Genomic DNA, 72,089 nt, shown 5'->3' on the forward strand with positions numbered 1-72,089 from the left:
ATTTATAAGGGGGTGGGGCTTCGGGCCACAAGCACACCATCCCAGAAGTGGATTCAGGGGCTAACAACAACAGGGATTTAAAGGACAAGGGGGAGGAGGAGGAGGATTTCCTTGACGAGTCCTTACATCCAATGCTGGATGTAAGGACTTGTAGGTCACATCTCACGCACCTGCAGATACAGAGCAGCAAAGCAAGGGTGGGGGGAGCAGAGGCAACAAAACTACCAAGGGGGCAAAAACAGGTATCAACAAGTAGGACAACCGCCCATGGGACAACAGCAAGGCATACCACAGCCAGCAGCACAACATCAAACAACACAGGGAATTTTGCAACCACAACAGCAACCACAGCCACAACACGCACAGACTGCGCAACAGTTGACACAACTGCAAGATGTTGCACCGCAACCAATGGACAAAGCAGTGATGGTGCCAAAAACGAGGATGGGATGTCAGTCCAGAAAAATCAAACACCCCTTGAGGGTCCGGAAATGAATGATAATTCAACCGCCTCATTTACAGTTCACAGTGTAAGAATATATATTCATTAGTCATTAGTTATCACGTAGCTATTAGTTCAACTAGAGTGAAGCCATTTTAAGATGACCAGAATCACCATTTTGTTTTCTCTCTCTGCTCTCTCTAACGTTGCAACTTTGCCTCATGTAAAACTGCTTTGCTGTAGATATTATTTCGCTTCAATGGTCCAAGGCTAAGAAACATGTTGAAACATTACACTGGAGAGCCAGACAGAAATGCCCGATTCCCTCCCTCACGTATCCTTGAAGACAGGGAGCAAGGCATTTAATCAGTACACCAATGCCAGCGAGTCTCCTGAAAGAATAGCAATGTATGAAACTAGCATTTAAAGAGTTGAATTATGATCTTCTTTACGGCCCCCCTTTCTGAGCCCAGTGAGGCCCCAGAGAGCGGGCTGACTTCTAGAGCGAGAATCAAAACTTAGAGATAGTGAGGCCTGGTATGTGCCAGTCTCCTACGTGCAGCTTGCCCATGAAAAAATAGAAACGCTGTGTTTTCGCAAACAAAGAATGGTGTCTGTAAAACTGGAGATTGCAAACTGTTACTAAATATGGTGGTCTAAGGTGTCATATTTGTCACACTGGTCAATCATCTAATTCAAAGGGAAATGAATTGGGGGCGGCATCAAATGTGTCATTACTGATTGTAAGATGCTCCGTTTGTATATATGTAACTGATGTACGTCTCGCACTCTCTTGCGTCCCCCGAGGTCTGTTAGACACACGTCGCGGGGCGTGGGACCACTTGGCCAACTGGGACTTCTTTGTATTGCAATAAACCCTAGATTTTGGGAACAGAAACTTGTGTCTGGCGTATCTATTCGTGTGTGGTGACTGTGCCTTCTTTACACATCCGAGGGTCCCTCAGGGGCCCCTTCAAGATGGCGCCCGAATAGGGACCCTCTCCCACTTGTTCCATTGTGTATGTTGCAAAATAAGGAAGGCGGTAAGAACGGCGAGGACGGGAGCGATCGAGTCGGGATCAAGAGGTGTTCGGGGAACCCCTGCGAAAGCGATGAGAAACTCCTTTGCAGATCTGCAAACCGCTGATCCCTGATCGACGTCCCTGGCCAGTGAACAAGGAGGCGAGGGTCCCGAAACGAGGCAGAGCCGAGATACGCAGACACAACGTTATTGGTTGCGTCAGTATACGGACGAATTGTGTCTTGAAAAGCCACATTGATTGATCAGGTGAGTCGTGCCCCGATTCGTAAGTAATCCTGATATTGGTTGAGAGTTGATTTTGCAAAATCAAACACCAAGAGTAAGTTTGATTAGCCAAGGGTAAGGTTAAAACATGCCTGGGGTATTGTCCACCTTAGCGGGATTTTTCCGCTGCGGTGGACAATCATTGGAAACTGGCCAGGAAGCACCTCCGGGAGGAACGCCGGCTTATGATATGTACATAAAGTATGGTATGGGAGCGATAATGTTTTGTGAAACTTGGCATAAGCAAACCAGAAAACAGGAAAATCTTCAGTGGCCGAGGAATGGGAGTTTTTAGATGGAACGTATAGATAACCTGGAAAAGGTGTGGATAAGTAAAAGAGCACGCCCTGGAGCACTTGATATCCTTAGGGACTGGAGGAGGGAAGCAATGCTCCAATTTAGAAGTAGAGAGAAACATGCGTGCAGGCATACGTCAAAGACGGAGAAAGCTGAGGAGAAGGAGGAGGAGGAGTGGAGTAATAGCTTGCGAAAGGCGAGACGGCGCGATGAATTAAACATAGAAAAAATATATCCACAAAGAGAGCTACACTCATCGGACGAATTAATAAACAGAATCTTAACTGAAACAAATAGGGCCCGAGGAGTGAAACTAAAAAGACTACGGCAGTAGCTGCCCCTCAACCCCCTCCCGTTGCTCAGCCCCTCCCAACACCAGCACAGCCACAGGCTACATCAGACACTGCACTGCCCACTAGCCAGCCAGCCCCAAGTGTTTCGAATTACCACGGCCCCAGCAGACGGATCCCACTTTCACTGCCCCCTCTGCACCTCCTGATCAAGAGGGTGCCACTGTCCCGACTGCCCCTCCCATGAGTGGAATTGAGCAGAATGAATGTACGAGAGTAACTCGCAGCGCGATCAGTAAGGAGAGAAAGCGTGAGCTGCAAGAAATGGCAGAAATGTAGACGATAATGATGAGGTATCCACGCTAGTCTCCCTTTATGACTTCAAAAGAAACAACGAAAGACAGGTATTATTGTAATGCATGGGGGAATATTTGTCGGGACAATGGAAAAAGTTAATTGGGAAGTTACCACTGCAACGATTGTTGGATTTAAATGCATTAGCCCGTTGTAGAGGGAGAGATGAAGAAATAGAAGAGCATGTGAATCGACTGTTTGAAATGAATAATGAATTGGATGAAGAGTATTCTGAAGTATTCGCCACACCGGGGAATAAGAGAAAGAATATTGAGAGGGGTAGAAAGCAGCGATTTATGTCACCAGCAGCGCAAATTAGTGCGGAGCTAAAAGTATGTATACGGGAGGCACAAAAATGGATTTCAGATCCCAGTATTCCCACAATGGAAATACATGGAATATTTGATGTTACACTTTAGCAATGAAAAGGAGAGTGTTACAAACGATGGTTGAATATTTGATAAACAAATATATAAGCGAGGAGAAGGTGAGCCCTCCTGAATTGTTGGCGGTATATAAGAGAGCGATGGAACAGGGAACAGGAGAGACAACCTTATCCCTCGACTTGGGAATATTGGTGCATATGAGAGAGGGGGGAGGAATAGTGAGTGTGGCTTATCCCATGAGAGAAGTGCCCCGTACCTTTGTACCGAAGGTAGAGACTCCCACAGTAGGCAGTGCGCCACCTGTGGTAATCCCAGCACATTACACAGCCCAATATGTGCACGTTCCCTTCTCTAGACAGGAAGTGAATAATATAAAACAGACAATCCTTGACATACGAAAAAATCCATCAGGTTTTTATAAAGAAGTGGAGTCTTTATTGCAATCTTCAGTGTTCATGATGGGTGATATAGATCTAATATTCCCCGTAATTTTGCCAGCGGATATATGGAAACGAATAAGAAAGGTAGATGATGAGATGGCTTATGGCGCCACGTGGGCAAATTTAATACTGGAAGATAAAAATAAAGAAGTGATTGCACAGCCAGGGGCGAATATGTTAGCATTACCAGCACGAATAGTACAGAAGTTAAAAGAATTGGTCCCAGAGAAAAGAATTCAATGGGACAAGATGACGGCCTGTGTTCAAGGTAAAGACGATTTGTCCACAGATTATTTCAACAGATTCGAAGAGATATTTACAGATTTCAGTGGGCAGGATGTGAGTACGGAAGCAGGGAAAAGGCTATTTGTGGATAAATATGTGAGAGGATTAATACTTCTGATTCAAAATTTGATAATGACTTCAGAAAGTGCATGGCAAGCAAAAACGCTAGGAGAAGTATTACATATGGCCCAATATTATGAGAACCGGGTAAACACTGAGAAGGAAAGAGAAATATAGGATAGAACAAACTTGAAAACACGGGTGTTACTCCAGCAGATAGCAGGACACCACATGGGAAGGGGAAATGCAGAGTAGGGGAAATTCGAATATGCATGGAGGGCCTTTGGGATTAAATCAATGGGCATACTGCAGAGAGGAAGGACACTGGCGGGCACAATGTCCGCATTTGCAAAATAGAGGCAGATATAGTCAGAGAAGGCCTCACAGAGGGCACATGGGAACAAATGGTCACAACAGAAATCATATGCAGCAGCATTAGAATGATCAAGGGAATGGTGCACAGAATCAAGGCCAGGCTTCGAATCAAATTACGCAAAGTCAAAATCAGCAGGTTGTGCAAACGGGAAATAGAGGGAGAGGGGGGAACATTTTTGATAACCAGACAGGTGCATACTATAATAACAGTGGTGACTACACATCGGATGATGTGTGGTTACCCCAATAGGACAGCCCAGGACAGGGGTCGGAACCAGTGTCTATTCCCGTGAATCAGAAAGGACCCTACGTAGAGATAAAAATCGGGAATGAAGAGCATAGATTCCTCGTAGATACGGGGGCACAAAAGTGCTCGATAGATCATCACTTGGTTCCAGACATACCTCTGTCAGGGCGACAAAATATCTCAGTAGGGTTCGCAGGTACCCCAGTAATAAACCCAAAAAAAAGTCCAAATCAGTGGCAGTGACAATAGGGCCTTTTACTGAACATTGCCCATTTCTTTTACCAGAGCATTGTGGGCAGAATCTTTTAGGATTGAATCTATTGAAAAAACTAAGCGCAGTTATCCATTGTACACCAGATGGGGTATTTTTGACTATTTCTCCCCAGACCATGCCGACTTCTGAATTTATGGCAGAACCCTTAACAGGGGAATTGAGTACAGTGCCAACTTGCATTTGGGCCGTGAATGACAATGATGTGGGATGTTTGAAAATAGAGCCAGTAAAAATTACATTGAAAGAAGGAATAACGCTACCGCGTATTCCACAGTATAAAATTTCAGCAGAAGGAGAAAAAGGATTGAAAAGTATTGTTTCTGATTTGGTGAAATTGGGAGTGATTGAAGAGATTACAGGTAGTGTATGTAACAGCCCCATTCTTCCCGTGTACAAGAAAGGGGGTAACGAGGTACCGTACCATTTCATAATTGATCTCTGTGCACTGAACAAAGTGGTAGATCCCCAATTCCCGTTAGTGCCAGAAGTCACTATGATCTTGACAATGATCCCTGCTTCGGCAGAATACTTTAGTGTTATTGATTTGAAAAACACTTTATTCAGCATTCCAGTACACAAAGAAAGCAGGTATTTATTTGCCTTCACTTTAGGAGGACGATCATTCACATTCACACACATTCCACAAGGCTATACTGAAAGTCTGAGCATATACAGTAGAGCGTTGAAAGAGCAGTTGGACATGTTAGAATTACCAGCAGACTGTGTGTTGTTACAATACATTGATGATTTACTAATCGCTGCTGACACGGAGGAGATATGTAAAGAAGGTACTGTTCTATTATTGACTCATCTAGCCACGCATGGCCATAAAGCAAGCCTAAAGAAATTCCAGTACTGTCAGAAAGAAGTAGCTTATTTGGGTTACCTACTCTCAAAGGAAGGGAGAAGATTAACACCAGAGAGAATAAATAGTATTTCTGGTATGCCTATTCCAACAACACAGAAAGGTGTGAGAGCGATAATAGGGATGGCTTCTTATTGTCGTCAATGGGTTATGAACTTCGCTTTGATTGTAAAACCAATGATGGAATTAACAAAAAAGGATGCTGTGATGCCTTTGCAGTGGAATGAAGAATGTCAGAAAGCATTTGATTCGCTAAAAACCATTTTGAGTTCTGCTCCATTTTAGGCACACCGAATTATGAAAAGGTTTTTAGGCTATTTGTGCATGAAAACGAAGTATGCACGTTGTCTGTCTTAACACAGGAACAATGTGGAAGAAATAGGCCGTGCAGCTATTTTTCTTCTGCGCTGGACCCTGTAGCGCGCGCACTACCACGATGTTTGCGAGCTGTTGCAGCGGCTGCTGCATCAGTGAAACAAACAGAAGGGAAGGTTTTGGGGCACACCTTAATTTTGATGGTGCCACATGCCATAGATGTTCTACTCAATAGAACACAGACGCAACACCTCACCTCTGCTAGATTGACTAGATATGAAATTGTATTGTTTGCGCCCAACATCCAAATTATGAGGTGTAGCTCTTTGAATCCAGCAGAATTAATGCCAATGCCCGGCGAAAACAGTGGTGGGACTGAATTGCCTCCCCATGATTGCCTAATGGTTACTGAGGAAGAAACAAAAGGGAGAATTGATTTGAGTGACACACCACTAAAAGAAACAGATGGGGAACTGTATTGTGACGGCTCCTGTTTTAAACTACCTGACGGCACATCAACTGCCGCATATGCTGTTACGACATCAAAAGGTGTTGTGGAGAGTAAAAGAATTCCTTATAACTCTGCCCAAGCAGCAGAGATAATTGCTTTAACAAGAGCTTGTGAAATTTCGGAGAACTTGAGCGTAAATATCTATACTGATAGCCAGTACGCCTTTGGCGTAGTTCATAATTTTGGCCGATTATGGGCCGAGAGAGGTCTCTTAACATCCCATGGGGCTAGAATTCAACATGGCCCTCTGATTGTGCGATTACTGTTGTACTTACGTGTCCAAAGCACCTGGCAATAGTGAAATGCGAGGCGCATAAAAAGGTGACATGTAAAGTGGGAGAAGGAAACGCATTTGCAGACAAGATTGCGAAACAGACTGCTACTGATTTGAGTACAAAAATGTTGACAGTACAATCGGAGGAAGTGCCCTGCATGATAGAAAATGGAATTGTGACTGTTAAAGAAATGCAGGCGGAAGCTACCGCCGACGAAATACAGGGATGGGGCAAGGGCTCTGATGAACTGGATTTGGGATTTGGAGGGTCGCTGGGTGGACAAAAAAAATGGGAATTGGATGTTGCCAAATGAGTATGTAAACGCAATGGTTACAATGGCTCACAGTCCCACACACATCTGTGCGAAGAAAACAGTCCAACATTTAGCCACGGTCTGGGAAAATCCACTCATAAAAAAGAATGCCGAGAGGCTGGTGCAAAACTGCATCACGTGCCTACAGCATAATGTGGGAAAAGGAACAGTGACTCCAACAGGGAGTTTCGGACCTCCCTCTATGCCATTCGAAGTGATTCACTTTGACTTCATAGAGATGGAGAGATGCCAAAATCTGAAATACGTTCTGGTGATCATATGTGCATTAAGCAAATGGGTAGAAGCATATCCCTTGAAAGATTGCACAGCCATGAGCATGGCAAAGGTAATGGTAAAAGAGTATTTCTCTCGCTTTGGTCTGCCCCGTGTCATATGGACGGACAATAGTCCGCACTTTGTGGCTGCAGTGATACTGCAGATTTGTGCAGCATTACAGATCGATAAAATGTTCCATAGTTCGAGACATCCGAGTTCGACCGGTCTTGTTGAACGGCATAACGGAATTTTGAAATCCAAAATCAGTAAGATCTGTGCAGGTAGCAAATTAAGCTGGGTAAATGCATTACCAATAGCGTTATTGTGCATGCGAACGTCAGTGCAGGCCAGAACTGGGCTCTCCCCCTATGAGATCATAATGGGGAGACCGGCAAATGTGTGGTGCGCACCTCAGCCTAAAAGAATGAGAGAGGTAGAATACCCTGTACTCAGCATTTATTGTAATTTGTTAGTAAAAAAAACTGTGTTTGATTCATCAGCAGGTGCAGGAGGCATTACCATTGCGGTATACTGGCCCAGGACATGCATTAGAGCCCGGAACTTGGGTGCTCATCAGAAATTATGAGCGGAAAACATCGCTAGCACCCAGGTGGCGTGGGCCCTACCAGGTACTTTTAACCACGCAGACAGCCCTTACGCGTGGATGGACGCAAGGCGTGGATTCATGCCACGCACGCCAAGAAAGTCCCATCGCCATTCGACACGTCAACTGATCGGGACAAAGACCAGAAAGAGATAGCAGCGGTTCCAGAAACAAAAAATGCCATTGCCAGTCCCTTGCCACAGAAACTGCCTGATCCTGAAACAAAGCATGATGAGATTGCCATAAAAACGGAAGAGCAAAGAGTGCCTCAACGTTGTCCAGCAGATTCTGCATCTCTGCTGGCCGACATCAAGCGCATACCTCTGTGGCGCCCACCATCTTCTGTTGCGCCACAGCCTGCATTGTCGCCTGGGCACCCATCATCATCTGCCATTGTGCCTCAGGCTGACTCCAGGCTCGAGACCGGAAGTGCACCCGCACTATTTGTTAATCACACGGTACCAGGAACAAATCGGTACAACCTACGGAGCAGAAAGAAGGAGTGATCACATTTTTCATCTCTTGGTGAATTTCTTGCCTCTGTTTCCTATTTCCAGATGAAGTGGGAACCGGAGGCCTAGAGGAGGGTGGCGTAAGAGTTGTGCAAGTTAGACAGCTCACGAAACGCAACTCCTCGGTGCTAAATCCATGTGTCAGGAACCCGAGTGAACAAGCGGGGCACACGTGGTACAAAGGCAACTGCTGTGAAATTGTAGAGCGATGTGCAAAATGCACGAAGGCCTTGCAAAGTGAAAAAAGCAATCCAGGTAGATAGCAAACTGGCAAAGAAAAAAAAACTGTAGACATTGATTGAACTTTTTCCAACATCCTAAGAAGCACATGAACAAGAGATATTCACGACGAGCACAGCGGAAGAAGAAGGACGAGAGAAGAATGTCGGAACCAGCGAATGCCTCCTCTTGCACCAATGCTGATAGCGAGTTAAACGTAGTACATAATAAGGTGAAAAAAGGACATGGTAAAAAGAATTGTATGCTAGGTCTAACCATAGTAATGTGCATAATGAGTATATTAGTCCCAGTGTTGACCATAACAGTGTTATGGTACCTAGAGGAAATGCACCCTCTTGAAGTACTTTTGCCCATGATGAACATTTCCACAACGGAAAGCCCAGTCCATGTGATTTCCTATACCTTGTCCCCAATGGAAGAGAAACATAGGGAAGGATATGGGAACAACACATTGCTGTTAATAATGAATATGACACACTCAATCCTAAGAAAAAATAATTGTTGGGTTTGTGCCCACCTGCCGCAGCATGGTAGTCAGGGAATAGGATGGTATGTACAGCCCCTGCCCTTAACCACTGCATGTTATGCTTCTCTGAGTGCCCTATGTTATGGGAAATGGAACGAAAGTGAAACTGGTCAACTAGATAAAACGAATATGAATGAATTCGAGGAAGTGATTATGAAACCGGTGGGTTGCTCCATGTTCCACAAAAGACGATTAGTTACACCAGCAATAATGCCACAGGATAGATTGTCTGTACCTTATAAAACTTCTGTGATCACGTTCCACATGAACCCACAGGGGAATAAGGATGCGCAACCCCCTTCATATACAGTGTATTATAACCCTCATTCTGTCCCATTCTGTTTAAAGAAAAAGGGTTCTTTCCAGGTAGGAACATTTACCAGATGCAGGAATATAGCATTCCTTGATAAAGAAGTGGAACCAATATATGTGGGAGATCCTTTGTATTTCATATGTGGAGAAAAAGCATATCCTTGGTTACCTAGGAACTGGGGAGGTACGTCTTATTTGGGATTTCTGTTCCCTGGGGTGTTTCTTTTAAAAACATCAGACATAACCAAGTCACGACCTCGCTGTAATATTGAAGACGGGTTGATTGTAGAGGACATAGCAAAATCATTTATACCATTTTGGGGCCAGGCGATAAACTCTTATGACATAAGACGACTGTCTAGGATATTAGAAGAAACAATAAATGGAACCACTGATATATTATATAATATGACTCTTGAACAAAAAGGAATTAGATTAATGTCACTACAAAATAGAATGGCCCTTGATATAATCTTAGTTGATCGCGGCGGTGTTTGCAAAATCGTGGGATCAGCGTGCTGCGTATTTGTAAGTGACTCCTCCCCCACGATCTTTGAGGCGATAAGAAAATTGCATGTGTTAAGTTCTGATCTTCATCCCCCTGAAGGCGGTTGGGAATTGAACATAAGCTCCTGGTTCTGAAAAGTGTTGCGATCCTGGGGATGGAAACTATTTGCAATCCTAGTAGCAATACTAGGAATATTCGTGACATGTTGTTGTTGCATACGTTGTCTCCCCATAATATGTACTGAAATTAGCGAAGAGTGTGTACAAATGATGAAACGAAAAAACATTACTAAATCAAGCACTCGCCATAGTAACGAATCTGAAACCATTAAAGAATTCATGGCAATTGATATTGATAATAATAACGAGGAGACAACAAGTGTACATGAGTCCGAATTTGAATCCGATTCCGAATCTAATCCAAATACTTGGTCGTAGGAGGATGCAATGTATGGATGAGACGTTTGGCTTACGGCTAAGGGGAGGGTTTGTCAGTCCAGAAAAACCAAACACCCCTTGAGGGTCCGGAAATGAATGATAATTGGTTGGCCGAAGACCAACTGCCTCATTTACAGTGTAAGAATATATATTCATTAGTCATTAGTTATCACGTAGCTATTAGTTCAACTAGAGTGAAGCCATATTAAGATGACCAGAATCACCATTTTGTTTTCTCTCTCTGCTCTCTCTAACGTTGCCACTTTGCCTCATGTTAAACTGCTTTGCTGTAGATATTATTTCGCTTCAATGGTCCAAGGCTAAGAAACATGTTGAAATATTACACTGGAGAGCCAGACAGAAATGCCCGATTCCCTCCCTCACGTATCCTTGAAGACAGGGAGCAAGGCATTTAATCAGTACACGAATGCCAGCGAGTCTCCTGGAAGAATAGCAATGTACGAAACTAGCATTTAAAGAGTTGAATTATGATCTTCTTTACGGCCCCCCTTTCTGAGCACAGTGAGGCCCCGGAGAGCGGGCTGACTTCTAGAGAGAGAATCGAAACTTAGAGATAGTGAGGCCTGGTATGTGCCAGTCTCCTACGCGCAGCTTGCCCATGAAAAACAGAAATGCTGTGTTCTCGCAAACAAAGAATGGTGTCTCTAAAACTGGAGATTGCAAACTGTTACTAAATATGGTGGTCTAAGGTGTCATATTTGTCACACTGGTCAATCATTGCCTCTAATTCAAAGGGAAATCAATTGGGGGCGGCATCAAATGTGTCATTACTGATTGTAAGATGCTCCATTTGTATATATGTAACTGATGTACGTCTCACACTCTCTTGCGTCCCCCGAGGTCTGTTAGACACACGTCACGGGGCGTGGGACCACTTGGCCAACTGGGACTTCTTTGTATTGCAATAAACCCTAGATTTTGGGAACGGAACCTCGTGTCTGGCGTATCTATTCGTGTGTGGTGACTGTGCCTTGTTTCCACATCCGAGGGTCCCTCAGGGGCCCCTTCAGGGAGGGGTGACAATAATGGGACACAACCCTTACACTGGCAACGGACAATCCCTGTACCAGCAATAGGACAGCCCACAGACTACCTTGTTGTGTCCCATCCTATCGGTGATGCCTAATCCTGCGGAGGAACCTCGCATAAAGGTGGCGATAGGTGACAAGACTTTTTCCTTTCTGGTTGATACGGGGGCTACTAGGTCATGTATACGGGAGGGGAAATACAATTTGTCAGGCGATGCCATGAACACTCAAGGATTTTCTGGGGCTCGAGAAGTGGTTGCATTCACTGATAACATCCCCTTATCTATCAGGGATCATGACCTCTCACTACCCCTACTGTACTCCAAACATGTGCCTGTAAACATCTTGGTGCGCAACATAATGAGTAGGTTGAACATGGCTATCTCGTTCACAGATAAGGGTAAAATATGCTCAACACCAGCATACACATGCTCACGGCAAGGCAAATACTCCAGGAATACTGCAGCAAGAGTGTACAGAGAGGGGAATCTGTAGACCCTGAGGTATTTTAATACGGGACAGACATGGCATTAGAGTGGCTACCAGGGATTGCAGCGAATGTGTGGAGAAGACCAGGTGAGTACCTCTTTAGACCAGAGACACCAACAGACGAGAAAGAGGGGACTTTCATGTCTATATACATGGAAGGAATAGTAGCACGAGAGGATTGGATCGCAGTACATGCCCTAGATGATGAAGGGAAGGCATGGAGGGCAGTAATAGCACTGGCGGAAGGGTGCAGATTGATGTAACTTTGTGTACAAGCGAGATGAAGTTGGGAATGAGTGTGTACTGGTTACAATTAACATACAGAGAGGTGGCCCAAAAAATGGCGATGGCATTAGAAGCACCCCTACCAGCAGCACCCCCATTCTGTGAGGAGGACTTAGCAAAGGTACCGACATCACTATAGATAACGAGCCCCTATGATGTGGGGTGCATTAAAAGCATAGGGGGAATGAAAATAAAGCTAAAGAAAGGAGCCATACTACCTACAGTTAAGCAGTACCCATTGTCAAAAGAAGCAAATGAGGGCATTTATGAAATGATAAGCGCCCTTATCAAACGAGGCATCCTAGTACCATCGGAATCCCCTTGCAATACCGCGGTGTACCCCGTCCACAAGACATACAAGATTTGAGACCCCTTAATAACATTGTAGAGGCAGAGTACCCAGTAGCAGCTAACACAGCTACAATACTAAGCGGCATCCCAGCGGAGGCAACATGGTTCACCGTGATCGACCTAAAAAATGCCTTTTTCACCATACCGCTACACCCAGATTCACAAGACCTGACAAGTTTCATGTACCGTAACACAAAGTGGAAGCACACAAGATTGCCCGAAGGGTATTGTGAGTCACCGTCTATCTTTAACAGAGTAATACAGATGGACCTAAGCAATATTGAAACAGAGAGTATGATACTACAATATGTAGATGATATCCTCATTTGTAGCACCACAGAAGCAGAGTGCAGGAAGGACTCAGTTAAAATGTTCACGGTATTGGCAGAGAAAGGATGCAACGTAGACAAAGCAAAATTGCAATACTGTCAGGAGGAGGTTCTGTATATAGGTCAAATAATATCCCAAAAGGGCAGGCACATAGCGCCACAGAGGGCACAAACAATATTAAACACACCACCATCACAGATGATAAGAGAATTACAACAGTTCTCGGGCTATGCTACTATTGCAGAGTATGGGTGTTTGACTATAGCACATACACGGGCCCCTTACTTACAGCCCTTAGGGAAGCACAGATGGGAGAAAAGAAGTTGAGATGGACACGGGAAATGACAGATGCATTTAACAAATTGAAGGAAGCAATATCAACAGCGCCAGTCCTGGGTACCCCTGATTATAAGAAAGCGTTCTTCATATTCTCACACTCTGACGGAGTGGTAATAAAAGCAGTACTTACACAAAAAAACAGTTTGGGCCACAAACCAATTGCATACTACAGTGGGAAATTAGACCCAGTAATGACAAGGCATTTCCCATGCGAACAACATTTGGCTGCTGCAGCCTTCGCTGTAGAAAAAGCATCATCAATAACAATGGTATGTTCCAGAACGCTGTATGTGGAGCATGCCCACTTCGCGATCCTGAACAAGCCAGAGAGCACACTGAAAACACAGAGAGCAAAAAGGTATGAAATCATCCTCTCACGCCCAAACTAAAAATAGTAAGGTGCAGGAATGTTAACCCAGCTAAATTCTTGACAGAAGAGATAGAAGAAGAAGAATATGTCCAAGATTGTACAAATGCTGTTGAATACTACTCAGAGACACGTAAAGTAGAGGAAGATGTACTTGACGGGGCGATGTACTGTATATTGACGGGTCATCACAAACTGACCAAGGTGATGGGGTGAGAAGAACAGGGGCAGCAGTGGTAAGATTAAGAGAGGACTGGACTAGTGAGGCAGTAAAATGTGTCAAACTGCCTCCCCAATATTCGGCCCAAGCAGCATAACTAGTGGCCCTGATACTAGCCCTTTGAGAGAGTGAAGGAAAACGGGTCACTATCTATTCAGATAGTGCCTACGTGATGTCAACAGTGCATTCAGGCCTAGCCAGATGGTTGAGAAGAGGGTTTAGATGGGCAGATGGTACACCAGTTCAGCACACCCACCTTCTAGGGGAACTAATTGAGGTTGTAACATATCCAATAGAACTCGCATTGGTGAAGTACCAAGCACATACTAATGGAGAGGACCCAATATCAAAAGGAAATGAAGCACCAGACTTCTATGCGAAACATGGCTCATATTTTGGGGACTTATAGGAGCTCCAAGAAAAACAAAAAGAGAGGGGAGGGGTGAGACAGATGCTAATGAAAGAAGGGTATAGTCACCTGCCCCAGACACAAATAATGGAGTGAAAATGAACTGGGGGTAAACAGAGGGTGCTCAATGTCCCCCACAGATGCTCTGTGGACACAAAACAATACAGGGAAAGTAGTCATGCCACTTGCATTATTAGAAAGAGCATTAACACAAATACACTATCCTGCACACACAGGGAAAGAGGTAATTACGGCATGCATCAAGGAATCAAAGTGATCAATTGAGTGATACCCCAACCCAAAGGCCTTTTCCTACACCTTCACATCGACTATGTCAATATGATAAATGTATGCCAAGGCTACCGCTACGTGATCGTGGTAGTATGTCCCTTTTCCAGGTGGATAGAAGCAGGCCCGTGCTCCCATGCCAATGCATTACGGGCCACCAAGTACCTGGTTAGAGAGGTGTTCAAACGGTGGGGTTTCTGTAAAGTCCTATGATTAGACAACGGACCCTTCTTTGCTAATGAACTTGCTAGGCATCAAGCACAAGTTTGCTTGTGCATATCACCCGCAGGCCAACAGCATTTGTGAATGCCTCAATGGCCTCCTGAAGGAGACGATAGCAAAAACGCAACAAAGCAACTAAAAAGAACTGGCTCTACTGCCTGCCTCTTGAGCTGCGGAGTAAACCAGGGTCGGACCACCACCTCATGCCCCATGAGGTGGTGACCGTTCGGCAAATGCACCTCCCACTAGCCCCACCTACAAGGGCCACTCATGACTGTGAAGGAATGGCCAAAATGTTTGGAAGTGAGATGCATGACTATGTTACTTCACTGATTACTAGTGCCTCTTTTATCTCTCAACAGATCCGACGGACACAGGGGAGGTCGGAGAATGATCTACAAGAAATAAGTGCCTCTCAGGACACAGCAAAAGCACCACCCATCAAAGAAGGGGACAGCGTCTTACTGTGTAACTATTGCCAGAAATGGAATTCCCCTAGATTCACAGGACTGCATACTGTTGAGACGGTTATGGACAGGGCGATAAACGTAAGGATAAAACCGTTTGGCCCCACACACATGACATCAAGTCCTACAAAGCCGCAACCTCTCCTCCGCTCACCTACAGGGCCAACCCTGCAGCTACAGCGAATACACAAGATAGTAACAGTGCCCTACTAGCAGTAACACCAAATTTCGATAATCTTATGAACATTAGTGAACAAGGACATGCCCCACATTCAATGACCAGGTGCTCACAACGGTTACAAGTGCCGTATCACCCCAATTGAACTAATAAACTGAATTATTAAACGATACAGAATTACATTAGAACCACCTACCAGTAAGCGCATGATGTTCTGATGTAGATAGGGCAATCCTGCACACACTCACCCATTAGGAATACACTGTGTTAACACTGTCTTAGTATGTTCTTTCTTTTCTCTCTCCGCACACGCAGGGTTCTGCGTCCCAGCAAAATGTGAATGAATGAATGTTAGAAGTAGGTTGAAATAATTGATTGAGATGCTACTTCCCATTGAACACCCTGAAGCTCTTTCACACCAATATATCCATGCTCTACGAAGACCCACTCAGTTTAGACCATGGCCACCATGCGTATATTACAACGCGTTTATTGAATATAGCCCAATCAGACCCTCAACTCCACCACGTCCCATCTGTCCTTAGAAATAAATCAGTACGCAGGATCTGGGAGGAGTTATTTGCTTGGGCATTCAACAACTACCTAGTGAATTGGGCTTAAAGTACTTACAAATGCTAACCTATTAACTCTGTTTTATTGCGATTTTCGGGCGGGCAACTGTATCATCTCATCGACCCCTGGACCGGGGTGTAAGTAAAAGTAATGCCTACTGTAATAAAAACTGTATTAACAACAATGTGGATTACGCTATTTGCTGGCTTGGTAGCTGCCATTGTGTGGCAGGCATATGCAGCTTTGTACGTTTCTGCAACGCACTATACTAACATCCCTCCCACCCAAGCCACAAGGATCACTGTGTCAGGTGGTGTAGATGACACTGGCAAAAAGTTAAGGAGAGGTAAGCGTAGTGTTGGTACTGACATTAATGGGGTTGACACATATCTCACCGCTACAGCACACATCACAAACAATAAGTGGTATAAACACATGTCGAAAACCGGAAAGGACACAACACGGGACAGCTGCTATATCTGTTCCTTGATACCAAATGCCATGAGCGCGTCCAGACTCTTTGTGGCTAAAGAAGTAGCAGCACCGACGGCACAATGCCTCCTGTACCTCGCTCTGTTTCAGACGCGAGGGAGATTCCAAGGAAAGACAGCAACTTTTCGGTGGAGATCAAAGGCAACATAGCTTCATTAAGACATTACCTATGTTTGACAACTACTGGTAACATACTCAAGCACTACGATACATAACTGACAGACCAGAAAAAGGAGAAACAATGGAAGTGACATTGAACTTCCTACAATGCAAATGGAGCGCCAGAGAGATAGGCGGAGAACCCGGGTGCTGGGAGCACCGCCAGATGTTGGTGTTTGGAAAGGTGTACACTAAGGAAGGATGGGTGGACAGAGTAGTGGGAAGTAAGCCACTCACATTAACGAAGGCTGCAGTGAACAAGGGACAGGAAGAAAATGACAAATGTCTCAAAGAATGGGCCAAGAGTGCAGGTTTGCTGACATGGCTGGACAAGGAAGATGGATCACTGACAATCAACCCCCTCACGACACCGACTTTGTGTCACCAGCACGATGGGGATGTGGAAGTAGGATCAAAGGAAGGATGCCGGAGAATAGAGAAGATAGAAAACATGGGAACAGGTACAGCGGTACTGATGGACCATTACTGGGTTTGCGAGTCAAAAGCATATGACAAGCTACCACCTAACTGGGGGGGATTTGCTCCCTGGCCCACGTCAACGTACCCTCGCTAGTGGTACCCCAGAAACAGGTCATGCTAGATGAATTCCCGAAGATGGATGAGGGCAACAGACGGAGGAAAAGGTTGATACCGCATACTAAACCACCACTGAGTACTGTTGCCACCAAAACCACTACATTGCGGAAAGTAAAGTGGCAAGGGAATTATCTATGGGGCAAATCAGAAACGGCGCTCGACGAGGTACCGCCAGCACATCGGCTGTTCAGCAGGACTGCCATGTTCTTCTCTGCGATAATACACCCAGGGTTACAGACGTACGCAGATGCAAAATGGCTCCATATCACACGGTGGGAGCATATGATGACAATAAACTCAACAGTGAACGGATTCAATGAAACAAAAGAAGAACTCCGAGCTATACGTTTAGTGGCTCTGCAGAAAAGGTATGTCTTGGACCTGTTCACAGCTATGGAAGGAGGAGTAGGCGCAAAGATAGGAAGTTCTTGCTGCACGTTCATACCAGCAAACGATGACGATAACAGGACATTATCAGAAGCAGTACTGCAGCTGGCAAAGATGCATGCCAAGATGGAAGAAGAATCAAAAGGCACTAAGAAGGATGAAAGTTGGTTCTCATACCTATGGTCATGGATGCCGTTCTGGCTGGCAGATATCCTCAAAATACTAGCAGGAGGCCTAATATCGGGATTGGCCTCGCTATTTGGAATAAAAGTGTGCAGGGCAAAATCTAAGACGACGGCAGAAGAAATGATTGGGATGAAATTGATACTACCTTCGGAGGATGACCAACACAGAGACATAATACGTATGGAGTGAGACTGAGACAACAACTAATTGAATCTGACATGTACCCTCCATCGATGAAATTAGAAAATACACGAAACCCCAAGATTTATGTTGGGAAATGGGTCTATTTCAAACCTGGCGGGGATGTGTATATATGTATTGGTCATTTGAAGATCATGTGAACCACTACGGACACCTCACAGGAATAACAAAGGTATGGCACCTGAGAGACAACAAGAGAAGCAATAATTTTGTGGTCAACAAGTCGACCAGAGGGGGGACTGAAGAAGGGATATCCGAATGTCCCTTCCCTCCAGAAGAAGCCCCTAACCGGAAGAAGCACTCCCGACATAATAACGGTCGATCATGTGAAACTGCACCTGGCTCCACCGTTCCCAACGCCAGTTCACATCACGCACGGCACTCAGATATTCAACCACTGAACCCCACAATGGCACAGGTCCTAGCCGACCTAAGCAGCAATAATCAAGATCGAGCTAGAATCGACTATATGGATCAGCTCGACTAAGCATTCCACAAGCCATGCTGCAAGTTAGAGACACCATGACGACATAGCTGCGTTAGACAGGAAGAACATGTGCAGCCTGCACATTCGGGACACTCATACATCAATCTACATGAAGAATATATGCGTACAGTTCTATGAGTTAGAGGATAGTGACACACAAACTGTTTGCACGTTTATTGTTTTTTATAATAGGCTTGCTACCGTGACGCAGAAACGCAAGACTCCAGAAGAGCTTGTCTAAATGCTTGCAGATGCTACATGCTACTAACCCTATGGATGGATCGGAGCACACGAGGGGCCCGACCATCCGTGGCATACTTTAACCCATGCACAATTATGTTGGAAACGTAGCTGAACCAAAGTAGGTCTCAGACCACTCCAGCACACTACAACTCCTTTCGTAGACAACTTGAAGCTGCTGAGTGAGCAGAATCACCCTGGCGAGGCTGCCAACGCCAAGGTTGCAATGTTGCAAACGACATTCTTCATTGACCAAGCCCCGTTGGGCCCTGACGCAGATGACAATATCCCCAAGGCAAAATACAAATTAAATCGGAGTAATTCGATCTCTCCGGCGGTCTCCGCACACGTGATCCAGCTGACCTGACGCAACGCCTAGACTTGGAAGCTGGGAAGATGAAGCCGTCTCACATTTGAGACCAAGCCTTGTAATAATATTGCAACAATTTATCTACAGCATGCGTTGGGACAGGACCACTCTCATGGCAGTAGTCAGACTCCCTATTGTTACACACTGTCCCATGGTCACACCTTACTGGTACACATTGAATGAAGGCAGGTGTCTTGCGGGCTGGGAACAACGGCGATCCCATGCTTGGGGGCCCGCGTCCTGACCAATCAGGGCACTTGGAGACAGGGGCTGCTGGCCGGACTCCTCAGCCAATCATCACGATTCCTAATATAACATTTCCAAAGTAACAATTTTTAGGGACGACCCAAGCTCACCACCTGACCCAGCAGCCGCCAATAACCAGGCACTCTATACGTCTTTATATTGGACCTACCACCCGAGAACCAACCAGGAGTGGCGGTTGGTTTTGGGGATGGGTTTTTGTAAGGGACCAAGATTGTGATGTCACAACAGCTTAAAAGGGGCCTGTGCGCCCAAAATCGATGAGATGTGCCTGGACCTGATTGTGTTTCATGCATGTCATCTCTGCCTGTTTGAACTAATAAACAGCAGTACTCCTTGCTCTTGTGTGGACCTCGAGTTCTTTGGGACTTGGAAGGAGTTAGGGCCTTCCATGAGCTGGAGGTCCGCTGACCCTTGGTACAGCTCTGCCGACCCCAGAATTTACCCAAACAAGTGCTGCTCATTTGAAAGTGGGAAGGCCGTCAGGTGCCAAAAGGACTAATGGTCGTCAATGAAAGACCTGAGCCTGGATTGCGGAAAATGGCGAATGATGTTTTGCTGGCTTGGGAGAAGAATTGGCGACATTGTTCCTAGGTCAGCAAGTTGGCAAGTGGTGTCCACTGCCAATTTGTCACTTTAGAAGTGGGAAGCATACTGAAGGCCTGTACAACTCCCAGGGTCTTTCTTTTGAAAACTAATGGCACAATTCATGGAATTCTTTGCAAGGTTCATAGTTACTTTGCACTGCTGACACAAAATCTAATTCATGGAACTGTGCAAAGTGTATTTTTGCAATGCAAAGTCCGTGCAAAGTCATTTTGTACCTCAAAAATGACTTGGTACTAATTTTACAAAAAAATGACTTCGTACTAACTTTGCACTGACTTTGCACTGCAAAAATACACTACAGAGTTCTGTGAATCAGGTTTTGTATCGGCAGTGCAAAGTCACTTTGTATCGTGCAAAAAATTCCATGAATCGGGTCCTAAACCTCTAAAGGCTGTGCTGCTGCAGCTCCTTCTGAATAACAGCATAGCCTGCATCTCCAGGTGTTTCCAGGCCCCCACTGTTAGACCCTTCTGATATGTTTCTTGGAACTTTTGGGTTATGCAATATCGAACTTTGGTTGAACATTTGTTAGGGTGGTTTAACTTGTATTTTAGAAACTGGATTAAAATGAGACTACAACTTTCTTTGCGCTGCATTTGTGATGAATGACTTTTAGGTTTTAGGTCATTGTTTTTGTTTGTTTGTTCTTTACTTTCTCCTTTTCGCAATTTTTGTTCTCTTTGCATTCACTTTCCTTTCTTTCTTTCCTTCCTTTCCCTTTTATTCTGTTTAGACTTTTTTCCTGTCCATCTCACCCGTCAACTCTCCCTTTTTCATGGCCTCTTTCATTTGCCTCCCACTATCCTCAATGTCCGATCACTCCCAGCTCATGCCTCTGATATTCATGACATTATAACCAGTAATAACATTGACCTGTTAGCCATCACCGAAACATGGTTACATGAAGCATCAGGCCCTGCCGTCACACTTGCACTACCACCGGGCTTCTCCATACTCAGACAAGATAGGCCAGATCGAATAGGAGGCGGAGTAGCCCTCATCTACAAAGAGAACCTACAGCTCCGACCTGTCAGTTACCCCTCGACCAACAACTCTGACCTCTTATCGGCCAAACTCACATTGTCACCCAACAGCACCATCAACATTCACCTACTATACCACCCCCCCAGGCAACTCCCCAGACTCACAGGACAACATCTTACACATCCTTAGCAACAATATCAAAAGCTCCACCAAAACCATTCTACTAGGGGACCTCAACCTCGGATTTAATGATCCCAAGGACAAATCTGCAGCCACTCTCACCAAGGAACTCAATGACCTGGGCTTCATCCAAAAAGTAGAAAGTCCTACTCACATCAAAGGCCGCATACTTGACTGGATCGCAGACCATAACTGCCTCTCCTCTATCACCTCCAACTCCTCACTGCCTTGGACTGACCACAACTGCATAGAATTCTCTATTCCTATCACCAAAAACCTTAAGACTCTGACCCCTGCCAGCGCTGCACAAGTCAGAAGCTCTAAAAACTCACAGAGGAGAACCTACGCCCATACCTCAATACCCCAGTGTTAGCCCCCCCATTCGCTAGCGACCCCAATATCCTAGCAGACATCTACAAAAATGTCCTCACCAAAGCTATCAATGTAATAGCGCCACTTGAATGGAAAAAAGAGAAGAAATCCTTACACTCCAACTCCTGGTTTACTGAAGAACTGCACTCAATGCGATCCCACAAAAGAGCAGCACTAAAAAACTGGCAATCTGACCCCTGCACCAATACCAAAAACATATTCAATTTAATCTCCCACCAATACAAGAGAGCTATCTCCAATGCCAAAGCCAACGCCTTCAACACTCGTATCGCCAATGCCAAGTCACAATCCAAAGAGATTTTCGCAATCTTTAATGAGCTCATCTCCCCCCCTAATACTCCAGATGAAATAATCAAAGATGAAGCGTGGTGTACCAGCATTCAAGCTGCCATGCTTCACAAAATTGACCTTCTCCAAAAGAAAATCAAAGACCACTGCAAAGCACTTCCTCACCAGACAGGAACCAAACCGACCAACACCCCACCCACTTCCTCCAAGCCCACCATACCTGACTTCTCCTTCAGAGATGTCACTGAAACAGAAGTTATCAACCTTCTAATAAACCTCAAACCCTCCCCATGCAAAGGCGACATTTGCCCACCTAAACTAGTCAAAGACTGCGCAGACTGCCTTGCGCCGCTCCTCACGGCATTTATCAATGTGTCCTTTAAAACAGGCATCATCCCAGCCAACCTCAAAGAGGCTTGGGTCCGGCCTCTCCTAAAAAAAACGACTCTTGACCCCTCACAACCCAACAACTATAGACCAATAACCACTGTGCCATTCTTGCTGAAATTACTGGACAAAGCCGCACACTGCCAAATCCAACACTTTCTGGAAACCCACTCCATCCTCGGGACGAGGCAATCGGGCTTCCGGAAAGGACATGGCACAGAAACAGCCCTGGTAGATCTGAAGAGCCAGATCACCCAAATCATGGACAAAGGCAAGCCGGCTCTTCTGCTTCTTCTAGATCTCTCAGCCGCGTTTGATCTGGTTGATCACAAGATTCTCACTTCCCACCTCACGCACTCAGCCAACTTCTCCAAAGAAGCAGCCGCCTGGATCACTTCCTTCCTCGAAGGTAGGGCCATGAAAGTCTTCTCGGGCATCGCCAACGCCACTCCCACGACAATCCACTGCGGGGTCCCTCAAGGTTCCTGCACTGCACCTACACTCTATAACTTGTTCACCAAGCCACTCTTTGACAAACTTGACTCATACGGCATCACCTACACGAACTACGCGGACGACACACAAGTACTTCTACCCCTCTCAGGCTCATACAACGAAGACGCAAAGGCACTCCACTCTATCTACTCCATCATCAAGGCATGGATGGCAATTAAAGGCCTCTCCCTCAATGGTGACAAGACTGAAATCTTGATACTAGGTCAACAGAACACCTTAGACAAACTGGACAAACTGTACACTAACTTCTCCATTGACAACTCCATCATCCCCGTGTCCACAGCCGTCAAGACACTGGGAGTATACCTTGACTCTTCGCTATCAATGACTAGACAAGTCAGCGCAATCACTTCCGCATCCGCACACACCACCAAACTTATAAACGCCATCAAGCCCTACCTCTCTAAACCTAACTGCCTCTCCATAGCGAGGGCAACCATTGGAGCCAAATTGGACTACTGCAATGCTCTCCTAGCACGCACATCAGCCAAAAACATAAATAGACTACAAATCACGCAGAACAATGCTCTCCGGGCCGCTCTTAGTATCCCAAGAAGAGAGCATATCACCCAGGCCAGGCTCTCAGTCCAATGGCCCCCAGTCAAAGAACGGATCACCCGCAAAATCCTCACCCTCACTCACAAATGCCTCTCCTTCTCCGCCCCGTCCTATCTTTCAGATACCATCCTCAAACCTTTCTCCACACGTCCCACTAGGACGCAATACGCTAACCTACTCTGCACCCCACGCATCAAAAAAGCCAAAGCCGGAGGTCTAGGTTTTCCCTACATTGCAGCACAGACATGGAACGCTCTCCCTTCAGACATCCGAACGGAAAACTCACTTCCCATCTTTTGCAGGAAACTGAAAACCTCGTTCCTTGCAAAATAATTAGCAAACTCTCAGGAAGCCATGTAAATATACTGCCTTGCTATTGTATATATTTCCTCTGTAATTTATGTACTGCTTGTAACTACGGTTTCCTTTGCAACTAAGATGTCTGTAACAAGCGCCACGATGCTTCTGGGCTGATGTGCGCTCAACAAATTTGAATAAATAAATAAATAAATTGTGCGGCAGTCTCTGTCTCTCTCGCTCTCTTTCTCGAGTCAGCCTACCTCATGCTCCCAATCCTTGCTGACTCTCTATGTAGCCTTCCTAGTTCCTACGCTCTCTGGTACCCACATCTTCATCTGCAGAGGTAAGGCAACACCCTGACATATAGATAATTGATTTATGCATACAATACCATTTATTACATGTGCAGCATAAATCCCCGCTCCTTCCCCATCTAGGGTGCATCCCTCCATGTCCTCCACTGCCAGGCTGCAGTGTGCCTTTATCGCTGCACCCTCCTTTACATCATAAATTGGAGAAACCAAATTTCCGGACAGAAGACTCATCTGTGCTCACTTTGCAAGATGCTGTTCCATGTAAGACACAGACCTAGCAAGGACAGTGAGTCCTGTGCTCTACTGGAGGTGAAGCAGGCGACCTGATCACAACTTTGTGATATATCCCCTCCTCAAGAGTTTACTTCTAGCACAGACAGGGTTTGTAGTAGCATTTGCTATCCAGTAAGATAGAGGGTATGCCTGCGGAATGCTGCAGTAATCTGTGATTTATGTACAAGTCAAAGGGACCAGTCACCAGTAAGACAGCTCAGTATTTTAATAAAAGTTATCACATGTTGCAGACATCGGCTTTAACCCAGAAGTCACAAGTATATATTCCAATAATATAGCCTGGCATGTTAATGCGCCTGCTGCAGAACACTGTGTGCAACCAAGGGGTTCAGCTGCCCAGGATACTGGGAGAGAGAAATGGAAGTGCACAGTGGGAGTGAAAGATAAATGGTAAGCGGAAGAGAAAGGAAAAAGGGAAGAAGGTAGGAAAAGAGCGGTAGAGAAGCAGAGAGAGGGTGAGGGATAGAAATGTGAAGGTTAGAGGAGCAAGGGAGCCGGAGGGCAGTTTGGGCAGGTGAAGAGAATGAGTACTTAAGTAAGTTTGTGAAGAGAGGCGAGCAAGGAAGAAAGGGAGATATGGGAAATGACATATGGAGAGAGAAGGGGTGATAAGAAGGGAGAGAATCTGAGGGTATTGAGGAGTGGGAGAGATGGAAGGATGAAATGGAAGAGGAGGGGGGAAAACTATTTCCGCAGCAAGAAAAATAAATATTCTTCGACTCAGACCCCCGAACTAGAGCCCGAGAGGTGAATTTAATTAATTGGTCCCTAAGAATAAAAGATGCACACCTTTTCATCAACATATAGGTATTAATTGAGCTATAAAAACAGTACAAACCCAGAGCAAAAGAGAAACAAGAACAATAGTTTGGCAACAACAGTCTACCAATCTTCCCTTCCCATCTGCTGGTGCCTTTCTGTTAAATCCACTCTCCCTTCACTTTTGACCCCGGTCTCCTTACATCCACTCCTTATCACCATTCCATTTTACCACAAATCCTAAGGAGTAAATTAACCCCTATTATGTCTTTTTGGCCTGATTCGGGAGAATCAAGGATGACGCCTCCTCTCCTCTGGGAGGGTTGAGCAATGCAGCCCCCCAGATGGTATTTCTTCAGAGCTTTAGTGCACTCCACAATGCCTCTTTGAACCCTGTGGCTACTCCTGGCAGGCCGTGGGGGCATTCTGTAATGAAAGACTGTCACCTTCTCCCCAGTGTACTACAGCATGAAATAGGACCGTTTGTAACTTAAACAATGTCATTTTAAAGCACAGAAATATATCTTTTGCAGCATTTTTACCGCACATTTTGAATTGAGTGTGTGAGGTAGTGCAGGTATGCATACAAGAGAGAGAGAGGGTGCAACAGCAATTAGAAATGTAACCAATGTCTCTAGTGTGACATACATCTTTGCAAACAACATCTGAAACTTTGTATGGTGAATGTGAAGGGTCACTAATATTATATATGGAGAAACAATATTATTTTTTTTAATAGCGTACACTGCATACTAAATCACTTTTGGGTCCAAGTAAGGCACAACGAGATTGAATGAGTTGCCCAGGATCACACACTTGGTGAAACTGGAACCTGAGACGAGTCTGAAATGTAGGTACTTGACCAAGTATATTTCCAGCTGGTGCAAATATTTATTTTTAATGTTTGGGTTTGAAAACCGAAAATAATAATTCATTTTGTACAGATGACTTTGAAAGTCCACAAGTCACATGATATATCAGCCTGACAATGTATACAACCTTGTAGAAACACGATTAAAAAGAGCATAGGAGTAATTTTGTTTTGCATTCCTAAATTGAATTGCGGCAACTACTTCTATTTACACTTTCAGTTAAAATGGCCCTTTGTTGCAATTTTAATTGTTGAAAAGTAAATATTAAAACACAGGCAAAACAGCCTTTACTCATATGTGCATGGAATAGTGTAAATGCCTCTCACAATTAACGATTGTGGGAGCCATCTACAATGTACTCCTTTGGAATCTGTCCGCTTTTACCAGGTGTAAAAGTCAGGTGGATTCAATAGATATCCATCGGTTGTCAACCAGTATAAAAAGACATGCTGGTGGAAAATGAAGCAAATTTGACAGGGGGACCTGGAAGACAAGCAAATGTATTAAGTCGGCTTTGCCTTCCAACGTCTACTTCCAAATCGTACAAAATCACACAGGCATAATTAAATGGCAGTAAATGCTTATATTGACAGTTTTAACACTCCACCTGTCTTAGAAATGGACCACCTATGATTGTAGCTTAATTTTCCCCACTGTGAATGCTACAAGTTCCAGCACGCACATTAATAAACAACTAAAAAAATTAGGGACACAAAGTGAAATGCAATGCATGGCAAGGTCCTTGTTTCAAACAGCTTGTTGTCTACGACCAGAATTTCTAGCCACTCAACAATCCCACTTAAATTGCTTGTATAATTCTAAGAAAAAATTACCAGGAGGATTTACATTTTTCTATGTTATGCCTCTTTCGACAACTTACAACAGAATCAGATGTTTTAACCAACAGCCTTAAGATGTCTACATCGTGTTGGTGCAAATCCTTATACTTTTTTGGTATTGGGTTATGGTTTTAGTATATGCTAATTAAAAACATCTCCCCCCCTACTGAAAATCAAAAGATGGCACGCATGGACTGTCATTTTATTATTGCCAATGAATTGCTGTCAATGCTTGTGTCCTACTGTGATGTGATATAATTGATCACATCAAATGTAATGGTGGAATCCGAAATAAATGTTCTAAACTTGAAACCAATTTTCAAATTAAACCTTACATGTATTAAGCCGTCTGAACATTTATTTTAATTTGAGTTGACATTGTATCTTAAACGAGAGTAACATGAACATCTCCATTTTTGGTTTGAATATCAAAATATTTTTAAATATTGCCCAACCCTGCATGAAGTAATTTGCAGTGAAGCGTCCCCACATGCTTAAACAGTGTCTGAATGCATGCTCACATTGGCCAAGCGCTCACTCAGTCTGTAAGGCATAGATTCCTGGCCTCGTGCTTCCCATACAACAGCTGAACATATTTGGGGAGTAATTGATCACGGAGGCAACTGTACCAGCAGACCCAGGCCTCTCTTATGTGGAATGTCGTTAGCATGCACAACGAATAGCACAGACTGGCGGTGACCATGTGATGACAAGGTGCATTGTCCACATTTGAACTTGTGATCCTTCTACACGTCCACTCATGACACCAAATCAGCCTGTGGATGCTTGTGATGCTCCGAGCAGGAAAAGGATTTCACACTTGCATTCCATTATAATAATGTGTTTTTTATATAGCGCTTTAATCTAAAGCGCTTTACATAGGACATATTTACATACATTACTAATATAGAAGGCGATTCTGCTGGAGAGGGGAAATAAAAGGCATCCAAAGTAATCTTGGGGCCTGATTAATGGAATTTGTTTGCACAGTGCAAAGTGAATTTTCAGTGATGCAAAGTGACTTTGAACTGCTCCACCCTGATTCATGGAGCGGTGCAAAGTGTATTGTTGCAGTGCAAAGTGACTTTACACGGCAAAAAGACACTTTGCATTGTTCCATGAATCCGGGTGTTGTTGGCAGTGCCCAGTCACTTTGCACCAGTGAAAAGTCACTTTGCACCATGCCAAAAGGTCTATGAATCTGGCCCTTGGGCTCCTATTATGGAACGTTTGCCCTGGTGCAAGTGCAAGTTATACTAGAACCAAAATTGCATTTGGGCATCAAGGCAAAGGACTAGGGCAGACATTGTGCTGGGGCACAAATGCATTGCACAAATCTGTTTTTTGCACTAGAGAAATGTTTGCCCTGGCGCTCATTGCACATGCATCAGTGCAAAGTTTCTGTAATACTGCTTCCGGGGTCTGCGGAAATAACTGAAACTGCCATATCACCTCTATGGAGAGGGAAAGTGAGCAGGTTAAAATAATCATCGTGCAAAATATACAAAACTGAGCATTTTTTTAATTTTTTTATTTAATGGAATTTAATCAGTCAAAACATGATTTTTATCAAGATTACGATCTGACTTGGTCTCTTCACTTCTTTTCAGGTTTGAGGTGTTTTTTTTTTATCATTTAGCCTCTATTTTTCGATACAGTTCCGGGAAACAAAACTTGTCCGTGGTCAGTTCGTGGGGCTAGGTTCCGCTAAACAGTATCTGCAATCGTTGTCTGTCTAATCTGCTGAAATGCTAGTTCTATTAGTTTGACCATTGCGACATTCCATCTAGTGGTTTCTCCTGAAATTAGTCTGTTCCAGAGTTCTTCTTCCAGTGCCATCCAGGGGTTTGCTATCAGTGGTAGGAGGTATACACTTCTGTTTTGTTTGGTTTTTGGTTTCCAGATGTTTCAAAGTTTCTACCAGACCTTGATTTTTGCAAAGGCGACAACCCTGTGCAATCGTCGGTGCCCGAATGGTCATGATTTCGTGTGTTAACAGCACATTTAGTCTGGCTTTCAAAAACAAGTTTCTCTTCCCTTTGTCTGGGAATTTTACACAATAATTTGGAGGGCTTTTTAGCTTGTTAAAGGTCGGAGGGAGATATCTTAATAATTTATTCGCAGCTGCTTTCTCAATAGTGTGAATCCAGTCCATCTCCTCCATTTTTTGTTTCACTCTGTCTGGGTTTTCTTTCAGGTCGTTTTCTTTGCAGAATATTAAAGTCAGCATCTCTTTTTGTCTTCCTACCCATTTATTTAGAGCTTTGCATGATCCACTTTCAATTTCTTCCAAGATGATGTTGTATGTGGGTAATGTGGGTAATGTATCTGCCATAATGATTTTTCTGTACAGTCTCATGGCGCTTTGGTCAACCATGGATGCTAGTGATACCAAACCCAATTCCCGTCTGATAGTCGGCATTGAAGTCGACTTGGGTAAGCCTAACACTGATTTCCATACGTAACCCTCCAGTCTGTTCCAGAGGGAACGTGGTATATTCAATGATGCTTCCATTCCGTGCACGAGTGACGGGACAACCTTTGTCTTATAGAAATTTATCGACGGTATTAATGAAAATTTTCCAAACTGATCTAGTTTGCGACGTTAGCCGTTTCACCTTGTCCCACAGCAAGTCTTGCGTTTTCTTGTCAGTTCCTGAGCTGTCAATATTGACTCCTAGATATTTGAAGTGCTTTACCCTTTCAATTTTGGTTTTGTCGAGAAACCAATTCCGCTGTTTAGTTGTTTTTCTGGTTACTTTCTCTAAAATCAGAATTTTTGTTTTCGTTTTGTTTATTTCCAGGTTGTTGCCGTCAATGTATCTTGCCAAATTAGTTAATTTTCGTTGCAGACCGATTTGCGTTTGATCTATTATAATGACATCGTCTGCATACAGACGTCTTGGAATAGTGGTTTTTCCTATTCTGGGAGGGAATGCCCTGATTTTTGCTTCTGCTTGCTGGTAATCTCCTAGGAAGGAAATAAAGAGTGCCGGGGCCAAGTGGCCGCCCTGTTTAACACCTCTATTTACTGAGATCTCTTCCGATAGTGTCCCTTGGTGGTTTAACTTGACTCTTATCTTGGTTTCGGAGTGACGTTCCTTTATTGGTTCGAGAACCGATGTTGGACAATTCCAGCGTGTAGTTTCGACCACAGTTTTTCTCGATCAATCTTGTCGAATGCTTTCGAGAGGTCCACGAATGCCAGGTACACCTTCAGAGCTCCTTCCTTCACTTTCGCTTTCAGGATATTTATCAGCATGATGTTAACTGCCGTACTGCCGTTTTTCTGAAAACCTGTTTGCAGGTTATCTTTAGATGGGGTGTTCTTTTCCTACGACCTGAAGTGTTCAAGCAGGCGTGCTGCGTAGATTTTACCTATGATATCAAGTAACGCTATCGGCCTGTAGCTCTCCGGGTCTTCCCTGCTTCCTTTTTTATATACTGGAACGATTGTTGCTTTCAGCCAAGTTTCTGGAATCAGTTTTCTTTGACCACACTCTGCAAAGATCTTGCTAATTACTTCTACTCTTTAGGGGACTGTTTCAGGTCCAGATTAGTCAGTCCATCTGGACCTTGTGCTCTTGATGTTTTCAGCTTCCTGATTGCTATTTCTATGTCCTCGGGGTTTGATACATCAACCCAGGTTGTACTAGGTGCCCGCACCATCACAGGTACGGCCGACTTTGGACCATCAAATTGTGTCGTTAAGTATGTTATCCAATTTTTTTCCGGCACTGCATTGGAGGGCACCAAGGTGGAAGTGTTGTTCATCGTTTTTATAAGCGCCCAGAATTCGCTCTATTTTTTTGTCGACAGTTTTCTCATCATCAATTCTGCATCATTTTGATATTGTGCTGCTCTATGCTGCTTTGGCCAGCTTTTATAATTTTTAACTTCTGACTGCCATTTCTCACATTCTTCCTTGGCGCTCGTTTTCCTGGCTATTCTCATCAGTCTCCGCCTGACTTTCCTTTTCTCTACCACTGATTTATCGTAGGCATGCTTGCATTGATCGACCTTCTTTTTTATCCTGTCACTGGAGTTCGATATGCCAGTAGTAATGGAAGATAATTTGGTCTTTCTTCATTTTTCCTATATGGATTGATTACATCACTCTGATCCAAAGATGCTTTGATTTTCCGAACGTCTGCTTCCGTAAGACGGAGCCGTAATTGTTGAATATTTACTTCAATATTTGCATTTTAGATCTGTTTTTCTGGTCTCCTTCCTTGCCATGTACAATACAATAGATTATGGTCGCTATGTAGCGTTCTTTGAACATTGATGCTCTGGACAATCGGTATTAGACCTTCACTGATGAAGATGTAATCTAATGTGGCTTTTGAGTTCATTCGTTCCCATGTAGGGATGAGATTTTGATCTGGGAACAGCGAGGCAATGTTATAGATGTTTCTCGTTTTGATGGCCTCGTTCCATGCTTTTTCTCGCTCCACTGTTGCTTCTTTCACTCTGTTCTGTAGGACCTCCCTGAACGCTGCATTGCAATTTGCATTGAAGTCGCCGCATACAATGATTTCTATCTTGTCAAATTCTTCATATAGCTGATCTATTGTTTCTCCCATTTTAGAGCAAAAGACTTTAGTTGACATGCGTTGAGGATTCCAGTAACTGTTTATTATTGCTAGATGGTTTAATTGCTTGCGTGTGTTCGCTGGCATTTGTTGAGTCCATGTTGTCATGGTGACTAGCATTTTGTATGATTCTTTCAGTTTTCTTGGTTCCGTTAAACCCATGCCCGTTCTAATCGCCATTAGCAGACCCGACGACGGTCTGCCTAATAGTCTCTTAACCGCTAGCGATAGTTCAACCATAAACCCATCGAGCATAGGTTTCTCCGTCAACCATGTCTCTTGCAGACATAATATGTCATAGAGGCTTAAGTCCTCGTCCCCTACTGTCGTTAGATGTACATGGCCTCTCGTATTCCAAGATCCCAAGATGTATTTTTCTATTGCGGGATGCTCCTCCGCTCTTGTTGTTTCATTGGGATGGGCGGGGACAGACTGTGGTCATTGCTATTTTCCGCTTTTCTTGTACGACGCTGTTTTTAACCAGCTCCATGGGCCATTTGCTTGTGACGTCCCTGTTGATTCCGATGCGTTTCTCTCATTAGTTTTGTTCTTAGAGCCCTGTACATTTACATATGCTTGTCTCGGCGGAGACCGCCCTTTGTGTTCCTCTCTTCTGCTCCTTGGTGGTTCTTGATCTTGACTGCTATTTACCCTATTCGAGTAAGTCTGTGGCCTAGTTTTTTCCTCTTCGTCCATACACATTCTGTTCCTTTGTCCTTTTCCGTCTCTGAGCCTCTGACGGTTTACCAGACGGGTTTCGTGTTCTACCTGAGGTTTCCCCCAACGGTTCGAACTGTATAATTCCTCCGTTTGCGATTGATAATGCTGTGAGTAATTTTTTTTGTCTTTCTTTTCTCTCTCGTGCTCGTTGCTTCCCCTCCACTTTTTTATTTCTGTCAAACGAAAGCCCATTTGTTCCATTTCCTCGAATGCAGACTGGCCGATTTGTTTAATATCGGTCGATCTAAGATGGAGGTATGCTTTAGCTGTATTCTCTCTATGATACTGTCCCACCAGTTTAATATCTTCTGTTCTAATTTTCCTTAATGTTTTCGTTTTCTGTGTTATCTTCAGCACCGTGGATCGATTTAGTATTAGGTGACCTTCCATTTTTTCAGCTTGTTCTAGCTTAAATAGACGTATCTCTTCCTCCGTTCTGAGTCTTGACCTTTGTATGTTCTCCTCCTTTCTTGGTGATCTGTAGTTTCGGGGACTCAACCTGGTTCTATTTCTTTTTGTTTTCTCTTTATACCACTCCTCACTTGGGCGTTGTTTGCTTTTGTATTGGAGGTAGTTTTTGTTACTCATTGGGGACCTACATCGGTCCTTTTGGGTCTGTGTATCTTCTTCTCTAGAATTTCCTTCAGGGGTTAGTCCTTCCTTTTGGATTGTGTCCACTTTTCGTGTACTTCTCTTCTCATCCGTGGAATTTTCCCCCTGCTTCACCTCGCTCGAGTTGTTTTCCAGATGTTGGGATAGGTTCATTAGGTCTGAATTAGTCATGAATTCCTCCACTGATCTAGGCAATCTTGATATTTCACTCATCTTCAGGCGGTGACTATCATTTTCCCCCTGTTCTTTTAGTTGACGTCCAATTGATTTTTCTATTATCATTCGTTTGAACATCAAATTACTAATTTCTTTGATCTTTGTCCTTTCTGCTTCCTGAGTGGCTATCTTTAGCACTACCTTTTTTTGATTCGATAGTTGATTACTCTCTTTAATAAATTCTGAAGGCATCGTCGTATCTTTTTCATTCTCAATGGGCCTTCTTTGTGTGGATGGGTATTTAACTGGCACACTTCCACCATCTCGCTCTTGTTCTTGGCATTGCGAAGTATTCATTGATTCCGTTAATTTTCTATTAATCGTTTCCATGATTTCAATCTTTCTTTCAAGGGATTCAATTTTTCTTTCCCAGTTTTTATGATGGTCGCTTGCTCCTTCTTCAACCGCTGTTATATAGCCTTCCACGTGGGACGTTAGCATATTCGTCAAGACAGCGGTATTGTCTTGGATCTCCTCTTTAATTGCTTCATACAATTTGCAAAAAGGGGCTAATGCGATAGTCGTTAACATGTCCGATTTCTTGTTTGGCGAGTCTTTTTTGCGTTGTTGAGGAGATATCGCTTAGGCGTCTGTTCTTTGGTGATATTTGAATTTTTTCCGGTCTCCTAGGGACCTGTGGTGATTGCGATGAGATCTCCATGGACATACTTTGTTCTCGTTCTTTTGCTAAGAAGGACCCAGATGGCCTTCTATTGCTTCCTTGTTGATCCTGGTTTGCTCTTAACCCCTCAGTCTTTTTTACAGGTGTCACTAGTTTCTGGCCAGAGATCAGGTGGGGCTTCGTCCAGACAAGACGGTGTTCAATCTCTAATTGTGCCATCGCCTGAACCCCTATAGTGCGTGGTGGGCGACCATCTCCTGTGATTTGCTCTTCCTGTGTTTGGTGCAGCATGGTACTCCCCACCAGTCCTTCTCTATCACCTGCGTTCGGCGCTACCCCTTTCTTTTGATGTTTTACCTGCTCACGGGTTTCCTTAGCCCTAGACGCACTACTCTTGTCCCGTTAGTTAATAGTCTGCTCTGCTGGCAGGTTACTCTCGCCTTGCTCTTTAATTGTGTTCAATCTGCTACTGGTGAGTGTGGCTTGGGGACGGGCCTCTTTCTCTCGGGCCTTTAGTTCTACTATCAATGCCACCTCTATTTTCCTCTGTTTTGTTGCTGGAGGAATTTCTTGCACTGCTTCCAGCATCTCTGCGTCCGACAATTCCGTATCCGTAACCAATTTCCTTTTTTGTTGTTGAGTGAAGAATGCCTTTAGAGGGCATGACAACAGCGGGGTAGGCAACCCTTTTGACAAGTTTCCACGTCTTTTGTTCACCTTTGAACCCTCATTTACTGTTAGTTGTCCCTTATTTTGTTTCTGGTCAGTAGAAGGTTGTTTCTTTGTTGACCTCACTTTTATAGGATTTTTTGTCCCTTGTTTTCTTGGTTTAACCTCAATTTTAGTCTTTTTTCTTTTTTTTTCTTTGAGTGAGGTCTTGTTTAGTTCCGAATCCGCTTCTATGTTTCGCTCGTCTAAATCTTCTTCCTTTTCGCTTTCTGTGTCCATATCGCTGTCATTAATATCTATAATGTGGTCTTCATCTTTATCCATATTTGTCATCCTTTTGGTCGTATTAGCCCGGCCTAATTGGTTAGGCTGCCACTCTATACTGTCTCTGTGTACCATTGCTTTAATGTTTATTGTGCTATGAGTGATCTCTGGTTGTACTGTAATATTATCCGATATTTTTTCTGGTACTTTTTCTTTATTTTTTTCATGTACCTCCACCTCTCGGCTGTTAGTGTTTTCCGGGTTCGCATCACCTTGATGCTCCTCTTCGTACGGGCACTCCTCTGAGTCTGCTATACTGGCGCCGGCCACGCCCCTGCCAGGCTGTACCACTCTCAGCTGTGCTAATATCGTACAACTCCACCTGCTTCATTCCTTCCGTTCCGTCTCTCCACCTCACAGCTTGGTCCCCGCTTAGGATCCCGCGGGAGCCGTCCTCCGACCGCCCCCGCCCGAACCCCACTCGCCTCAACGGCAGAAGGCAGGTTTCGACTTAATGCGAGGGAAGTACGCTGTCAAGCATGTTGGATTCGGTCACGATCTTCCGGGAGAGCCGGGAGAGCCGGGTCTTCACTCACCGGGTGTGCTCACTCTTCCAAGACCTTTGGATCTGACGCTGGTGGCAGATTCTCCATGGCAGGTATGTTTGGTACTGCTTCAATGGGTAGTCCATTTTCTTGCACTTTGTCTTGGTCACCATCCAAGACCCGATCTTGATCCTGGTCTTGTGAGTTACTGGTGCTTGTCGTGCCATGCCGGACCCAGCCTTGATCCCGGTTCCGGTCCAGGTTCCGGTCCGCGTCTAAACATGCGGTTCTCAGTGCTGATAATGCTACTTCCTCATTCAACTCCTTCCAACCAGTGTTTCGGACTCCTTGTGACATCAGCCGCGTTGGTTTCAGTGCTGATTTCGACCGTCTCACGTCGGGGTCCATTAGACTCCGGCTCTGAGTCTGCAGCAGACTGCTGCAGACTGCCTCACAAACTCGGTTCACCAACTCCGCTCACCGCGCCGCAGTGTGTTGACGTACTTGTAGGCACCTCCCACACCAAAAAAGCAGCATGGAAAGACTCTGCTGCAGACTGCCTCACAAACTCGGCTCACCAACTCTGCTCTGAGCATTAAATTAATACATTAGATGTTAAAATAAAGTACAGGCGACCATGGGATGTGCACATGCTCTTCTGTTCGGGACATTGGCGGGCTCAAGAGGTTATGGCAGGTATATACCTGCGCCTGGCATGCCTGGGGTCTGAGCAGGATCAGGGGGCTACTACCGCTGTGTGGGGGTGGGAGGTGGGTGGAGTGCATTCCTGAGCATGTCCCTCTGTGAATCAGGAGTATGCGCATATCCCTCTGTTATTATTAGGGTTCTTAGTATTAGGGTGCTAGGGTATTTACGGTTTGATTTATTGTGACTAGAGGCTGTGCTTATTAGCACACCCTCAGCCATAAAAGCGAAGCATGTGCAAGTGGCACAGGTGCATGTATTAGCATTGCAAAGCATCAGCTCGCCATTGCTCTTTGCATTGGGCAGTCGGATCACGCAAGTACAGTAGGAGCATATTTCGGGAACGCAGAGCCAACCGTCGAACTGTGCCAGCTCACATTCAGTGCCCGATTCCCAATTCATGGAATATTTGCCCGGTTAAAAGTGACTTTGCACTGCTGAAAAGTGACTTTGCACTGCCAACACAAACCCTGATTCATGGAACTGTGCAAAGTGTATTTTTTCCATGCAAAGTCCTGGCAAAGTCATGTTGTACTGCAAAAATGACTATGCGCTGACCTTCCCCGGACTTTGCAATGCAAAAATACACTTTGCACAGTTCCATGAATCAGGGTTTGTGTTGGCGGTGCAAAGTCACTTTTCAGCAGTGCAAAGTCACTTTGAACCGGGCAAATATTCCATGAATCGGGCCCTCAAAATCTAACGACCTGCATGCTCATAGCATCATTTCAGCACCAGATCATTTTTTTTTGTTTTGTTTTTGTGCATTTAGGAAATTTACAAAAACTTTAAGCACGTGTATGCAAAACAACATTTAAAACAATAAAATACATTTCAATTTCACAATTTCTGCCCTTTATAATGGAATAAAAATACATGAATACTTATAAAAGTTGATAACTGGAATTCAAAATCAATCTGCAAGTTTTGTGCATTTAACAAGCTCCTTCTCTACTTCCTTTCATATATAATAGGCAGCTGTGGCTATTACCGTCGAATTTGCCCCACAGAAAGTGGATCGAAATTGGTCCTTAGCAATATCCTCGATATTTTGCGCAAAAATAACATAGGCCTTCCCATAACATTCTTTCATTAGCACACAGCCAAGACGTGTTGGCTGCTCTCAATCACCTTGTGGCACAATCTACAAAGGCGTGCTTCAGTTGGAGTATTTTGCCAATAACCAATATATAGTCCACGGTAGGTAATATATTTAGACGCAGACATAGTACAAAGCGTTTTCAATCCATAGCGCATAATTTAGTCAAACAGCCACATGGTCTGTACCATGTAAAGCTTTGCTATGAATATTTGTTATACCTTTCTTTTTCCGAGAGCTCACCCACGTTCATCACCCTGTCCCAGCATCTTGATTTATTTTGTATCTTAATTTCATAGTTAGGATCTGTACTCACGATGTTCGGCTCCAAATCTAATGCCTGTATGAAACTACCCACTGTTTTTTTTTAATTCAATAACACGATAATACTCGTGGGTAGTAGAAAACAGCATTCACACAGCAATGCAGAAAAGGCACGCGCAGCAGCAGTGGAAAGATTGAAGCAGAGAGGATAGGTCCGAGGAGACCCCAGCGCTGGGACCACCCTGTGATACATGCACAGGAAAGACGCATATTTACAATTAGTAATCAAACTATAGGCCCTCTTCAGCATTACACCTTGAGCATGTCCTTGAGTTCTAATGCTCTGGGGTCCTTTTTATCTTGATTCCATTGTTCTGCACATGGTGACTCTAGCAGATAGTGCCTTATGATTTTCATATTGCAGGGAACTAAAGATTTATAAGATGTGGAAAGCAAGGGATAGAGCCACCGGACAGCACTAAAGGGCTGGGACGAGAGCTCAGGGGCAACATGCTCATCTTGGAAGTAAGACAGCGCTGAGCCTCGATACCCGGTCCCGCGCTTAGAGGCACAATATATAAAGACCCAGTGTATTTATTTAAATACTGTAGCTATACTAGGATCCCACACGTTATACTGGGGCACACTTCACCCACTGCTCATCCCCTCTGATTCCAAAAATAATAGTAGCGATTGCCGCTAACACATGCACAGGTTTGAGGAATCCACCCGGTATGGCAACACTGCCAGTAGAGTGGTAACCGATGCAAATTTAATAAAATACTATGGGCCTGATTCGGAATCGGGTGCAGAAATGGTGCAAGGTCTGCGCACCGAGAAGGACCCTGTGCGAGCCGTGGTGCAGAAAAAATATTGCGCGCCCCGTTTATTCAAGTATTCAAAGGCGCATTACTAGCTGACGTGAAAGTAAAAACAAGTTGCGCGACGAATGCCCACAACATGCCCCCACGCACATCAAAAAGCAAGCTAGAGGCCAAACCAGGCACAAGCCTCATCGTCCATCCCCGAACCACCATCCAGTACCCCTGTGAGAAGGCACGCCCTCCATCGCAAGCCCAGGCTGCACCCCAGCGAAAATGTGTGCCTCAACTTGCAAGCCCAGGCTGCACCCCTGTGAAAATGCGGGCACTCCATCGCAAAGCCAGGCTGCATCCCAGCAAAATCGCGCGCCTCACCTCGCAAGCCCAAGTTGCACCCCTGCAAAAACGCTGGCCCTCCTTCACAAGACCAGACTGCACTACAGCGAAATCGCATGCCTCACCCCGCAAGCCCAGGCTGCACCACTGCAAAAACGTGATCTCTCCACCGCAAGGCCAGACTGCACTCCAGCAAAATCGCGCCACACTTAGCAAGCCCAGGATGCACCCCTGCGAAAATGCGGGCCCTCCCTCCCCAGCCCAGGCTGCACCCCTGTGAAAACGTGTGAGTCACCATGCAAGCCCAGGCTGCACCCCTGCAAAAATGCGGGCCCTGCCCCGTAAGTCTAGGCTGCACCCCTGTGAAAATGCAGGCCTTCCCTTGCAAGCCCTGTAACCCTGCAAAAATGCATGCCTCACCTCGTAAACCCATGCTGCACCCCTGCCAAAATTCATGCCTCACCTTGCAAGCCTAGTCTGCAACCCTGTGAAAATGTGAGTCCACCCCTCTACACCCTTGGCACCCATTCTGGCTGCATACCCCCTACTGCATATCAACCACTCTGGCCCAGAGACCACCCACCAGTCCTCCTCATCTGTGACACTCCCCCAGGCAGCCCCCTCCAGTCTGGACACCACCCCCCAGCCCACCTCACCTGTGACACCACCCCTGGCAGCCCCCTCCAGTCTGGACATCACCCACCAGCCCCCTCGCCTGTGACACCTCCCCCGGGCAGCCCCGTCCAGTCTGAACACCACCCACCAGCCCCCTCACCTGTGACACCCCCCAAGGCAGCCCCCTCGAGACTGGACCCCACCCACCAGCCCCCTCCAATCTATACAACACCCACCAGCCCCCTCCAGTCTGTACACCATCCCAAAGTCCCCTCATATGGGACCCCCCTCTAGGCAGCCCCTCCAGTCTAGTCACAACCCACCAGCCCCCCTCACCTGTGACACCCCCCCAGGCAGCCTCCTGACAGTCTCCCACAGTGAACCTGGATAACGGGTCCTTTAAGACGAGTTAACGGTATCTGAGTTGGATAAGGATGCAGATCTTACTCATACATAAATAATCAGACCGACTCAAGAAGTTGGCAAAAGTTGCGATTATAATTCTAACCACACAGAATACAAACATGATCATCACTAACAGGGCTCGAAGGAACTTGAAAATGTTTGCCATCCATTGTGGAACCCATGAGAAGATAGACGCAAACCAGCTGTCATCAGCAATGTCTTCTACTTCATCTTCCATCTTGACGTGCAAGTTTGTCAGCATCATTATGGCCTCTGTAAAGGTGCCATTCTCATCATCATGAGAAGGTATGAATGTCCAACATGATTTTCCGATTTTGGCACAAACATCTCCATCCATAGCTGAAATCATGTCCAGAACAGATCTATTCTGAAAAGTCATAAGTCATATGGCTCTCAGCTGTTCCTTGATAGCATTGAATCCCTTTATGGTAGTGTTGATCGTCTGCAAAAGCTCCCATCTGGTTATCTTTAACCACTTGGCATTTGTCATCGTTTGGATCCCAAGCATAAAAATAACAGTAAAACCTGTAGCAGTTTTGCTAAATAGTCTGTGTTCATATCGAATAGCATCAAAAGCTTCTATTGACTTAGCTGAGAAATAATTTTTCCTCTTGATTCGATCAAGGAGTTCAACAGATCTCTTCTTTCTCAGGTGAGCATCTGCTTTTGGGAACTCTCCAATATTCAGGTCACTCTTTGGAATCACTAATGCTGGAACATGAATAATCACCATACAACATAGCCCTCCGCAATCTTTGGGCAGCTTCATATATACTCTCGATCCGCAGGCCCAATAGTGATCCATTATCACTACTGTTCCATCCTTCATTCCTGGTACATCGAAGATTCGCCCACATTGTTGGTTTTCTCCAACTTTCCTTGTTCCATTATTTCTGAAGCACAGTTCTGCACTAGCCAGAGGCACTATCTGCAATGGGCCTTCTATGTCTTAATTCAGATCAGCAATTCTCTCTTTGAGAAGGCCATTGAGTCTCTCACATAGTCCATTCACTTGTGGGTGATAAGCAGAAGAAAATGTATGTTTAATACTAAGTAATAGACTAATTTGCTCAAACACCTCATTAACAAAATGGCGCCCATTGTCGGATCTAGGCACCTCTTATACCCCCATCTAGGAAATACTTCTCAGACTAAAAACATTTGAACCAGCTTCAATCCATCTTGAAAAGGGCGACACCACCACTATCATATACCTATATCCACTACATACTTGTAGCATATCAACATAGTCAATATGTAAATGCTGAAAAGGTCCATTCGGTTGAGGAATCACTCCTCTAATTGTTCGCAATGTGTTCCCAGTAGTAAACTTATGACATACGTTGCAATTTACTACATAAAATGCAATGTGTTCTAACAGGTTCGGTACAAACTAGTCTTCTGCAATAGCTGCAGCGAGACTCTCCCTAGTTACATGTGCTGGGTAGTGTAGCTGTTCTAACGCTATGCTTTATAAGGCTACAGGAATCACTGCTTTACTAGTGCTGTCCTATAATCACAATGCATCAGAAGGGGATAAAGAACACCCACTTCGCCCCCACAGCTAATTTTCTGCCTGTGCAGCACTACCTTGAACTTTCATCACTTGTTTTCTAGACAAATTATTAAATCCTTCATTTACATTCATAATAGTGACAATTTTTTCTTTTACATTAGGAGTATCAAAACTAAAAATATCCGGTGAATATGCAACCCTTTTGGCCTCTTCGCATGCGGCTTGGTTTCCACGGGAAATAAAGTAAATTCTCTTAGTGTGTGCTGCACATTTAACTATCTGATGGCTACTGGGTGTTGTAGTGCTCTAATAAGCCTGTCCAATAATGCAGCGTGTTGCACTGGAGTGCCGTCCACTCAGAGGTAGCCCCCCTTTTCCAACATGCTAACCCTGCGTGTACGGTTGATGTCATAAAGGCGAAGTCACTGTATAATGTAAGTGGGTTCAACCCAGTACTCCACCTAAATCAATGCCTAGCGTGAGATGCCCAGCTGGAACCCTTAATCATGTATTTTTATGTCTAAAAGTTCTTTTATTTCTGAATGATGTACCCTTATATCACGCCCCTCTCTTTGAATCCCCCCGGTCTCGCTGAACCAAGAAGAAGGTTGTTTTGCAAAGTTAAAAGATTTATTTGATGGATTTGAACAATATATATATATCACACTTTTATGAAATTGAACAATATCTAGATATCACACTATTAATATTTATACAATGATCATCAATGGGTGATATTACAACCAACAATCTCTTTAATCAATAGGAGTATGGATGAGAAGAATAATGTAGCATTGAATAAACTTTGTGTGGGTTCAATGAAATGCAATGATAGGAAATTAATGCAGCACAGAAATAATACTTGATATGAATTCAATCAAATGCAATGTAATCTCTCTTTTCCCCTGATACTACTCACTCCCCCCTAATATGCAATATAGAGATGGAAGGGGAGAAAACAGGTTTCAGGAATATACAATCAACAAATGCAGTTTCAATCCCAATTCCGCCCAGCAAGCTTAGAGAGAAACAGGAATGATCTCAAGACAGGTCAATTGCTTTTGAATGTGGCTTGCAATGAATGGGAAAAACACGGAAAAATGAATTTAATTCTCTAAAGTGGATTTATAACTAGTGGGAGCTGCTTTGGATAGCTTCAGGTAAACACTAGCACTGATGATTGAATAACTAGCAGGTTGGAAATTGAATTCAGATGTTGAATGCAAAGAATAGCTATTTTACATGCGATGAAATTGATCCAAATGCCGATTTGCGGCAAACTTTTCCATGTGCGTTAAGCACGATTGCGGCAAAAATATAAGGAGTTTTAGTAAAGGTCGATTTTTCGCAAAAAGAGTCAAGATTTCAAATCAAAGATTCGCTTTTGAATATTACAAACAAGGATTGGCTTTACACTAAGGGGCTATGAAGATGCGAGATACCAACGGTACAGCCACCAGTCCAGAGGCGCCTCTGTCTGATCTTTGCCCGCCGCAACACTTGCCTTTCTTCAGTAAATATATCAGCGCAAAGATGATTATCACTACAATTATCAAAGGACTATATGGATGAGAGAAGGATTCAGGACAAACAAAAGAGGTTCTACAATGGAGTTCTGGATATGATAGAATGGGTTGGTTAGGATTACTTAAGGATAAGAGATTGGCTAAATACTCACAACTATGGTTTTGGAATAGGCCCGTCAGGATCTGGTCAAAGGGTTTTGTACTGGAATCTGCTAGCCACCGGACAGGATTCAGGCACTTGGTTCTGCACTCAGCAAAGCACTCTGGTCTCTGCACGGCCTCTAGTTCCGGATCTGATGGGTTGGTTCTGGGTTACAGATCTGCTCTACTGGTTTGGATCTCTGGGTTCTAGCAAGAGTTCTTGGCAAGAAGCAGAAACAGCATAGCCAGGCTGTTGAATTTGTTGTGCCCCTTGTCTGGGGGTAAAATCAGGTTGCAAGATTTTAAAGGACAGCTGAGAAGGGTTCAGCTTTGGATAAGGCCTTCTGCTTTTGGAGTTCTGGAGTCTGGATCTGGGTTCTCCTGCAGAGTGCTTTGCCAGTAAATCAGTTGATGGGTGAATATGTGTGTCTCTAGGTCCTCAACAGTCCCTATTTATGTATTTCCCAAGGGGGTGGATAGGCTGATTATACTAAGCCCACCCTCTAGGAAACTGATTGGTCAAAGTATTCCCTCTCTCCTGATTTGAGAAGGAAACCAGAGTGTCATGATGTGTCATGATGACGCTGTGTTTATGGTCCAGGGAAAAACCTCCCCTTTGTTTCTACACAGAAAATATATTTTTCATATAAAGCATATTTACAATATCACCAACTTGCTAATAATACATATTTGTATCCCAGATTAAAAGTACGTATCCGTCCAAGTCCCATCTTCTTGAGAGCTTTGGTTCAAAACTGACCTTTTTCGTGCTTTTGGTTGGTTACCCAGTGTCAGATCTGTACAGATTTTTCCACAAACATGCGCATAACATCCGGGCATAATCCTGTACATTTTCATATTCCTAGCATTATCACAATTGCTACAATATCAACATTTTAGTGGTTCATTCTCTGAATATCGCACAGATTCCAGAGTAGTTTCAAACTGTGAGCAACATTTTCATTTTAACAACCTATAAATTCCAGATTTTTACCAGTTTGGCACAGTTTTTCTCAAAAATATATTTTCTCCAGTTTCAGATACACAATTCAGTCTAGACCCGCCTCCAAGGTTTTGGCTGAGCCAAGAGCAACTTGAGCCTCTTCCTGCTAGCAGCTGGTTTCTGTTGTCGCCCAAATTTGCATTTCCTTTCAGTCAAGGGAGTCTTTTGTCTCCTGTCAGAGCAACAGGCCAAAGTCCTCCTCCCACCTCCTTTCACAACCCCCTGCCAGTTCCTCAGCAGAGAGCAGGGGGGAAGATTCCTTTGTTTGGGAGAAGCTGTGGAATGTCGTTGAAGCCCAGTGTGGCTGGCTTTAGCTCACTTTTAAAACCCTGTTTAAAATGGTCTTTTTCTAAAATACAATTAACATTTTTAACAAATATAGCCACAAATCTCTTCATTCCAGCCTTTTTAAAACATAGAGATTGAATTGTAACAGCCTATATTGCTTTTGATGGGAAGTCTTTTCTTTTCCACACTTTTTAATGATTTTAATGTATAAGTTTAAATGACAGGTTAAGTAAATGGCAGTTTCTGACACAGGCGAGCGGCGGTACTGCACCCATATCTGACATATTTTTCCAAGCAAGCACCTTTGAATGTGGATTTTCTTATGATGAAATGTGCTTCTGCTGACATTGTGCTTAGGTGGATTCTTTAAATAAAGTGATGTTTAACACCCAACAACGATGTTGGATCTTTTCTGATGTTTGGGCACCATGATTTTGCACTTTCCAAAGCCAAGAAAAAACAGATTTTTAAAGCAGTTCTGGGTTTCCCTTGCAATGCAGCACTGCTTGTTCAAGTAGTTTCATTTTACTCTGTGGGCAGCCCTATGATATGTTTTGGCAGTGGTCTCCTGTGTTACCACTGACATAGGCAAAATGGATTGGCAGCCTATTTTTCAGGTTTCCCTGCTCCATTTCAGAGATTTTTAGCGCATATAAGGCTTTTCAGCGGCCATTCTGTTGTTTTGATGAAAGCAGTGCACATTGATGTTGCAGGGCATAGACTAGTGGGTCAGAACATCCCACAAGCCCCCCCGTGCGATTTGACATTGGTCGTCCATCAATGGGAAGTCGCAAGACTGGGATGGTCAGTCTCTTTTCTTTTGGTTCCAAAATGGCAAAGTTCATCATCTTTTCTTCCATCAGGGGTGGATCAACCAATTCTCCTCGCCCAGTCCTGATGTGAGTATTGAGCGATACTCTGGACCTTGGATCTTTGCTTCCGGTTCCAGGGTGGTCCTCCTTGGTTTTAGTCTCCCTGGTTTCCAATTCTATAATGACAAAGCAAAAGCATCATCAGGGCAGCTGCTGTTTCTGCCTTGCAATTTGGGGCCAGGAGACATTCCACCCATTTAGTAAACAAGCATGTCACGGTCAACATGTACTTGTTCCCCCTAGAGGAGTGAATCACGGGCCAGATATAGTCGACTTGTAAATCTGACAAAGCCTCTTTTGGAGAGGCGCACGGTGTGTGAGGGATGTTGGCTGAAATTGTGCACACACAAGACACCCCTTCAAATATTGGTTGAGGTCCTGCCCCATGTGTGGCCAGTATGCAACCTCTCTTAAGATTTCAAGTGTTGTATGAAACCCCCTATGACCGGCTGTGGCCGCATCATGGGCGTGACTTAACATCAGGCTTCGGAATGAGGTAGGGAAAACCCACTGATCATGGCCACCTAGGTATTGCCTTACCAACAAACCGTCTTGGATTCAGAAAATTTTTGGACATTTCATCAACACTCTGAGGTCCTCTTTCACAATGTAAACGGTATCCGTCAGGGGAAAGTTCTCAGGGTCCTCAATGTGTTGATAGAACTTACCAATTATTGGATCCCCTTTTTGAGCCGTAATCAAATCAGCATCTGGGGTCTCCTTACTCCATTGTGCAGTTGAGAGTTCATTGTGAGCATTTGTCTGGGACCTAGTGATAGCAGTGACCTGGATTTCTCCCAACAGGGAGTCGATCTCTAGTAGATCCCCTTGGATGGCTCAGGTTTTGGCCAGCTGATCAGCTAGGTCATTTCCAGTTTTGTCTGGTCCCTCTACTTTGGAATGAGCCTTGATCTTTTTCCGGTAGATGGTCATCCCATTCGAGGTGACCACATCATCAATCTTTTGAATTAATTTCCCATGTTTCAAGGGTTTATTATTAGCACATAACATGCCTCTGGTTTTCCAGTTAACCAGGTGCTCCACGAACCCGTTCCGTAAATAATCCGAATCTGTGATTATGACCAGTTCGTGGAGTTGATGTTGGACAGCAGTGAGGATGGCTTGATGCACAGCCATCAACTCTGCCACTTACTACTTTGGGGACCAATCTTGTACCCAGCGGAGGGTTCTGGGGTCTCATTCACCCATGCATTCCCTATGCCGGCCACCAGTTCTTTTTCCCCATTGTTGTCAACATGGTAAGAGCATCCATCCACATAGACAGTGGGCATTCCCTCACACTTGTCTTCTTCAAAGACTTTGTGTGGGAAATTGAGGTATGCCTCCATGTTGTCCTTGATTTTTAGACTCTCGTCTTCGAGACAGTTTTCTCTGGCACAATCATGCAAGTCAGCCAGACCTTGCGCGAGGGGACTCTTCTTGTTTTGGCCATATCTGACCTCCACAGGAAGGCCTTGCATTGACAGAATCCAGGAAGTAATTCAGGAATTACTCACATTTCCGGCCCGGATTCTGTCACTTTGGAGATATGCAAAGGCTGGTGTGGAGTCTCCACTATGATATGTTCCCCCTGGATAAACGGGTGGTAATTCTTCACTGCCCACACCGTTGCCAGGAGTGCCTTCTCACAATTGTTGAATATTTCCTCCACAGAGGATAAAGTTTTGCTCGCATAGGAGATTACTTTATTGACCTTGTCATGCTTTTGATATAATACTGCAGTCAAGCATGTATTAGAGAACCCTGTCTCCAAGAAGAACTCCTTGTTTTTGACAAGGTAAGATAGGCAAGGTGCTTGTCAGAGGCTTCTTTTGATTTGTCTTACTGCCTCGGCTTGTTTTGGACCCCACTCCCACTTGACCCCCCCTTCAAAAGATGAATCAGGGGTCTTGAGATCTCTGCATAGTCCTCAATGAACTTTCTGCTGTAATTAGTCAGTCCAAGGAGGCTCCTTAGTTCCTACAGAGTTGTGGGGTCTTTCAATTTCTGAAGTGCTTCCACTTTCTTTTCCTGGGGACAGAGGCGCTGAGGAGTAATCTCATGCCCCAAGAAATTGACACGGGTTCTACACCAATGTGCCTTTTGAAAGGAAAGTTTTGCTCCGGCAACCCTCAACTGTGACAGAACACACCGGATCTCGAGTATGTGTTCCTCCACAGTTGAGCTTTTGATGAGAACATCATCTACATAGGCCAGGTTACCCCTCTCACCCAGGTCGGGCATGGCCTTATGTAGAAAAATGTTGAATTCATTGCCGAAGTTTATGTATCCGAAGGGAGTCCGGGTCCATGTGTACTGCTGCCCTCCAAAGGTGAAGGCCAGCTTGTACTGGTCCTCCCTACTGACAGGTACAGTCCAGTACCCATTGGTCAGGTCTATTGCAGTGAATACCTGTGACCCCGGGATCTGGGCCAGCACTTGGTCAATGTAGGGAAGAGGCCATCGGGAAGTATGGACCCGTTTGTTGAGCTCCCTAAGGTCGGCGCAGAGTATCCACTGGCCGTTTGGCTTCAATATCCCCAGCACCGGATTATTGAAGGTGCTGTGGACTGGACAGATTATCCCACGGGACTCAAGGTTCTTAATTATTTCAGTAAGGGACTCCATTGATGCGAGAGGCAAGAGATATTGCTTCACAAACACTGTAGTCATGCCAGGGTCCGTGGGAATTGCTGTTGTGTGGATGCCGGTGCGACCACAGTCATATGAGTCCACTGCAAAGAGATCTTGAAAATCCAAGAAAAATTGTTTCAATTTTTGCCTCTGCTCCAGAGTCTCACAGGCATCAGCTAGGTTGACTCTCTCTTCAACCATCTGCCTAAAGCCTGGAAAGACTTCTGGTTTTGCTATCTCAGCGGCCTCCTCCAGCTGGGTGGAGAAGTCCCTGGTCAAAGTGCTGATTTGGACCAGTGGCTTCCGGTGGGGAAGGCAGTCCTCGTGGACTTGGAAAATCACCTCATCCCTCCTGAAGTCACAGGTCACATCTTCCTTACCATAAGGGCTGGAAGTATACACCAGGAAGTTCCCCCCATGATGGGTAAAGATCCTGTCTGGTGTTGTGTTGTCATCACTGTCACTGTCAAAACAGTCCTTGGGGATTGGTCCTAACAGTTCATTGCCTAGATCTATGGAAAAATGTCGGTCATCAACCGCCATTCCAATAATGGTGCCTGCGGCTAGAGTGATACTCTTTAAGTCGCTGTTATCCACCTCTATTGGGATGGTGTCATGTTCTATGTTGACTAGTGGTGTTGGGTTTACCCCCAACCCTTGCTGTTGGAGAGAAGCATTTAGATGAATATAGGCATCAGGGTTTTTCAATTTCTGTCCTCTTTTAACTTTCACTTCCAGGGAGAATTGTCAGGTCATTTCTGGGATGGTGACTTCCTCTCCAATCTGAATTTCAACTGCATAAGGCAGCAATTGAGCTGACCTAAATGCTTTCTCTGGATCATCAAAGCCCATGGGATTATCCGCTAATCGGGACCAAGCTTTGAAGTTTATTAGGTCCAAACTAATGGCAAAACGATTGAGAATGTCACTTCCTAAGTAAAAGGCAGCAGTGACGTCTCGCACGACCCAACAATTATGGACTATGCTCTTGTTGCCTATGGAGATTTTGAGCATACACCTGCTTGGCAGGAGATGTTTGGAATTGGGTGTTTCCAGATCCATTTCCCATTTGTCTATCAGATTAAATGTGGGAATGGCTGGATCTTTTGGGAGTTGGCGGAACATGGCTTCGCTGATGAAGCTCTTACCGTTGTTCACACACACTCGAGCGAGAACAGAGTCCTTCCCTTCATTTAACTGAACAGGGATGAACAACTGCTCTCCAATTTGCTGAATATCAGCCAGGCTCTGAGCTGATTTCACATCTTTCTGGACTATAGGAGTGGGAATGTCTGATTGTGGATTGGTAAAGAATTTCAGAGTGTTTCCTTCCAGTGTGGAATGCCACCTTAGGCTGGAAGGAAGGTTGATTTTCAGAAATAGAGAGGACCCCCCATCACCAGTTTGTTGTCCTATTGCTATTACAGTCACGTCTGGCATTTGGTTGTTCTGGAAGTGAAATTCTACTTGGTCAGATTTTTGTTCAACCATGTGGCAGGTGCCGTTTAAACTAACATGGTTGACACTCTGTTTTAATTTTATAGGTCGGTTAGTCTGGGTGCAGAGGACCTTGTTTACACAGTCTATTAGGGGTGATAACGTTCTCAGGAGGTCATTCCCTAGTAAACAAGGGGTGCCCTCTGGAGTCACAACTATAACCGGGTGCTTCACCTTGTGTCGCCCAATTTTAATGTCCAAATCCGCAGTCCCCTCGATGGGAATTTCCTTCCCGTCAAAGTTCTGAAGTTGTCCAGGAAGAAGGGTGAGGAGAATTTGGTAATTCTCCCCCCTTCCTGCATTCAGTTTATCAAAGGCCTTTTTGGACAGAAGGGTAGCTTGGGATCCAGTGTCCACCAGTGCCAAAATTGTACCCTGCCCCTGTATTTGGACCGGGGCATAGAATCTTCCCTCCTTCTCTGCAAGGGGGCACAGATAATGTACATTTTTGGCCAACTGGTGGGTTAGTTTTTTAGGTTTGGACACTGATAAGGAGGTGATTTAGGCAGAATTCTGTGGAGAGTCTTGGGAATCTGAAAGGAAAAGGTGACAACTATATATGGGAGAAGTTTTGGGTTCCCCTGGTTCTGGTGCTGGGCTGCCCCACCCCCCCTTTTTGGAGGCAGTCACCAGGATGGGTTTGAACCAGGGGATTTTCAAGTTGTTGTTTCTGGGGGTGGATGATGGGTGGCGCTAGCTCAGTCCCCCCATCTCCCCAGTCTGGATTTGAATCCTTTGGGACCCATTTTTCTTTGGGAGGAGTTCCCCCATCTCTGAAGGAGAAGATCCTTTTCCCAGAATCCTATGAGGATCCCTCTCCTTCAAATTGGAAGATTTCTACCTCCTCCTCAAAATGGGTATGTTTGGGTTCTTTGTTTCTCCTACCCCCTCTCTGCTCCTTGGGTGGCAGACTTTCAGGGGCAGGAGATTTTGGTTCCGGTTCCTGGTTTTTCAGGGGCTTTTTACCAGTGGGGAAGGAAGGTTCCTCCAAGGCTTTACACTACCCCTTCCCCTTGTGCCTCCTCCCTGGGATCCGGTGTGTTGTTGGAGTTCTGCCCCCGTCATTGTTCTGGAGCACCAGGTCCGGTGTTTGAGGCATTCTGCGCTGGCATGCTTATCTGAGGGTTCTGTTGGGCCCTCAGCATGCGACCCAGATCCTGTGCCATGTTTTGGACCTCGTGCTCTAGCTGTGACACCTGCTTAGGCTGATAAGGGGTTCTCATTTCTCCCCTGGGCTGATCCCGGGAAGGGTAGCTATCCCTTCTCTGGAAATACCCCTGGTTTGGAAAATGTGGGTACCCCTCCACCCTTGGCCTCCCCTCTCCCGGATTGGGTTGTCTGGGCTCAGGAAAGTGGGGAAAGAAGGATGGATTGTTCTGGGGTTGAACGTTTTGTGGGTATCTGGGGAAGAAGTTCTGTCCAGGATTTGGGGAATTTCTGCCCTCCTGGGGGAAGTGAGGAGGGAAGTTCCCTGGGTTAGCTGGTGCTTGGTTGGATCGCCCCCTTGGGCTGGAGGAGTCCACACATAAACCAGGATGGGTCTATTCCCCTTGTAGCGGGGATTTATGTAGTTAGGGGAGTGAGGGATCCCATTTGTGGGACTACCTCCTTGGCTCCCTGTCTGTGACTGGCCCGAGGGCCTTCTGGGCTTGGGATTGCTCTGATTTTGTGCAGGCAGGTTTTTAGGCCCCCCCATCTCCAAATCTAAAATGGGAGTGTTCAGGAGGAGAGAAATCCACTGACGGGCCCATAGGTCAGTGCTCACCCTCTAGAACTTGTAAGACAAGATAGCTGCACCACGTGAGGGATGGGGTGCAGGATTCACTTACTCCAACACAACTCAATAATGAGGACTCAGTAATTTGGCAAAGGGAAGTCCGTTTAATGACATGTACATTAAACAGGGAAACAAATGGAAATCAGCATCGTTGCAATCACCTGTCTCGCTTCAACTTCCTCGAACTTCAATTGAACAGCAACCTTTATGCATAAAACATCTCATCATTGACGTCTAATTCTACAGAAATTTGACATGCAATATAATTGGTTAGGAAAGGTAACTTAAGTATAGGTGCTATATCTGTATATGATAATAGAGCATGCGGATTGGATAATTCTTATCGGGTGGGCATCTACGCCCCTCCCTCTACATCACACATGATAGACGTCATTACAAGTACGACGTCTCATTGGTACTACAAACTATAGGACCCTAGATAACTGGTTCCTTTGTGATTGGGCAGGTTACACCCCTAGACATAAATCTCCACTTTTAATTAGCAGCATGCAGAATGGACACCCAGGTGCCTGGTGTCCCAAGTTTCACCCCGCCTCCCTTCCATCAATCAGTATCTTAGGACTATGTGTCAATTAGTTGGCTGGGTATAGCCTCGAGACTGTAGCCTCTTATCAGGAAAAGTTATGGCATCCTCGGCTTGGGTGACATCAGGCGGTGGTACCTCTTTGCGCCTGGCTGATCACGTGTTAGTCCACCATGAATCTCCTTCAGCTTCCAGCTTTTCGTGTATTTGTCCTTCTTTAGCCTCGCCACCTGCTTGGGCCCCCCTTATCTTGACGGGACAGGCTGGTATGATCTGAAGTTTGATTCTTGTTAGCTGACACTCTCCTCCCTTCCTCTGGATGACCTCGATTTCCCCGGCATGAGCCACTCTTTGTTGAGTTTCGATTCCGCTCCTTCTCTTGACTCTGCCCGCGGTATGAAACTTGGCCTGTTAGGCCTCTGGCAGCCTGGGCACATTTCTGCTTTACAAAATGCGGTTGCACTTGTATAATGTGCCTTATTGAGGTAGGTATATTTGGCGCTTGCCGCTCTATTCTCCTACTAAGCATTGCAAGCAGCATCGTTTTCTTAGCTTCTTGCGTTCCAAGCCTATTTACACACGTTTAACTGGTTGGTTACTTCCATCTGGTCTCATAGTAACGTTTCCTTACGCTTTAACATCGTCTCTTTCCTGTGTCCATTACATCTATTTTCATGACTGCTCGCACTGACGTGCTATCTTTGATAGCTGCGTCCGTTTATTCACAAGTCTATCTAGGCTCTTATGTCATTTTCACTGGCCTTCCATTAAGGCTCTTTGGGTCTCTTCATGGACCGTCTGTAGGTACTCTTCATTCCGTCTCAGCGGCTGGTACGGCTGTCTGATAAGGTACCGTGCTGCCCAGGGTTGTCTGGTTATGGGTGCTTCAACAGTTCAACAGGTATGGATCTTGTGATGTACACTGGGCAGAGTCCCAGTGCAGCTCTTTGTTGGTTCATCTGCTCCTCATACATCACATACCTTGGCGGGTATGCTTCTGGTACCTCGAAATGAGGGGAAGGGGTGCAGGCCATGTTTGGGACCTCCTCTACACTCCCCCCTATGGTCGGTTCATCAACCACTTCTGCGATCTCTTTTGCATTTATTCCTTTTTATTCTTCTGTGTCATGTTCATCGTCTTCAGGGTTTGTACATGTTGGTGTGAATGTGTGAGTCTTTGGAGTCCATATTTTTATCACTCCTTTCAAACTCCCTGCTGTTTTCACATGTTCGTCTTTGTTCGATGTCATTAGCTGACATTGTCCATTTGGACTGCAGTAGATCCATTTTCCTTCATACCTTCTTCGTTTCTTAGGATATGTGAACTTTGCTCCTTCTGGCGCAAATTCACTGGCCTTCACATAGTCTCTTATCTCTTCATCAATTAGGTCTCTGGGTTTCCACCCTGGTTCAACATCAACCATTATTTTCATCCCAATGGCTTTCTTCACAGTTTTCTGACATTGAGTTACGATTATCTTGATAACACAAAATCCCAGTAATATCATTACTAGCAGGGCTCCCAGAATTTTGAATATGTCTGCCATCCATTGTGGGACCCATGAGAACAGGGCTCCAAACCAACTGCCGTCATCCACTGCATCACTTTCATCGATCATCTGGTTTTTCAAGTTTGTCATCATGCTTATGACCTCTGTTAGGGTTCTGTTTTCTTCATCGTGCAATGGTATAAATGTACAACATGATTCTCCGATTTTTGCGCAAGCACCTCCATCCATTGCTGTGATCATGTCGAGTACATATCTGTTCTGGAGGGTCATTAACCGGATTGCTCTCCGTTCTTCTTTGATTGTGTTCAACCCTTTTATTGTGGTCTTGATGGTCTGCAATAGCTCCCATCTGGTTATCTGCAACCATTTAGCATTCACTCCAATTTGGATGTGTGGCAAGAGCAGTGTTGTGAATACTGTTGAGGTGAGACTGAATAGCCTATGTTTGTATGGGATAGCATGGAATGACTCTTCTGATTTGGCAGAAAAGTAATTTTCTCTCTTCATCCTGGTTATCAGTTGCACAGATCTCCTTTTTCTCAGGTGAGCATCTGCCTTCGGGAAACGGTCTAAATTCAGGTCATTCTTAGGGATCACTAGCGTGGGAACTTGGACGTTCACCAGTGTGCATATGCCTCCCCAGTTATTCGGCAGTCTTATGTATGCCTTGGATCCACACGCCCAGTAATGGTCCATGATGACTGCGGTTTCTTGTGTCATTCCTGGGGCTTCAAAGATTCGGCCGCAGTTTACATTCTCTCCCATCTTCCTCGTGCCATTACTTCTGAAGCATAGTTTTGGGCTTTCCAGTGGTACTATCTGCAGGGGTCCTCCTCTGTCTTCGACCCATGTTAGCAGCTTTACCAGTTTTGGCCATAGAGGTTTGCATAACCTCTGCAAATTCTCTATTGCCTCTCGGCAGGCTCCAAGGACCATCCAAGCTCGGCAGATTACTACTCCTTCTTCCCATCCATCTGGGGAAACCACTGTTCCCCAAATCTGCATTTGGCCTCTGTTCTTCCAGATTTGTGCCTCTTTTGCAGTTTTTCTTCGAACGTTCAGTCTTGGGTTTATTACCCATCGGGTTCCTGATCCTTTAACGTCAGGATTCTCGTATCTGATCACGTGATTCCTGGTGTGCGCCCTGTTTCTTGTATTAATGTCCTGGACGTAGCATCTTCATCTGGGTAATCCTTTTCGTTGGCCCATATCAACAAAGCATCTCTTCCCATAAATTGTCCTCTGGTGTTGCACATTGCTACGTGCGACATACAGTGCGCTGTCTCGACATCAATTTCTACAACCACAAAGATCTTAGATTTTCCCATGCTGTATGGTAAGAGTGCACAGACAAAGCATTCTCCTTCTGACTGCCTTCGTCCTACTTCCTTCATATGCTGGTACCATATGTTGTTTCCGAGAGGGGCTGTGCTGTCCAGGTAATCATTGAGTCCATTGTTATCTTCATGTGGGCTTCTCTTGATTCTTAGCATTTTTCTATAGTTTGCTATGACTATATCTCTAAATGCGTCTGTGCTGCTTTTCCACTCTGTGCGTCTTGGTAGAGCAGGCTGCTTTGGCTGCATCGCAGTGGTAGGAGATGGTTTTACGTTTCTTTTCCTTTCCTTTTGTAATCTTCCATCGAGGTTCTCTAACTGCCATTAGCTCACCAACTCCCCTGCGCGTGGCTGTGTCGTAGGTCTGGTGCTTGTTCCTAGCACTCGAGCTGGCGGGTTTGCTATTAATGTCTCTATAGTTCTGTTTTTCAGCTCCTCATGCAGTTTCTTTGCTCTGACTATAAATGGGAAAAAATAATCTATCAGCATTTGTATTTTCTCTGTGAGTTTTGTGGCTACTTCTGTTCTTTCGAGGGATTTCGCTATGCCCTCTCTCTTTGGTATTTCACTTGACTTCTCTTGGTTACTTCCACTATTTTCTGGAACTGATTGTTCAACAGACAGTCTCCCCTTCTCTGCTGCCTTCGTTGGAGGCCCTGTAGCCATTGACACTTGCCCTTGTCTTTGTGCATCCTGTGTGTGGGTGCGTGCAGTGGTCAGTGCCGTGTTTTCATTCATTCCGTGCGGACCCTGTCTCCAGCTTTTCTCTTCATTCGTTACCTGAAATGTGTCTAAATCATTGCTAATTATTTTTAATTTTAGTTCGTTAACTTTACCATCAGGTTTTCTTGAAACTGGAATAACTATATAGGGTCTGGGTGCTTTCGTGGGACCTAGGCGTTCATTATCTGGTGGGTGCACTGAAAGTGGGGTGCTTCGTGCACCGATAAAGAAAGCAGTTCTGATTGTTAATGATAGGAAAACAATAATAATCACTATACATATGCACATTATCGTTCGGAAAGACAATTTGCAGCATTTTCCTCCAGGGAAGTGTGGGCGCCCTTCTGCTGGTGGTAAAACTAAGTTACTGTTCTGGGCCCCCATTTCAAACAAGTCCATAGTCAGCTATTTATTCCTTTTCTTACTCTTATCTCGTAGCTCAAGAGTTCATTACTACTAAAGTGACGAGTGCTTTTCAAATGTCCCCCCTCTTGCGGGTGTTGTCGGTAAATTCTTGGTATGCAGTACAGTTCCTTCTACTAGGCTATGGAAAAAGGGTTAGGCTAGCAACCTTTGTACATCACATTCATAATGCATATCTACAGTAGGTGAAGCCCCAGGGCCCTCCTCGAATTTGCCCTGGCCCTGAGGACATGCTGGAACCTGTTCAATGCTCAGGAATGAAAAGATGGAACTGCTAAAAAACACCCAAAAATTAAATGTTGTAAACATAAAAATAAAAATGAAAGTGAACATGAAAAATAAAAATAAAAATAAGAAAAAATAGAGGAAAAAGTAAAAAGAAAAAGTAAGATGGTGTAGTTCTTGTCTCTGCTCACCTCGATCTGTCCTGCGGCAGAATAATTGAAGAACTGTGTCTCTGTCCTCGATCTGTCCCACGGTGAAGAGATAAAGCACTGTCTCTGTGTTTCCACGATCTGTCCCACGGTGAAGAGATGAGGCACTGTCTCTCTGTTTCCACGATCTGTCCCACAGTGGAAAGTGTCATTGGATTCTCCTTAAATATTCTCGCTGGAAGTTAGATAACTCCACCTGGAGCATTATGCCGTCGAGGAGTGTGCCCATGTGTGGGGTATTGGCTGGATCTCTAAGGAAGGTGATGACGTCAACATCTGCGGGCCTTCCCACCATTTCTGGATAGTCTGTGACCAGTCTGAACAGGACGTTGTATGCCAGCCGGGTGTCCTCGGGTGATAGGTACATTTGACCTGTTTGGCTGGGTCTTGATCACAAGCTTTTCTGTTGGTTCGAACAGTCTCTGCACTTTCCTGTTGCATGGATTACCACCAGGTGATTTAATTTAGTCCACAGCTGGTTCAATTGAGCCAGGTTTCTCGGGTCTCTGATGAAAGTGCGTGTGTCAGTTGTTCTCCCGATGAGTCCTGGGCATTTCTCAATTATTTGGAAGAACAGAGTGAAAGTGAGTTCATCAATGTCTGCCGGCGGTGGAAGCATTTGTGTCCTCTTCGCTGTGTTCAGGTTGCTCGAAGAAGGCTTCCGTGATGACAGTCAGCAGTTGCCAGATTACTTTCTTGTTGGCAGGATCTTGAATAAAGTCTGTGACACTGGTTTCTCTCCCTATGAGTGACGGGTATGAAATTACCACCAGCTGGAAGTAGGTGAGGGCATCCCACTTGAGGTTTCTGCCGGGAGCTACCATAAATTCTGTAAACAAAGTCTTGGCACTGGTTGCCTCAGGACGCAGTGATACGCTCTCAGGAAATGTCCCCTTTTTTTCAAATCTTATCAGAGTCTTGATTCTTTATACTACTTGAGTGAGACTCCATTAAAACGTTTGTTTCATCAACGTTGTTGTGGTTTTGTATGTGTAGTTCTCTTTTTTACCCTAGAACTGTGGTGCACAGAGTGTTCGTATTATCGTTCTTTATCACCTTTCTCTGGTTTGAGGAAATGTCTTTATTTACAAGCCACTATTTAAAACAGAGTTCTCTTGCCTTTATTTTGCTGCTCATGCATCCTTCTTCCTCACCATAGATCTTGTCTGCACATGCTGAGGTTCTTCCCCGTTGTCTGTGGTTTCTTCGTGGTTGGATGCAGCTGGAGGGCTCTCCCCTATATAAGGTTTAATGTCATTCAGGAAGAGCCATGCCCTTCTGCCCTGGACTTTGACGGCCGAAGGAGTGCAGTCCTCTACGATGAAAGGGCAATTGAATCGTGGCTCATCCCACTTTTTCCTTGTAAAGTTCTTTATGAGCACAGCGTTGCCAGGGAAGACGAGGGGCGCACATAAACCTTGTGCGGCATCTGTTTAAGCACTTCCTGTTGCGTTTTGTGCTGCGTTGCACTCTTTTCGTCGTCGCTGTACTTGACCTGAAATGACAGAGACGCTGGATGTCATACAGTTTAAGTAATCCTGCATCTCTGTCCCCAAGACCTCCTTCGTTGGCTGGGCATCACATCTAGCTCTATCTCAGCGGGTAAGAGGGGTCCTCATCCTACTGCCTGTGACTATCTCGTGCGGCGTGAGATGATGGTCGGAGCTTGGTTGGTTCCGAAGTGCATACAATGCCAGTGGTAGACAGTGCAGCCATCCCTTTTTTAATGTGAGCTTCAGCATGGCTATCCTCTCCTTTAACAGGCCGTTAAGCCGCTCACATATACCATTCCCTTCTGGATGATACACCGACGAGAACTTGTGCTTTATACCAAGCAACAAGCTGATCTTTTCTAAAACTGTATTGACAAAGTGAGCCCCGTTGTCTGACCTCATTACCTCGCACACCCCCCATCTAGGAAGAACTTCCCTCACTAGAAATTTGGCAGCACAGGTAGCGTCTGGGTGTGTACAGGGACCTGCTTCTATCCATCTAGAGAATGGGCACAACACCACAATTAAATACCTGTACCCATTGCACACTTGAATCATGTCGACGTAGTCGATATGCAAGTGCTAGAATGGCCCATTTGGCTGAGGGATAACTCCTCTCACTACTTTTATTGTGTGCCCAGCGGTGAATTGCTGGCAGATTATGCAGTTCACCATGACGAACGCAACATGCTCTGATAAATTCGGTGTAAACCAGTCTTCTGTGAGCGTTGCAGCGAGATTTTCTTTTGACATGTGTATAGGGTAGTGTAGTTGCTCCAATGCTACCTTCAGTAGGGCGACAGGCATTACTGGTTTACCAGTGCTGTCTTGCCTCCACAACCCGTCAGAGGGGCTTAAAGAGCACCCTCGACGCTTCCACAACTTCTTCTCCTCCTGAGGTGCCTCCCCCTGAAGTTCCATTAACTGACTCTGCCCCATGTTGCTATAAGCCTCGGGTGTGGCTCGTGCTACCATCATCCTCCCATGGGTATGTGCCACTTCCACGTCCATGATCGTTTCGCTCTTGGATGCCATACGCTTGGCTTCCGTGTCTGCTTCATGATTACCACGTGACACGAAATCCGTCCCTTTGGTGTGGGTGGCGCATTTCATGACCACTATGCCCACTGGGAGCTGGAGTGCCTTAATCAGCCTGTCTAATAAGGCTGCGTGCTGTACTGGCGTGCTGTCCGCTCGGAGGTAGCCCCTCCTTTTCCAGCGCGCTAGTCCTGCATGCACTGTGGACGTCACATAGGCGGAGTCACTGTACACCGTTACTTCTTGGTCTGCATGATTCTCTATGGCGAGTATCAATGCCAATAGTTCTGCAGCCTGTGCCGAATAATGAGATGGTATTCGTGCACTAACGAGTACTTGAAACTCTCCATTCGTTAGGTGTTTTACCACAGCCACGCCTGTATATCTTTGTCCGTTTTCTTGATCGATTCTCGAAGAACTGTCAATGAACATGATTTCACCACTTGCCAGGGCATTTTCCTTTACCCTGGGGCTTTCATCATAGAATTCCTCATAATTCGCACAGTCACGCGTAGGTTCTCCCTCTGTGACTGGCTCAGCTATGAACGTAGCTGGATTCACAGTTTTATATCGCACTATTTTGATCGATGGATTGGAGATAATCACCTCATATGCGGATGCTCTGTGAGATGCCAGCGTGCCCTTTGGCTTCTCTAGTATGGCGAATAGCGAGTGCTCAATGTACAATGTCATGGAGCACCCCATCACAATAGATGACGCCTTTTCAATTGCGAATGCAGCAGCAGCTAGATTTTGTTTGCATGGGAAGTGGCCCTTCATGACTGGGTCCAGACTCCCGCTGTAGTACGCTAGGGGCTTATACCCCAGCGAAGTTCGCTGTGCGAGTACTGCCGTCATAAAATTACCATCGGTATGCGAGAACAGGTAGAATTCCTCTGCATAATTAGGAATCCTGAGAACTGGGGCCTCACAAATCGCCCCCTTGAGTTCTGCAAACCCCTTTTCCATTGCCTCAGTCCATTCAACTGTTTCCTTTGTCACCTGGGCTTTCTTCAAAGCCTGAAGCAAGGGCTTGGTATACCAGCTGTTGTCAAAGACCCATGCTCTGACATAGTTGCACAGGCCTAGGAAGCTCTGCATTTGTTTTATCGTGAGTGGCTTAGCCGTGTTCATGATAGCCTCAGCCCTTTCTGGGGTTCTCTTTTTCCCCTCATGTGAGATTAGCTGGCCTATGTACAGCACCTCTAGTTGACAGTATTGTAATTTTTCCTTATCAACTTTATATCCTTTCTCAGCTAGGATAGTCAGTAGCTGGACAGAATCGCGCCTGCATTGTTCCTCAGTGACGCTGCAGATCAGAATGTCGTCCACATATTGCAAAACAACACTGTCTACTGCAACATTGCTTAGGTCCATTTGCAGGGCTCTGTTGAAGATAGATGGAGACTCACAATACCCCTGTGGCAACCTCATGCTTTTCAGACGCATTTGTATGAAGGTAAACAACGCCAGGTCTTGCGAATCACGGTGCAACGGCATTGAGAAAAAAGCATTTTTCAAATCGATCACCATGAAATATTTTGCCTCAGTGGGTATGTTGCATAGAATTGTAGACGGGTTAGGGACTAGAGGGAACTTGGCTTCAACAATATTGTTTAATGCTCTTAGATCTTGGATTAAACGCCAAGACCCTCCCTTTGATTTTTTGACAGGATAAATCACTGTGTTGCAAGGTGATTCTGACGTCACTAGGATAGCCTGCTCCATCATGGAGGAAATTGTCTTCGCGATCCCTTCATCCGCTTCTCTCGACATGGGATATTGTCGCGCCCTTGGTAGAATTGCTCCTGGTTTCAGTTTAATTTTCACTTCACCTGCCCCCTTCAGAAGGCCTACGTCATAAGGCCCTGAAGTCCATTCTGCGACAGGCACTTGGGCCATGTCGTCTTTGAAGTATTCTGGACATATCAGTGCCAGCATCATTCTCTGCGGCACCTCTCGTTCGATCATTTTGACCCAAAATATGAGACTCACTTCTACCCTTGTCTCTTCTAGGTCAGGGTGTTCTTCGAACAGATCGTCAACGGTGACGTCAGTCACTCGATACCCTTCTTCGATGGCGAAATCGCGCACCATTGTCTGCCTTCGTCATCGCATCCTTCAACCAATGCTACTTTCCCTCGCACTGCAGCAGATTGTATCATTAAGGGAAATACTTGTCCCTCTTCTTCATGCATAGGTATCCTTGGTCTTAATAGGAACTCATCAGGTGTCCTCATAGTTCTATCAGCGAGGCCTAGCAATCCTGCCATAAGCACCCGCACTCCATATGTGAATACTTCTGGTTCTAGAGGTATGGCTCTCATGGCTATGCGTCCTGAGTATGCTCTAATCATTTTGCATTCATTTGAATAATGCATTCCTGGATTGGAGCAGACTATACCATTCTCGGTAAACAAGATTGTCATATTCAATTTTGTCATCAAGTCCCGACCCAGGATGTTCACTGGGGTCTGACGTGAATACAGTAAGGGTACATTCTTTTCGCACTCTCCTACAGAGACTTGGAGCGTGTCTGTAAAGGAAACTCTACTGTGAGCTCCTGTGAAACTCTGAGTATCTATGGCCTCGTCGGACAAGGAAAACTTACCTTCTCGTATGCACAAGCGCGTTGCTCCCATGTCAACTAAGAAGGAATATTCTCTGCCCCCTATGACGACATTCACCCTAGGTTCCCTATTAGGGTCCGGTGTCACTGATAGGATAGAGCACATCAGAGTCCCCCGTGAGCTGTCCTATTTTATATATAGGTTCGGACCACTGTATGCCTGTGAATTTCCCCCATTTCCGGGGGTTGGCTCCCTCTCCAGAGTTAGTGCCCTGAGGCATCTGCGGCGGTGCCTGCTGGGATTGTCCCTGCAGTACGTTCCCTATATGCGGGGATTGAACCACTTGCTGTGCACCTTGTTGCAAGCCTGATGCCTGCTGCTGCACTGTGTGATTTTGATTTTGTGCACCGCCCTGTTGCGGGACGGCTGGCTGATTCACCATGCCTGCCCCCATCCCTTGGCTATTTTGCCACATGTCCTGTTATTCCACATAGCCAACACACCGGCCGTGGTCGAGCCATCTGTCCATCTGGCGTAGCTGGACTGCCCATCTGCACATTTTGAAATCCACCTTGGTTATCTCAAAACCCACCCTGGTTTCTTTGCCATCCTCTTCCTTCGAAACCCCTACCTCTCGGGTAAAATCCTGCGTTACCCTGGTTATTCTGGGATGGGCTAGCTGCTGTTTGCGTGCTTGGTTCAGCTGAGCTTGTCAGCATGGCTCCCTCGAGAGCATACTTTGAGAGTTTCTTTTGCACCAGCTTAGCCTCCTCACCCTTACGAGTTGCCTCCTTTTTTCGGTTCTTTTATTACAACAATCTACAGTAGTGCGCAACTGTCAACTGTATCTCAGCCCCGGGTTTCGCTTCTACTCCTACCTATTTTTTTAGCTGCTTCTGCACCGGTTCAGGCAACCCCTGGCAGAATATGTGGTAGAATACAGGGATAGATTTCATCCAAGACTCATGCGTTTCGAGCATCCATGCATCTTGAAAATTCTGGATATAAATCAATGGATCCTCTGACTCTTTCATTTTCCGAGTCATTATAGCTCCCATATCGGAAGTGTCCGGATATAGTATTCGCAAGGCGCTTTCCACACTGCTGCTCTACAATTATTAAATGGCGCTCCGTCATGGGAGGTGTTGATTATGGTTACCCTAGGTTAGCTTGCCTGTTTCCATACATCGTCTGCTCTTTCACCAAGTATGGCGATTAGGAGGCCCTTAATGTCCCCTATAGCTAGGGTGACACCCCCTGTCATTTTTTCTAACTCATGTATCCACTTCCCGGCTTCCGATGTCAGCATTGGAAGTTTGTTTTTTAGGTTATCTAGTTCCATGTGTGGCCATGGAAAATATTGCGGTCTTGCTCCCCCCTTTTCTAGCAGCGGGAATTGGAATGCGCAGTCTTCCTTTTCTTTCCCCATAGCTCTCCTGTCTACCGCTGGGGTGGCATTCCCGCCTTGCCGTCTCCCTGGCAATGCCCTTAATCTATCTGCATAGGCCGGTGTTAACCCCCCCCACTCTGACCGTGGGTTGTTCCTTCATGTTGGCCCGACTGCACAGCAGACTTTGGTGTCCTAATTCAATTCTGTTAATTCAAGTCAGATTCTGAATACTCCCAGTTTACACAACTCCTTGCATCTTCTTCGTTCTGCCCAATCTCCAGCCTGTATAGGGACAGTCCCCTGCTCCCACTACTTCGGGTGACATCCTCAGTGTCATATAGCTGGGTGCTCTCCAGGCGCTCATCTTCCCTTCCCCTTGGGATATTTGTTCCAGCCCCATCTCATCATATATTTTATCTATTGTTTCTCCGATACTTCTAGTGTCGAAGTCACCTTCAATATTTGTCCCACTTATACCTTGCACCGAGTCGTTCACAGGAAAGAATTCTTCTATCTCTTCCCATTCTACAACAGGATTGGGTTTTTTAGCTTTGCGCTCCAAATATTCAAGATCCCGTGCCCTCTGCCTGCGCTTACGTTCTGCTTCCTCATCTACTTCCTTGCGCTTCCTCGCTTCTTCTCTAGCCTTGTCTACTTCCCTCATTCCTTTGCCCTTCTAATTTTCTCATCTTCTCTTCGCTCTCTTCTCACGTACCCTTTGCTCTTCTTCCAACCTTTGCTTATTCTGTCTCTACTGATCGTAGGCTGCCTTCTGTTTGCGATCAAGCTGTTTCTCTTGCTCTTCGCGATATAGTTGTTCTCGCTTCAGCCTATCCTTCCTTCTTGTCCTTTCATCCCTTATTTCCATTTCTTTTTCTCTCTCTCTTCTTTGCGTCTCATCAGAACTCTCTCTCGGTCTTACATCATCACTTCCTTTTCATCAAGCTTCAGCAATATCTCACCTCCCATCCATTCGTCTTTCGTGACTGCTATCTCATCAGTTCTACCTTCATTTCCCTTTCGTTTCTGTCCCTCTCTCTCCTTATCAGGAGGTGCACAACTCTGTGCCTGGTCCTTCCCTTCATCTTCGCGTCTCTCCTTGTCCCTCGGGACCGCAGAGGCAAAATTGTTTTCCTGTTCCTTTCCCTTATTGTCGTAACTACTGTACGTAGGCGACTCATATGTGGGATTGCTATACCCCGTGGCTGCCTTAAGTCCTCTTAGTGGTTAAAGCCCCTCTGTCTTACTCCCCTCAATGACTGGCTCAGGCGGGTCTGGTGGCGCGGTAGGCGTCTCACCCCCCTCCGTACATACATTTAATATCCAGTCCGCGGGTGGTTCTTCCACCTTCGACTCTTCAAACATTTTCCACAGTTCCAGAATAGCGAGACGTTTCTCTAGCTTCTTGCCTGTATATGTGGCATGTAGATAAGTCGTCATGTGTTGCAAGACGGCTTTAGATAGGGACCCATTCTGTAGCCAAGGCATAAACATCTTGTGGGCAGTACCCTTAACCCACTCCGTGCTGTTTTTTTAAAATTTAGGTGCATGCTTAGTTAGTTGCATGCACAAATGCGCAAGTGGGGTGTCTTTCTCCATCTTGAATTTCGTTACCAAAAATATTTATACAGTTTGTTACCCTTCTACCAGTATGAGCGAGCACCAGATACGCAAGCTCCAATCCAATCTTTTCCTGCCAAAATGTATACTATTAATTTAAATCAAAATCGTCAATTCATTGGCAATTCCCTCTTCTTTACAGAATCGTGTAAAATCAAATTTTATTTCAAACAATCAACGATACAGTTCTTTTATATTTGATGTACAACAGAACACATGTGACAGGCACTTGACAGACTAGACGGGCACCAGCTGGTCATACATATACCTGCCTTCTAATCAATACCTCGTCATGGAGTTTAAACGAACTCCTTTGATGCGTCTTTAAACGTCACCGTAGTCTAATTGTCCCTTATTATGTGGGCTATGAGTTCACGTTTCTTCTGACCGCTGTATTAAAGCGCAGGAATAAGGCGAATCCTTACGTTTTTCTCTCGTGTGCCCACCTGGTAACCTTACGTTTTTCTCTCGGGTGCCCCCCCGTAACCTTACGTTTTTCTCTCGGGTGCCCCCCCAGTAACCTTACGTTTTTCTCTTATACTCGAGTCATTAACCCCTTATATATATATACAGTCTTCTCTACATCTGACTATTTTATTTTTCTCCGCCACCCTCCGTTACCTTTCCCTTACTTGTTCTAATGGACTTACACTATCATTGTCCACGGGAAGCTTCTCAGTCTACTCAACCGGAATGGCGAAAGGACTCGTGATATTGCCGAAGGCCTAGAGTTACTTCGTGCCATCGGTCTATATGTGTCTTAAAATGATATAATCAATACGCAATAATCGATGGCCGAAACCATCCTCACGCTACCAAGTGTTCAGGAGGAGAGCAATCCACTGACGGACCCACGGGTCAGTGCTCACCCTCTAGAACTTGTAAGACAAGATAGCTGCACCACGTGAGGGATGGGGTGCAGAATTCACTTACTCACATGGATTGTTCTGGGGTTGAAAGTTTTGTGGGTATCTGGGGAAGAAGTTCTGTCCAGGATTTGGGGAATTTCTGCCCTCCTGGGGGAAGTGAGGAGGGAAGTTCCCTGGGTTAGCTGGTGCTTGGTTGGATCGCCCCCTTGGGCTGGAGGAGTCCACACATAAACCAGGATGGGTCTATTCCCCTTGTAGCAGGGACTTATGTAGTCAGGGGAGTGAGGGATCCCATTTGTGGGACTACCTCCTTGGCTCCCTGTCTGTGACTGGCCTGAGGGCCTTCTGGGCTTGGGATTGCTCTGATTTTGTGCAGGCAGGTTTTTAGGCCCCCCCATCTCCAAATCTAAAATGGGAGTGTTCAGGAGGAGAGAAATCCACTGACGGGCCCATAGGTCAGTGCTCACCCTCTAGAACTTGTAAGACAAGATAGCTGCACCACGTGAGGGATGGGGTGCAGAATTCACTTACTCCAACACAACTCAATAATGAGGACTCAGTAATTTGGCAAAGGGAAGTCAGTTTAATGACATGTACATTAAACAGGGAAACAAATGGAAATAAGCATCGTTACGATCACCTGTCTTGCTCCAACTTCCTCGAACTTCAGTTGAACAGCAACCTTTATGCATAAAACATGTCATCATTGACGTCTAATTCTACAAAGATTTGACATGCAATATAATAGGTTAGGAAAGGTAACTTAAGTATAGGTGCTATATCTGTGTATGATAATAGAGCATGCGGATTGGATAATACTTATCGGGTGGGCATCTACGCCCCTCCCTCTACATCACACGTGATAGACTTCATTGCAAGTATGACGTCTCATTGGTTCTACAAACTATAGGACCCTAGATAACTTGTTCCTTTGTGATTGGGAAGATTACACCCCTAGACATAAATCTCCACTTTTAATTAACAGCATGCAGAATGGACACCGAGGTGCCTGGTGTCCCAAGTTCCACCCTGCCTCCCTTCCATCAATCAGTATCTTAGGGCTATGTGTCAATTAGTTGGCTGGGTATGGCCTCGAGACTGTAGCCTCTTATCAGGAAAAGTTATGGCATCCTCGGGTTCTGGGTGACATCAGGCGGTGGTACCTCTCTGCGCCTGGCTGGTCACGTGTTAGTCCACCATGAATCTGCTTCAGCTTCCAGCTTTTCGTGTATTTGTCCTTCTTTAGCCTCGCCACCTGCCTGGACCCCCCTTATCTTGACCTTTACGGGACAGGCTGGTATGCTCTGAAGTTTGATTCTTGTTAGCTGACGCTCTCCTCCCTTCCTCTGGATGACCTCGATTTCCCCGGCATGAGCCACTCTTTGTTGAGTTTCGATTCCGCTCCTTCTCTTGACTCTGGCCGGGGTATGAAACTTGGCCTGTTAGGCCTCTGGCAGCCTGGGCACATTTCTAATTTACAAAATGGAGTCGCACTTGTATAATGTGCCTTATTGAGGTAAGTATAGTTGGCGCTTGCCACTCTATTCTCCTACTAAGCATTGCAAGCAGAATCGTTTTCTTAGCTTCTTGCGTTCCACCACTATTTACACACATTTAACTGGTTGGTTACTTCCATCTGGTCTCATAGTTTCCTTACGCTTTAACATCGTCTCTTTCCTGTCCATTACATCTATTTTCATGACTGCTCACACTGACATGCTATCTTTGATAGCTGCGTCCATTTATTCACGAGTCTGTCTAGGCTCTTATGTCATTTCCACTGGCCTTCCATTAAGGCTCTTTGAGTCTCTTCATGGACCGTCTGTAGGTACTCTTCATTTCGTCTCAGCGGCTGGTACGGCTGTCTGATAGGGTACCGTGCTGCCCAGGGTTGTCTGGTTATGGGTGCTTCAACAGGTATGGATCTTCTGATGTACACTGGGCAGAGTCCCAGTGCAGCTCTTTGTTGGTTCATCTGCTCCTCATAGGTCACATACCTTGGCGGCTATGCTCCTGGTACCTCGAAATGAGGGGAAGGGGTGCAGGCCATGTCTGGGATCTCCTCTACAGGGGCAACCTTCACCTCTGCCACCTTAGCAGGAGCAGGGGTGTTGGTTGGTTTGGGGCTTTTAGGATTAGTCTTGTTTTCTATGGGCTTTTGCACCTCATAAATTCTTGTGGCCTGTTCAATGACCCAGTCTAGTGATCTTTTCTCATGAAAATCTCTCACTAGCTGGGTCATGATGTACTTTGGTAGAGCGTGGAAAAAAGTATTGACAATTACTCTGCTGTCCGAGCCCACCCTTTTAGTGGTCTGCGCAAAGGCACGCTTTAATTCCTGATCCTCCCCACATTGCAAGTTGTAGGCTGCCTTGGGAGTCTCCTGAGGATTTCTATGCACAGAAAATGCTTCAAGATGGCCGCCCTATAGGTGGACCATCTAGAATGATTTTGGTCCTCCAGCCCCGCAAAAAAGCTGGAGTATTCTGGTGAGAAGGTCCATTTCACATACTGAATACAGCTACTGCTGTCCTTCAAATGGAAAGTTTCCATCATCTGCTCAAAGAGCTCTAAGTGCACCCAAACAGAATACTTAGCGTTCTTATGTTAGGGCGTGATGACGCTCCTTATCGCCTTGATTTGCTTTAAGGGGTCCTTAAGCAAGGCCCTTTTTGCCTTATTGGCCTTCTTAGTTCTGGAAACCCTGGTCCACTCCTCCTCTGACTCAGAGGCACTGCTGCCAGAGGTGCCCGTCTGTTCTTCTAGGTTTTCCCGGATTCTGTGAGCCTGGGAATGGCTGGCAGAATGTGGGGACCTTGTCTCCTGTGTCCTGGGGCGCTCAGAGGAGTCTTCTGATTTCTCCTTGCTCCCAGGATTTGCTGAGTACCCCCCCCACTGTCCTAGCTGGGCAGAGGTTTTCAGGATGCCCTTAGTGGGCCTACCCTCATGGAGTTCCCCACTAGATTTTACAGTACTTGGGTACCCATACCCAGATGCCCGCCCATCCATTCCTGGGAGGTGCTGGTCTATGAGCCCCATATTTCTGATTGGATTGAAATCTGTCATCCCCGTGTCCCTTGGTTTATGTGTGCCAGTGGACATGGGGGTGGCAGAGTCCAGGGATTAGAAGAGGTGAAGGCCTCTGGTACTAGGGTTCCTGAGTTTATGCTCAGGTGTTTCCCTTTCCCAGCAAACCTCATCTCTATCCGCCCTTGCTCCCTGTTGCCATGCAAGAACCTGAGCTTTCTGTTCCTCAATCAAGGCCTTACTAGTCTCTATCAATCTCTCTTGCATGGCTACCTGTCTCTGGAGCCTGTCATTGTTCTCACAGAGAGCCTCATTTTCTCTCTGTGCTTTCTGGGTTGTTTTTGAGTACTGGGCCAGTCTTTGCTGCAGGAGGGTTACCTCCTGAGTCCTGTCCAGACTGGCCTGGTCCTTCCTTGCTAGAGCCTCCTCCACCCTCCTGGTGTGCTCTAACAATCCATGCTCTTTTTGGAGGTCACCCAGTTCCTGAAGGGCCAGGTGATTTTCTTCTACTTTCTCTTTCAAGTGACAGCCTTCCTGCCCTAAGGTGTCCCTTACCTGAGCAAGAGCCTGCCTATGTGCCGCCAGGTCATCCCTTTGTCTTTGAAGTGCATCAGCTTTCTGGCACTCTTCATCAAATTCTGCCTGGTTATCCAGGTCTTTCAGAATTAATGTATTATTCTCCTCTTTTTCTCTGTCTAGGTGGCCTTGCAGGGTGACTACCTGCTCTGTGCATGCCCTGTTGAAATTTATTTGTTGTTTCAGCTTTTTCTGGCTCTGCAGTAGAGAGTCCAAGCTTTCTTGGTACTCCTTCTGCAAGGCCAGAATTCTGGTATCCTGTTCTGCCTTTTCCTGCTGCAGGATACCCATGTCCTCTTTTATCTTGATTATGTACTGCCTACTTTCATTTTCTAACTCCTGGCTCCTCAGCAGAGTCCAGATCAGTTTGGGCCTTGGCATATTCATCCTGTATGGCTCCAGTATACAGGTATAGATATGCTGTTATTTTGGCAATCTTGTTTTGCTCATCCTTTGCCTTAGGGGCCATATATAATTCACTCAGGGCCCTGGTCTTTCCATATATCTAACCCTGTTGCAGTGATCTGTTGTGTGATTGCCTGCAACCACACATTCTGATCCTGCTCTGTCCATTCACCTCTCACAAATAACTTATGCAATAGGTGTTCTCTAGCCATATTGATCTCTGCCAATGTCGCCATTCTGGAAATATTAATTTCCTTCCTGATTTACACAAGTTTTCTTTTCTTTTTGCAAAACAGACCGTTTCCTTAGAGCGTTCCCTTTTGAGGGGTGCTTTTCACAGTGTAACACAGCGTGGTAGCCCAACAGGATTTATGTACCCTGTCAGTTAGCACACTGTATCAGACTGTCACGAGTGGTATATCTAATTCAGAAATCCCAGATTCGAGCCCCCAATTTGTAAGTGGTTTCAACCCAGCACTTCACCTAAGTCAATGCCAAACCTTAATTATATATTTTTATGTCTAAAAGTTATTTTATTTCTGAATGATGTACCCTTATATCACGCCCCTTTCTTTGAATCCCCCCGGTCTCACTGAACCAAGAAGAAGGTTGTTGTGCAAAGTTAAAAGATTTATTTGATGGATTTGAACAATATATATATATATCACACTTTTATGAAATTGAACAATATCTAGATATCACACTATTAATATTTATACAATGATCATCAATGGGTGATATTACAACCAACAATCTCTTTAATCAATAGGAGTATGGATGAGAATAATAATGTAGCATAGAATAAACTTTGTGTGGGTTCAATGAAATGCAATGATAGGAAATTAATGCAGCACAGAAATAAAACTTGATATGAATTCAATCAAAATTCAATGTAATCACTCTTTCCCCCCGATACTACTCAATCCCCCCAAATATGCAATATAGAGATTGAAGGAGAGAAAACAGGTTTCAGGAATATGCAATCAACAAATGCAGTTTCAATCCCAATTCCCCCCAGCAAGTTTAGAGAGAAACAGGAATGTTTTCAAGACAGGTCAATTGCTTTTGAATGTGGCTTGCAATGAATGGGAAAAACACGGAAAAATGAATTTAATTCTCTCAAGTGGATTCAGAACTAGTGAGAGCTGCTTTGGATAGCTTCAGGTAAACACTAGCACTGATGATTGAATAACTAGCAGGTTGGAAATTGAATTCAGAGGCTGAATGCAAAGAATAGCTATTTTACATGGGATGAAATTGAGCCAAATGCCGATTCGCAGCAAACTTTTCCATGCCCGTTATTGCATGATTGCCGCAAAACTATAAGGAGTGGTGGTTTTGGATTCGTTTGAAAGCTGAGGATATTAGCTTCAATTTCACACTTAAATTTCGTTCCTAGCATGTACAGTTCAGAAGGTATGAAGGTCTTAGTAAAGGTCGATTTTTCTCAAAACGAGTCAAGATTTCAAATGAAAGATGCGCTTTTGAATATTACAAACAAGGATTGGCTTTACACTAAGGGGCTATGAAGATGCGAGATACCAACGGTACAGCCACCAGTCCAGAGGTGCCTCTGTCTGATCTTTGCCCGCCGCGACACTTGCCTTTCTTCAGTAAATATATCAGCGCAAGATGATTATCACTACAATTATCACAGGACTATATGGATGAGAGAAGGATTCTGGACAAACAAAAGAGGTTCTACAATGCAGTTCTGGATATGATAGAATGGGTTGATAGGATTACTTAAGGATCAGAGATTGGCTATGGACAATTCTATGCTAAATACTCACAACTATGGTTTTGGAATAGGCCCGTCAGGATCTGGTTAAAGAAGGGTTTTGGACCGGAATCTGCTAGCCACCGGACAGGATTCAGGTGCTTGGTTCTGCACTCAACAAGGCACTCTGGTCTCTGCACGGCCTCTGGTTCAAGATCTGACGAGTTGGTTCTGGGTTACAGCTCTGCTCTACTGGTTTGGATCTCTGGGTTCTAGCAAGAGTTCTTGGCAAGAAGCAGAAACAGCACAGGCAGGCTGCTGAATTTGTTGTGCCCCTTGGAAGTCTGGGGGTAAAATCAGGTTGCAAGATTTTAAAGGCCAGCTGAGAAGGGTTCAGCTTTGGATTGGGCCTTCTGCTTTCAGAGTTCTGGAGTCTGGATCTGTGTTCTCCTGAAGAGCGCTTCGCCAGTAAATCAGTTGATGGGTGAATGTGTGTGTCTCTAGGTCCTCAACAGTCCCTATTTATGTATCTTCCAAGGGGTGGATAGGCTGATTATACTAAGCCCACCCTCTAGGAAACCGATTGGTCCAAGTAATCCCTCTCTCCTGATTTGAGAAGGAAACCAGAGTGTCATGATGTGTCATGATGACACTGTGTTTATGGTCCAGGCAAAAACCTCCCCTTTGTTTCTACACAGAAAATATATTTTTCATATAAAGCATATTTACAATATCACCAACTTGCTAATAATACATATTAACATCCCAGATTAAATAAGTACGCATCCGCCCGAGTCCCATCTTCTTGAGAGCTTTGGTTCAAAACTGACAGTTTTTCGTGCTTTTGATTGGTTGCCCAGTGTCAGATCTGTACACATTTTTCCACATACATGCGCATAACATCTGGGCATAAGCCTGTAAATTTTCATATTCCTAGCATTATCACAATTGCTACAATAGCAACATTTTAGTGGTTCAGTCTCTGAATATCGCACAGATTCCAGAGCAACATTTTCATTTTAACAACCTATAAATTCCAGATTTTTACCAGTTTGGCACAGTTTTCTACGAGTCTTTTTCTCAAAAATATATTTTCTCCAGTTTCAGATACACAATTCAGTCTAGTCCTGCCTCCAAGGTTTTGGCTGAGCCAAGAGCAACCTGAGCCTCTTCCTGCTAGCAGCTGGTTTCTGTTGACGCACAAATTTGCATTTCCTTTCAGTCAAGGGAGTCTTTTGTCTCCTGTCAGAGCAACAGGCCCATGTCCTCCTCCCACCTCCTTTCACAACTCCCTGCCGGTTCTGCAGCAGAGAGCAGGGGGGAAGATTCCTTTGTTTGGGAGAAGCTGTGGAATGTCTTTGAAGCCCAGTGTGGCTGGCTTTAGCTCACTTTTAAAACACTGTTTAAAATGGTCTTTTTCTAAAATACAATTAACGTTTTTAACAAATATAGCCACAAATCTCTTAATTCCAGCCTTTTTAAAACATAGAGAATGAATTGTAACAACCTATATTGCTTTTCATGGGAAGTCTCTTCTTTTCCACACTTTGATCTTAATGTACAAGTTTAAATGACAGGTTATATAAAGGGCAGTTTCTGACACAGGCGAGCGGCGGTACTGCGCCCATATCTGACATATTTTTCCAAGCAAGCAACTTTGAATGTGGATTTTCTTATGATGAAATGTGCTTCTGCTGACATTGTGCTTAGGTGGATTATTTAAATAAAGTGATGTTTAACACCCAAGAAGGATGTTGGATCTTTTCTGATGTTTGGGCACCATGATTTTGCACTTTCCACAGCCAAGGAAAAACAGATTTTTAAAGCAGTTCTGGGTTTCCCTTGCAATGCAGCACTGCTTGTTCAAGTAGTTTCATTTTACTCTGTGGGCATCCCTATGATAGGTTTTGGCAGTGGTCTCCTGTGTTACCACTGACATAGGCAAAATGGATT

Source organism: Ambystoma mexicanum, chromosome 4q (genome assembly GCF_040938575.1).
Source record: "Ambystoma mexicanum isolate Mex_15411 chromosome 4q, UKY_AmexF1_1, whole genome shotgun sequence".
Taxonomy (NCBI): domain Eukaryota; kingdom Metazoa; phylum Chordata; class Amphibia; order Caudata; family Ambystomatidae; genus Ambystoma; species Ambystoma mexicanum.